The sequence below is a fragment of the Vigna unguiculata genome, chromosome 6 (genome assembly GCF_037176805.1).
Source record: "Vigna unguiculata cultivar grain cowpea cultivar isolate G323 ecotype 2 chromosome 6, ASM3717680v1, whole genome shotgun sequence".
NCBI classification, from domain to species: domain Eukaryota; kingdom Viridiplantae; phylum Streptophyta; class Magnoliopsida; order Fabales; family Fabaceae; genus Vigna; species Vigna unguiculata.
This window is the reverse complement of record NC_140797.1, coordinates 42,973,776-43,036,257: the sequence shown is the minus strand read 5'-3', so window position 1 is coordinate 43,036,257 and position 62,482 is coordinate 42,973,776. Positions and strand designations below refer to the sequence as shown.

Here is a 62,482-nt window from a genome sequence, read left to right as displayed (position 1 = left end):
ATATATGATTTGGTAGAAGTTTAATATTAGGATCCATAATTGTGTTAACAGATTTTGAATTCATGAACATAATTTTCATCAAAATATTCAATGAATACTTCCTTTGAAATATAACAATGTCATAATTGAATCGTATCACTTTAATACCTAAAAAATATTTAAATTTACTAAAAACTTTGGGAGACATCATGATTATCACTTGTTTATAAAAACGATGATATCAACATATAATATCAAGTAGACACATTTTATAGCGGTAATAATCATGTCACGTGTTTGTAAAAATGATGACACAATAATTCTTTTGTATTATTAAACCATTAGGTTCTCATTTATGTTGTATTTTGTTTAACTTTATTTTTCCAATCCCAACTTTTTAAACGAGGGGGAAAGATCTTCCTTATTTTCACTGAACAAAAGGTTCAACTTTCTCGTATTAAACTAAACTTGTATGGTTAATTGATTAAAAAATAAGAAAATGATATTTTAACCTATTTTTTTGACCTACTTTTAACATACTACTTCGATCATCATTAGATAATTTATTTTGATTTCTTTTAATAATGTAATATGATGATCTAACGATAATTGAAAAGATAAATTAAAAGTAAATAAAAAAAATGAGTTAAAATATGATTGTCAAAAAAATATATCAAATTCATTCTAGAAATAGTAGTATTTGATAACTGTTCGTGTACAATAGAACATTCGAGATATGTAGGCTGCAAAATATAGTTGAAACAGTGATTAAGACCAGCAATAGGAGAGGTATTCGTAGATACTTTTTCTTTGTTTGGAAAAAGCTGATAAAGAAGTGAGAGCAGAGAGAGCAATGAGTGGTAACAAAAAGTAAGTGTGCAAAGCCATGATTAGTCTGATAAAGAGAAGAGATAAAAGTTGAAAAAAGTAACTTTGTTAATGTGAATACAATAATTCACACTGCTTGGTTTCTTAATGATATCCTGGTAAAAGCCCACTCTTTGTGATCTCACTTCATTGCGTGTTTAACTTCCCAATTCCCTAACCACACTTTGCACCTATTCATGTAATGTGTCAGTTGCTGGCTTTATCATATTTTTGGTCAAATACGCGTTATCGTGGACGACATTCGTTAGTTCAACTAATTAAACTCAACGTATTTAATTATCACCTATTCCAGCATCAAATTCTAGCTCTATTTAATTATCATCATTATCACTCATTTAAACGTTTTAAATCTTTTAATTACACTTTAAGAAACTACCCTACCGCTACCCTGTCACAAAGGTTTTAAGTGAAAAAGTCAGAATCCAAAATTAATCAACATTATAAAGCTAGTATTTGTTTTGATTGAAACCAAGGTGAGCGTATTTTCACTTTATTATGTGTTTATCCACTTTAAATAAGTCAAATATCGCATTAATTACAAAAACCGCGCAAATTATTTTTAAAATTAAAAATTCTATTATTTTAAAAATCGTGTACATTTATAATACAAATTACAAAACTGCATTGCTGATATAGTCGGCAAAGTGTTGGAGATGTTGAAATGATTATTTCATTTTCGACAAGTTGTTCATTATTCATAAGAAATCAACTTGCGCTATTCGTCAGCTATTTTCAGTCATTCTCAAAAAATATAATTTTCAGCGTAATATCATTGTCTTAATCCCTTACATCAAGATAAAGAAATTTTACAGAAAAACGAAACCTTCAAATTCTCTATATTAGATAAAACCAATTTTAATATATTTATATTAAAATAAAACTTGGGTTGTGGACAGCTCAGAATGCTACATCCTTACATAACAATCAAATTAAATTATTACCTATAATTTAATTCTCGACAGGTGCAAAGTATATGATATATAAATTTATATTATTTTCAATATCGTATATATAGTCAACTATTTATTATCAATTAAAGTTATTAGGTGATAATTTTCTTAATAACTTGTGTTAAATTTGTCTTTTTCACAGTCATTACTATAAATCAGCAATTTTAAACACAAGTTTGGCATGTTGCTACAAAACTCCATATAACTATTGTTTCCAAATTGACTTTGGAACTGTGGTCAAGTCTAATCACTTAGGTCTACCTAACTTCATTCTAGAAACATGTTTTTCACTAAGGTATCCATTCTTTAATCACAAGTTTTGTGAAAAAAAAACAATTAATTAACCTATTTATATAGTAAAATTATTATTGGTGGGTATATAAATTGGATCTTTTGAGCTAGTTCATTTAGTTCAACTTTTCAATGAAGATAGGTTGGAGATATTTAACCCACTAACTTATTCGGTTCATCTTATATTAATCCGTGAAAAAAACGCGTTTGTAAAAGGACAAAGGCAGATGATTTTTTCGGCTTGGAAGATTTTTCTTAAATTTTGTAAAACTAGATATAAAGAATAACACAGGGTTTCATGTATCTGTTTCCTTTTGTTATTGATGCATTAAAGAGAAGTGCGAAAAAATAGTTATTTCAAAAAGTTAAATTGAATTGAATTAATCATCTTATAAAACAGTTTTCTTAAAGTCAAACCATTCTGTTTCAATTATTTTGTCTTGCTTAGTTTGTTTGGTTATCCATCTTGTGTTTATGTATGGTTTAATTCTAAAAGTAAACTATTCAAGGTATAGAAAAAAAATTATGAGAGGAATGTAGAAATCTTTATACTTTTCACTTTGTAAATTTCCGACTCGTGAACAAGTTTCTATTTAATATTATTTTTTTATGAGAGTTAACATGTTTTAAATATATCTTTTTAATTGTACTAAGAAATGACAGCTAAAATTACTATTATAACTCGATCTCAAAGTAAATTAAAAAATATACAAGATATTGTATAATATTAGAAAATTAAATTTTTGAAATGTAAAAAAGATTAAATATATTTTTAGCTTTTAAATTTAGATACAAAAATTAAAATTTGATATGTTTTGATTCATAAACATTAAAAATAAATTAAAATAATTATTTTAATTTAATTGCGTTTGTTTTTTTCTTCTTTTAAATAATATTTTGAATTGACATTTTTTTGTTAGTGTTATATGCTGCCATACTTGTTTTAACTTGAATTAAAAAACATTTTCCTGGGTTAAATTCTCTTATTTTAATAACAGATAATTATTAGTTTAAGATTAGTTTTGAAAATTGAAATTACGTTAAAATTAAAAAATGAAACAATATGATGTGTTATTTGTTTGTAATAATGATGTTGATAACATAATATCTAGAAGGCCACCAATTTGGAAAACAGGGCAGCAACAATTGGCACAGGGGTTTCCAATTGAATATTTATCCACGTGTTCCTTAAGTTCACTGCTTTTACATAAGAGCTAAATTTGTTGATACTTGGTAGATAATTAATGTAAAAGTTAAAACTGATTATATGATAGTTGAGAGATAAAAAACTGTCAAAATAAATGTAGGCAATACAGAAATCACATTGTCAATACTCATAGACTAATATATAACTGTTATAAAATAAAGGTAATAAGAGAGACAAAGGAGAGGAAGAATAGAGAATGAGAGAGTAGGGAGCAACTTCTGTTTTTATGTGTGTCTCATTACTGATAGGACGAGTCCTATTTATAGGTACAATATGGTAACCCAGAAAGGATATAAAATCAAATAGTAAATACAAAATATTACATCATAAAGAGTAATGAATAATATGATTATCAATCATATGAGTAATTGTATAAATCAATGGACGACCATTAATTCATAACACTCCCCCTTGGGTGTCCATTGATAAAAGAATGTGCCTCGTTAAAACCTTACTAGGAAAAACCCTTTGGGATAAAAACCTAGTGAAGGAAAAAGAGTACATCATTCTATATAATATTGTTCTTTGCATCTTCTAATTTCTCCCCCTCATGTAAACTTACATCATTAAGATGGCGGATTCCAATCCTATGAACCAATTGCTCAAAAGTTCTCCTTGGCAAAGACTTTGTAAATAAATCTGCTAGATTTTCACATGAGCGAATCTTTTGGATCTCTACATCACCATTTCTTTGAAGATCATGAGTGAAAAAGAATTTTGGAAGAATATGTTTTGTTCTGTCTCCTTTAATATATCCTTCTTTCAATTGAGCAATGCATGCACTATTGTCTTCATATATCGTTGTTGGTTTCATTTTTCCCAAGGATAAACCACAAGTTTGTCGCACATGTTGAATTATAGACCTTAACCAAACACATTCACGACTTGCCTCATGTAATGCTAAAATTTCTGCATGATTTGACGATGTTGCTGTTATTGTTTGTTTCACAGATCGCCATGAAATCGCTGTGCCACCACATGTGAACAAATATCCTGTTTGTGATCGACCATTATGAGGATCTGATAAATAACCTGCATCTGCATAACCCATTAGATCTAATTTTGAATCATTTGGGTAAAACAAGCCCATATTCATAGTGCCTTTAAGGTAACGGAGTATTTGTTTTACTCCATTCCAATGTCTTCTTGTAGGTGAAGAACTATATCTTGCTAACAAATTTACAGCAAATGCTATATCGGGTCGAGTATAATTAGCAAGATACATTAGTGCTCCTATAGCACTAAGATATGGTACTTCAGGACCAAGTAGTTCTTCATCTTTTTCTTGAGGTCTAAAAGGGTCTTTATCAACATCTAATGACCTCACCACCATTGGAGTGCATAGTGAATGTGATTTGTCCATATAGAACTTTTTAAGCACTTTCGTTATATAAGCTTCTTGATGTACAAGAACACCTTTGTTTAAATACTCAATTTGTAATCCCAAACAAAACTTTGTCCTTCCAAGATCCTTCATCTCAAATTCTTTCTTTAAACAATCAATTGCCTTTGTGAGCTCATTAGGAGTTCCAACTATGTTTATGTCATCTACATAAACAGCAATTATGGCAAATTCATTCTCGGATCTTTTCATATAAATACAAGGACAAATAGGGTCATTTTTATACCCTTCCTTTAATAAGTACTCACTTAGACGGTTATACCACATACGTCCTGATTGTTTCAATCCATAAAGGGACTTATTCAATTTTATTGAATAATCCTTTTTAGAATTTGCTTTGTTGGGCACATTAAATCCTTCAGGGAGTTTCATATAAATATCATTTTCCAAAGAGCCATACAAATAGGCTGTAACAACATCCATGAGGTGCAAATTCAAACCTTCTTGTGCAACAAGGCTAATTAAATATCTAAATGTTGTTGCATCCAATACTGGAGAATATGTCTCCTCAAAATCAATACCAGGTCTTTGTGAAAAACCTTGAGCAACTAACCGTGCTTTGTATCTAACAATTTCACCATTCTCATTTCGTTTTTGTACAAAAACCCATCTGTACCCAATAGGTTTTACACCCTCAGGTGTGCGAACTACAGGTCCAAAAACCTTTCGTTTAGCAAGCGAATCTAATTCTGCTTGGATTGCATCTTTCCATTTTGGCCAATCATTTCTTTGCCGACAATCTTCAATTGTCATTGGTTCTTGATCATCATTGTCACTTATGACATCCTTTGCTACATTATATGCAAAAACCTCGTCAATATTGACTTTATTTCGATTCCATATTTTATGATTCATGACATAATTTATTGAGATCTCATCATTTTCAACAATTTCAGGTACCTGAGGTTCTTCTGGAACCGAATCATTGATTATGTCAAAAGAATCTTTTGGGACTTTTACCCCCTCGATTAGGCCATCTTGCCTTTTTTCCCTTTTTCTCACACGAGGATTTTTATCTTTGGAACCCAAAGGCCTACCACGCTTTAGGCGTGTTTGAGATTCATTTGCTATATTAGATTGTCCAACAGGAATATCAATTCTGATTGGAGTATTAGCAGCGGGTATATGCGACTTAGTTACCCTTTTTGTGTCAGTAAAAGCATCTGGTAATTGGTTGGCCAATTTTTGTAAATGAATTATCCGTTGAACTTCTAGTTCACACTCTTTTGTACGAGGATCAAGATGAGATAATGATAATTCATTCCAACCAATATCTTTTTCCAGTTTCTTTCTTTCTCCCCCTAACGTTGGAAAAATTGATTCATCAAAATGACTATCAGCAAATCGAGCTGTAAATAAGTCACCTGTTGATGGTTCAAGATATTTTATTATCGATGGAGAATCATATCCAACATATATTCCCAAACGTCTTTGAGGACCCATCATAGTCCTTTTTGGTGGGGAAATTGGGACATATACAGCACACCCAAAAATTCTTAAATGAGAAATATTTGGTTGTTGACCAAAAACCAACTGTAAAGGAGAGTATTTGTGATAACTTGTTGGTCTGATGCGAATCAATACTGCAGGATGCAGAATTGCATATCCCCAAGTAGTCATTGGAAGATTAGCTTTCATAAGTAAAGGTCGTGCAATCAATTTTAGACGTTTTATCAATGATTCTGCAAGTCCATTTTGAGTATGAACATGTGCTACTGGATGTTCAACTTCAATTCCAATTGACATACAATACTCATTAAAAGCATGAGATGTAAATTCACCAGCATTATCAAGACGAATTTTCTTAATTGGATAATCTGGGAAGTGGGCTCTTAACTTGATCAATTGTGCTAATAACTTAGCAAATGCTTGATTTCGAGTTGATAGTAAACAAATATGTGACCATCTAGTGGACGCATCAATTAATACCATGAAATATCTAAATGATCCACATGGTGGGTGTATTGGACCACAAATATCACCTTGTATTCGTTCTAAAAATGAGATTGACTCATTTCTAATTTTTTCTGGTGATGGTCTTATTATCAATTTTCCCTGCGAACATGCAGTACATGAGAAATCATTGGACTGAAGAAGCTTTTGACTTTTAAGTGGATGTCCACATGAGTTTTCAGCTATTTTTCGCATCATGATATATCCAGGATGACCCAACCGATCATGCCAAACAAGAAATTCATTCTTATTTGTAAGCTTCTGGCTTACAATAACATGCGTCTCAATCACATTAATATATGTGTAGTACAAGCCATAAGAGAAGGCTGATAATTTCTCCAATACACATTTTTTATTTGACTCAATTTGAGTGATATAAAGATATTCAACATCTCCTTCATTATTTGTCTCAATATGATATCCATTTAGACGAATATCCTTGAAACTTAATAAGTTTCTATTGGACTTAGGAGAATAAAATGCATTTTTAATATGCAATCTTGTACCTCTTGGCAGAAGTACTGTAGCTCTTCCAGAGCCTTCAATTATATTTGTAGTACCAGAAATAGTACTAACATTGACTTCTCGCATTACCAAAGTAGAGAAAAATTTATTACTCTTGAGAATTGTATGAGTTGTTGCACTATCAGCAAGGCACAGATCCTCATCATTGGTGTTAATGCCAATATTCATTCTTCATATAAACATAAATATCAATATTAGAGATTACTTTGTAAGAGGAGAGAAAGAAAAAAAAAATAAAATAGAGGATTTTATTCATAAAAACATAAAAACTTGTACATATAAAAGCAACATGAATTAAATATAAAACATTGTCTTAAAAATTAATCATAAAATAAAACTATTTTCTAACACTCCCATCACCAATAAGGTGATCAATGCTTCCATCGGGTTTAGAAAAGAAATCACCAATATCAAGATGAGTAGTATCCATATGACCATAATCAGAATCACCATCTTCATAAGCAAAGTGTGTTTCTACATTCTTCTTTTTAAGTGATTCTTGGTAGAGTTCAACAAGATGCTTTGGTGTATAACAGGCACGGGTCCAATGACCTTTACTACCACAACGGTAACATATATTTTCAGCCTTTTTGCCATTATTTTCACCCCTTTCTTTTTCCTTTTTCGCATTCTTGTTCCACTTCTGTTGATGAAGTTTCTCTTTGAAAATTTCCTTTATAACCATGTCCACGACCATGATTAATAGCACGACCACGACCACGACCATGGCTACGACCACGGCCAAAATTACGACCACGATTATTATTATGGTCTTGACCTCGTCCATGATTATATGGATCAGATGTTGCTGCATTCACTTCTGGGAATGGAGCAGAACCAGTTGGTCGGGCCTCATGATTTTTCATCAAGAGCTCATTATTTTGTTCAGCCACAAGAAGGCATGAAATCAATTCATAATATTGATTGCTCCATTCACTTCTGGGAATGGAGCAGATTAGGCGGATCTCATGATTTTTCATCAAAAGCTTTATTGCTTTGTCCAGCCAGCCATGCATAGGCATGAAATAAATTCACAATATTTGTGAAGTCTCTTTTCACAATATTTTTGTTATGAGCAAATTAGTTGCTTTATTTCTTTATTTAATGGTATCCCAATATCCATTGCATCTAAATATATTTCAACATTTAAAATCCAATATAAGGAATTCTTCCTTACAATATCAAGGGTCACAAATCCAAATTTTGCAACGTTTCGCGTGTTTAAAACTAACACATAAAATAATAATATTAATAATAATCATCATCATCAAAATAATAATATTAATAATAATCATCGTCATAATAAAAATATTATGACAGAGAATTTTGCAACGTTTCGCGTGTTTAAAACTAGCACATAAAATATTAATATAATCAAATTTCATGTATGAAATTATTAAAATCAAATAATAATAATAATAATAATATGACAGAGAAAAATAAATCAAACAATTATCATTACACAAAAAAAAGAAAATGAGATAAAGTTTGTGAATGAGAAAAAGATTAGAAAGAACCTCGGTTAAGGAATATAGAGCGTTGTTCTTAGGGAGAAAAAAAAAATATGCCTTCACGCTCAGTTGGATAACCCTCGTGCTGATAACGTGTTATAAAATAAAGGTAATAAGAGAGACAAAGGAGAGGAAGAATAGAGAATGAGAGAGTAGGGAGCAACTTCTGTTTTTATGTGTGTCTCATTACTGATAGGACGAGTCCTATTTATAGGTACAATATGGTAACCCAGAAAGGATATAAAATCAAATAGTAAATACAAAATATTACATCATAAAGAGTAATGAATAATATGATTATCAATCATATGAGTAATTGTATAAATCAATGGACGACCATTAATTCATAACAATAACATATTTATAGAATTAGTTGCCTTTTTAAGTACTTTTAAAATTTTAACTTGAACTTAATATTATCTACTATTATCTATTATCACTTAACTATTAAAAGATTCAAAATTAATGTTGATATTACTTTTCTCTATCTAAAATTTAATATGATTTTATTTAATTTTTGTAATTTTTTAATGTTTCTTCTTAATTTTATTGTTTTCAAATCTTTTAAACTCACAATTTAAAAAAAAAACAAATTATTGTCAACTTCTTTTTAAAATTTTTATATAATCATTAAAATTCAAACTGTAACGTCTTCTTAATATATTTTTATGAAGAAAATTTTATATTTATTCTAATACACATAATAAATCTTATATCATTTAAGAATCAAGATTAAACACAATTTAAAATATATATTTTTTTTTTCTTTTTACACTCCATATTTCGGAGTAAATAAAATCACGAAAACGTAGTGATTGATTTGAAGGATGCTTAATGCTCCTAAACGAACTTATCTCAATATCACACATTCTTTTAAAATTTGAAGAAAAAAATATACTAAAACAATTTTTTTTAAATCTCAATTCTATTCACTCATTTCTTCTTATTTGCACATGACTACTTTGTTCCTTTTTCATCTTTCTTTTAAGAATTTTAAGTATACATCCATAAATGTACTAACACTTTTAGAATTTCATAAAATATTCATAAGGATTTTAAAATTACTTTATTCCATAAATATATATATATATATATATATATATATATATATATATATATATATAATTAGCTTTTTTCATGACAGAGATAAAGAATAATAATAAATAAGTGAAAAGTAAATGATAATTAATAAAAATCATACATTTAATTCAAATATTAGAAAAACAAAAAGTAAATAAAAAGAATCACTTTTTAAAATACGATATTTAATAAAGAATAAAAAGGAGTAATAATTTTAGCTAAAAGAGTAAAATTTGAGCATTTAATAGAGTTTATTAGAAAGTTAGTGAGCTATTATTTGCACTGTAGTGTGTGATTCAGCAGGATTGATTTCATTTTAGGGCTGTATATGACCACCACAGATATGAAGTGGCTGTAATAAGTTTGGGAGAACTGAAATGATAAGAAAAAAAATGAAATTTAAGAAAGATGAAAGTAGATTTATGATTTAAAATAAAAAACATTCTTTATTTAAAAAATAAATAAATTAGAAAAGATAGGGATAGAAATGTCCATGCAGTATGCGAATTCATAGCTGTGTGTGTAATGTGATAGCTAAATAAGGTAAAGGCATCGTCCCATACAACATACTTCTGTTACGTCCCATAAAAACACTTTGACTTGCAATAAATAACTCAGATAATACAGATCACTAGATCATACGGCGCAGATATAATAAGTTTAAGGTAAACTGAGAAAACCCTGTCTTCATCACGCCAACACGTGCCACTTGTTCCTTACACTTGACAACTGTCTTCGACTCTTTTCGTACACCTCCCTCCACCAGAATCTTCCCATGTCACCAAACCATACCCAAGCCAACGCCACTGAGGGCTTTTCAGTAATTACTTCCAGACACCAACTGAAGTTAAAAAAGCTACACAAAACGACGACGGTTCTGGCCGACGCCCACGACCCCACATCATACTATCCCAAACCCATTCTTCAATTCATTCACCTCCCCCACACATTTCTCACCGTCGATTTTTAAGATTCTGCTTTATCAGCACCGACCGTTACACTACAAATCTGAACGCCCAGTAACAATAGCCCGTCCCGGATACCAATGCGTTCACCATTCACAGCCAAATAAAAAAACGAAAATAGAAAAATCAAACAGTTATTCTTCTTCTCCTTAATATTCGTCGTCTTCAACCTGGCGCTGCCTTCACTCACTTCCTTTATTTTCACTATGAAAGTCTGAGTTGAGAAACGTAAATAACTCACTGCACAGAACCCTAATTCCCAATTTGTGAACACAGAAGTTCGAGAATGGTTTCGCTGGAAGAATCACGGTCTAATTCGAGCCGTTTCCCCTTGGCCAAGAGTTACCAGTACCACTCCTCAGTTTCGTCCAAAACGCAGCGTCATATAGGAAGGTCCATGCGCACGATACGTTCCAATTTCTTCCAAGACGACAGCAGTAGCTGCTCCTTCACCGAAAAATCCACCTGTCTATCGGAGAACCTCACCGACTCCGTCGTCGACCTTCGCCTCGGCGAGCTCGCGTCGCGGAACAACAAATCCTTGAAATCCTCACCCGGAGAGGAGGACTTCCTCGACCTCTCCCAGGCCTTCAGTGATTTCTCCGCATGCAGCAGCGACATCTCCGGCGAGCTGCAGCGGCTGGCGACACTCCCATCACCGGAATGCGTGCAGAAGAGCAATATATCTGGAGAAGTGGAGCCGGAGACGGAACCGGAGCCCTGCACGGGTTTCCTGCAGAGGGAGAGCTTCTCCACGGAGATTATCGAGAGCATTTCGCCGGAGGATCTCCAGCCGACGGTGAAGATTTGCATCGACGGCCTCCAGTCCCAGTCGGTGGCAGTAAAGCGCTCCGCGGCGGCGAAACTCCGGCTGCTAGCGAAGAATCGCGCCGACAACCGGGTTTTGATCGCGGAGTCCGGCGCGGTGCCCGTTCTTGTTCCGCTTCTCCGGTGTAGCGATCCTTGGACGCAGGAACATGCGGTAACCGCGCTGTTAAATCTATCTCTCCACGAGGACAATAAAATGCTGATAACCAATGCTGGAGCAGTGAAGTCGCTGATTTATGTGCTGAAAACGGGAACGGAAACTTCGAAGCAGAACGCGGCATGCGCGCTTCTAAGTCTGGCGCTGGTGGAAGAGAACAAAAGCTCCATCGGGGCTTCTGGAGCGATACCACCCTTAGTTTCGCTTCTTCTGAACGGTTCGAGCAGAGGGAAGAAGGACGCGCTGACGACGCTTTATAAGCTGTGTTCTGTGAGGCAGAACAAGGAGAGGGCGGTGAGCGCCGGTGCGGTGAAGCCGCTGGTGGAGCTGGTGGCAGAGCAGGGGAACGGCATGGCGGAGAAGGCCATGGTGGTGCTCAACAGCCTGGCCGGGATTCAGGAAGGGAAGGATGCAATTGTGGAAGAAGGTGGGATCGCTGCTCTTGTGGAAGCCATTGAGGATGGGTCTGTGAAGGGGAAGGAGTTCGCGGTTCTGACCCTTCTTCAGCTCTGTGTTGACAGTATCAGAAACAGAGGGTTTCTTGTCAGAGAGGGTGGGATTCCTCCCCTCGTTGCCCTTTCTCAAACTGGGAGTGTTCGAGCTAAGCACAAGGTCAGTCAAATCAAACCACTATCTTACCATACCAACAAACATCAATTCAATCATCGTATTAATTAAGTGTTCTGGTTTTACATTGAGTCATCCAAAATACCAATAAAGTGACAAGGTAATTAACATGATTATAAGTGAATGTTCCAACATTTAATTCTATGTTGACAAATTAATCTTGGATCCAGATTTGTTTTTTAGTTGATGCAATCTTTAGTAGTTTTTGAATGCTGTAAAAAAAGTTATCTGAGATTTAGTACACCTTACTTTTGGAATTAAAATATCCAAACACAAGTGGTTTTACTTCAACATCAATTCTAACCGAAGTCAATTTTATAAAATAAATTTCATTTAAAATATTTTTTTTCCAAAAGCCCGCTCAAACAATTGCTACACACTAATTCGCTTCATTCTTTTCTTTAGCATTAATGTGCATATGATCCAAGTTGTTGGGGATTTGTGGTATCTTAAAGAATGACCTGGATATTAAACTTCTGGCTTGTTTTTTCACAGGCCGAAACGCTGCTTCGATATTTGAGGGAATCAAGACAAGAGGCGTCTACATCGAGTTCTTAGCTAAATGATTACATTGCTACTTTGGAAGGTGGTAATTATACAATGTAATTGATTATTGTATATATAGTGATTTTGATGGTTTGTACAGTGTGGCCATGATAGTTGGAATGGAGCTGGGTTTATTGAAGTTAGATGAAAGCTAGCGGCTATAGACTGACCCTTTTAGATGTATGGATATAGCTAGATATGGGAGTTTGGTTTCCCTTGTTTCGATTTGCTCGTGTGTCCTGGTGTTACATGGTTGTATTTTTGGGTTGTTAGGTTGGTTCCTTTTGTTTATATGACCCTAGTTTTGTGAAAAGGGTTTCTGATCGTATTATTGTATGGTAATTAAGTTGCACGCTCGTAATGAAAGTACGAGCTTCTACTGAAATATACCTGGATTGTGTGTCCATAATCTCTTTTAGGTCAACATATAGCATGTTTTCGTTTTTCAGATACTGCTCAGTGTATTACATATGCTGGATGGACTGGAGCGTGGTGTTTTTTTTGACGAATCGACTGGTACTCTGAAACGTATGCATATATTTTATAAGCAGTACTTGATTTGATTCCTTATCTCATGCGTCTTTGCCATGAGGATTGGGATATGCTTGCCTTAAAAGTTGAGAAATAAAACTTGGAATATGTTCTTTCTGAAATCGACAACACAAGCTGGGTAAAGCAGGAAATTGTATGGCATCGAGAATCCTCTTTAAGGACTAGGTTTGTGGTGGCTTGCAAGTGCTTTCTCTGCACTTCAACTGAAAATTGTAAAAAATATAAAAACGACAGAAGAGGCTTTAGCAAAACATATTTTTAATCTAGTCTGGAAAGTGTAAAAAGCAGGATTCTGATAAACTGAGTTAAGACCGTTTAGATGGTGGCGATATCTAAGTGGGGAAGAAGATCTTAACACAGATGGAGAGAAATGTTTGGTAGTGAAAAGGCTGTGTACATGGTGGGATTGGGACATGTTTAGGTGGGTACTGATATGAAAACAGGGAATGGGACCCTGGGTTGAGTACGTTGTCCTTGTGGTGAAGCGGCTGAGCCGCTGCATGCTACCATATCAAGTTCCAAGTTACATCTGTATGGCAAATCATAGCCCCACCTCGCAGTTTAATTCCACCACAGATTGCATCATTTTTGCCGTACAAAATTTCCTCATCTAGCATCTTACATCTTGATTTTTATTTTCTTTTTCCCCTTTCAAATCTTCCTGTCGCATATAATAATCACCAATTAGCTGGCAGAGCAGGTATGTTTTGTCCTGCCGTTTGTTTCGATGGTTGCACTTTCTAATCTGAGGTTTTGAAGAACCGGGTGTCGGTGTTCTCTTTCTTTCACTCATTTTAAAGTATGGGCCTTCATTGCTTGCATCATCAAAAGGCGAATCTGTTTGGTGAGATGTTACTGGTTTATCTTAACAAAAGTTTGAACTCTAAAGCATATCGGAACGTAGGAAGATCTCACGAAGATTGTTGAATTCTTACGTTTCTATCACTAAGCTCCTATCCCATACTATTTTTCAAAACTTATTCTCAAAAGTTGCTTTCAAACTATTCAACTTTTATATCTACGTCATTTCGAGAGAAAAATGAAAAATAAAAAACCAGTAGATAAAATAGAATGCGACCATCTCCATCTAGACATATATTCAACAACTTTTTTAACAATAATTTAATCCCTACCAATCAAACTTCTTTAGAGGGGTGTGTTAGTGTCTATACGAGTTACAAACTAATGTTTCTCATAAATTATTTCCTTTTATGATATCATATAATTGACTAAGTTTTCCACCAATTCTGCTTCTGTACCCAAGGGGATGTTCAACAACTTCCTTTTCGTCGTTTTTTAAAAAACTGATGTAGCAAGTTTAGCATTGTTTTTAAATTAATTATAATATAATAGGTGATTATTTATTATACTCGGCTTTAGCAAAACTTTTCCTCAAAATATGTTCAAACAAAGGGACAGTATATGGAAATTAAGGATGGGTTTGTTTAGAATAGAAAGATTGTGAAAAGAAAACTTAAAAAGGGAAGAAAATTAAGTATAAATTATTTTTAAGTTGTCTAAAATGAAAAAAAAAATAGAGAAAGAAAGGTAAAAAAAAATCGTCCTATTTAGTTGTTACCATAAGGATGGTTTGATATTTTAATTTTAACTAAATAAAATCCACTTTTTTCCTCTTTCTGTTGAAAATAGGTGGACTAAAAAGTATTGGGTCCATTTACGAACCCCCCTCTTTTCTATAGCAATATCAAATTCTTATATCTGTTCTGCGTTCCTTCCACCATTCCAATTAGTTTCCAAATTATGTTCTTCACAAATTGGATTTTGGGTTTATTTAACGTTTTATTTAATAGCCGAGATACAACTATGATTTTACACTAAATGCCTCAACGTTGTTTGGTATTACAATACATAAAAATAAGAAAATGATTCTTCCTAGATCCGCCCTCCTTAGGTAACTACACCCCGAGAGAAGTTGAGTGAGAAAACAAAGGAACTAATACGATTGATAATGTGAAGTTATACAGAATAAATAATTAAACCAATAAAACAAAAAATGTTGGTAGGATTCTTATAGTTTTGTGAGTGTAAAAATAGTAGCACCCTATTTTTTTTTTTCGTATAATAAAAGCAAAATGAGCAATCGTCTAAATTCCAAAGTACTTGTAAAGTAACACATGTAAGAATAAACTTACTTTTCTCATAATAAATTTTCAAAATAAAAATTAATTAAATAAACGCTCAAACAACTTATAAGATCTCTTAGTATTTTGAGATTATGAAATAAATAGTTGATGGGATAGAGAAATATAAAGATAGTAGTTAGAAGAAGGATATTTGGTAGTTTATCTTGTGTTGTACAAGTCAAATGTTGTTCTATATGGATATTTATAGATTCCATTTCATCCACATGATTATTCTAAAGAATCCTAAGTACAACTACTTATGTACTTTAACAAGATGAGCACTAGTTATGACTAGGCCGAGGCTCGTCCTTTCCCTTGGTTATCCTCCTTTTTTCTGTTAAATGGGAAAGGTTTGAAGCCATTCTGGAGCAACTTCTGAACCTCCTCGAACTGAAGGCCTTTGGTTTCAGGCACCAGTGCATAGATGGCCCCAAGACCCACGAGGGAGAAACCTGCAAATAGGAGGAACGTTGCAGAAGTGCCTAAAGCTTGTGTGAGGCTTAAGAATGACTGACTCACAATCAAACTGGCACAAAAGTTGCAAACTGCTGCTATACCCCCTCCAAGACCTCTGAACCTCAATGGGTAAATCTCAGAGTTCAGAACCCAAGGCACGGTTCCCATCCCCGGAGAGTACACTATTATATACAGTCCAAGTATTACAACTGCAACAATTCCAATTTTGCTTGGACAACCTTCAGAAAACCATACACGATTTTGTGCACGACACATGCCTCTGATTCTCTTTTCCGCTGCCAAGCATGCTCCAGGAAGAACCTTCCACATAATTACAGATTGTTGAGTATGATAGATTATCAAAGATAAAGGAAATGTTTAGTAAAACTTACATCATTCTCGGTGCTAGCACAGAAGGCACAGCCCACATGCAAGCATTGCATGCAGTTCCAGGAGGAGAAATTTGGGGCCTTTGTGTAAGGCTGGCATGTAAAGTTAGCACCAAAGCTAACGGTGTCCTGGTTACTAATGGCAGGAGCATGGTGTGCTGCTAAATTGAATGTGGCACTTAAAATTACGAGGCAAACTATGATGCCAATCATGGATAAAAGCATCAACTTTCTCCTTCCAAATCTGTCGATGAAGAGCATGCTGACGACAGAGCCAACAGCGTTCAAACCAGAGGTAACGAGAGAAAGTGCAAGAGCTGTGGAGTTGGAGGCGATTCCAGCAAACTGAACGATGGTTGGGCTGTAATACATGACGGTATTGATGCCAACAAACTGCTGAGCCACTTGGACAGTGATCCCAGCATACAGTGCTCTTCGAACAACATCATTACCTAAGGCATTTTTCACTTTCTGTACTACACTGTGCCCGATCAACCCTTCCTCTTCCCTCGCACTTTTAACTGATTCTTCCATGGCTCTCATTTCCTCTTCAACTTCACTCGGACGATAGATTTTTGACAGAATGTGCTTTGCCTCTTCCACTTTGCTCTGTGGAAAATGAATGCCAGAAAATTTCAAATTTCATGGCATGGCAGAGAAAACAAGATGTTTGACAAACAGCATTAGTACCTGTCTGTAGAGCCATCTAGGAGACTCGGGAAGGGACAACACTAACATGAACTGTATCGCAGCAGGAACTCCTGCAACCCCAAGCATCCAACGCCAGGTTCCAGGAGCCTGAAACAAAAAATGAAATTGATGACACAAAAATAAGCCATTTAAAAAACTTGGGTGTGTATATATGTACCTTGGTGAATGCCAAATTGATGAGGTAAGAGAGAAATTGGCCAGAAGTGATGAGAAAACCATTGATACTGACTAGAGCACCTCTGATCTTGGCCGGGGAAGCTTCAGAGATGTATAGAGGGGCGGTGACAGATGCCATTCCAATTCCCAACCCAACTAAAACTCTTCCCAGAATGATGACCGATGGAACAGGAGCAGCAGCCATAACCAAAGCACCAATAAAGAATATAACATCAGCCACCAAAATAGATCTCTTTCTCCCTACCTTGTCATTCATCCACCCTCCAAATGCGGCACCAATTATAGATCCTGCAACTGCCATACTCACAATGGTTTCCTGCACAACAATGGATAAATAAAAACAATCGATCTCTCCACCCTCATTATTACTTTCAAACACAAGATACTAAAACGAACTTAACTTGGAGCCATGTTTTCTTGTCAACTTGCTCAAATTCATCACGGATGTACAACAAGGCCCCAGAAATCACTCCTGCATGTCAGTAATTTGGTCAAAACAAATATCGATCAAAGCAACATCTCTCCTAACCATTCTCTTCATATTATCTTAATTGATTAATAAAATCAACTGGGTTCAGAATGAAGCTGAATGTCATCAAATTTGAAGAAGGGTTGTTGTTTTTTGTGTGACCTGTATCATAACCAAAGAGAAGACCTCCTATGCCAGCAGATAAAGCAAGGCGCATGATATAAGGTGATTCAGTTGTCCTATGCCAGCATTCTGTGAACTCGGTCTTGTCTGCTACTCTTTCCTCCATCTTGCTTCAACCATACACGGGTTACAGATGATGCATGAAAGGGAAATGCTCGTCAACAACTCAAAGTGGAATTGTAAAACTAGAGAAGAAGACGATGGTTTTCAAGGAAAATTAATTCATAATTAATGCCCTGTTCCTTGTGCGGAACTTCTCCCAATGCAAGGTTTTCATGCAGTACCCAAATCCTGATACCGATATGGCTCAATAAATACACTCTGCCAAATTTATACACAGACAATTAAACCAAAAAAAGTAGAGAGGATTCTAAAATAAATGTGATGGACCCACAATGTGTCTTAATGAATCATCACTCTGATGCTGTTTTTCGAAATTCTGATTGTTGGATAGTTTGAAGGAGACGGTTATAAATTTTGATTACTAAATCTTAATATTTTTTTTTATAACATGTCATCTTTGATTTTAAAATATTAAAAAAAATAGAAATTAATTAAAAAATAACAGTTAAAGTTGGAAAAGAAAATTATCAAAATTTAGTAATTAAAATTTTTTTTTCTTTTTAAATCAGTATTTGTATGTGTTTGTGAAATTTGTCTTTAATGAATACTAGATATGGTTTAGTAACTTGCTTTCATGATAAATTAAGGAAAATTATGTGAAATTGCTCAATCCAACGAAGTTGATTTTGAGGTGTCTAAAGTTATACAAACATTTTGTATTATTGTTTTAGATTTAATCTGAACTTATTATTTGTATAAATGATATATATCTAGGATTACATGTAAGTCAAACTTGAACTAAAATAGATCAGCTATCAAACTCTTAAATATGTCAAATGCAAAACTCGTTAATGGATTAGATATTTAATTGTTAGAAGACATTGTACTGATGTAGTAAAAATTCATCTACGATAATCGATTAGATAAATTCTCTAATCCACTAATCTCAGCAGCAAAACTCTAATTTAAAAACAAATTTAAAATCAGTTTGAAAATCACGCATCACTAAATCAAGAAGAGATTTTTCTGACAGATTTTTCTAAGATTGAGATTCGCAAAGTTCTTGTTTTCTTGGGAGATCATTCAAGAAGATTGATGATTGATTCAATCTTGGAGGGTCAAGCATGGCATTAGGATTGAGTGTCACATCTGCACATTCATTAGGTGTATTTGTTCCTTGTTCTTTTTTGAATTATATTTTTGTTTGCTGTTCAATTTTGTGGAGGCATTGCATCTAGGGGGAGTTCTTGATTTGTAGATCAAGCTTCTTAGTCTTTACGGTCATGAATTATATAAATGTTCTTGTAATTCTATTGATTTAGTGGAATCCTCCTAAGCTCGGGTTGCTTAGAATGTAGATTCATTTTGAATCAAATCATTACAAAAATTGTTGTATTTTCTTGTTTCTTTTATCTTTTATGTCATTCCTAATTGATTGAATCAATCTATTAACACAAAATTGAACAAATGTTTATTGGATTTATAAAGATCGAAGATAATTTCAATTAAATAACCAATTCACCTCCCTCTTGGTTGGGTTATATTAGACACATTAGTTTTAACAAATTATAGTATGACTCTCATTTTTTACTCTTTGATGTAACTTAATGTCAGTTATTGATTTTTTAAAAGAAAAAATAGTAGTATATTAATCAATTACCCACACTAAATCACATCAAAGAATAAAGAATTAAATTTAAAAACAGGAATAATAGCATCATTGTCCATAAATTTAAATTTAAAGAAATGATTTTGATTAAAAATTAAGATAATGTAAATGAAAGGCGTATGATTTACTATCTTAATTCTAGGTTAACTCATTCTTCATTTTTAATTGTTAGACTTTTATGAAGATTTACTTATTTATTATTTTTTAAACATCAAGATAATATTATTATATTTAGTTATACTCTTATTTTAATAAATATAAGGAGAGGAAAAGTAGTTGCGGATAACAAAGAAAAAATGTGTAATAAGAAAATCAAAAAAAGTAAAATAAGAGATGATTTACTTAAAGTTATACTTAAAATACAATTTTTTTTTATGATTCACATAAAACCTAAAAAAAGAAACATTATAAGAAAATAAAATCTTACACAACTATATCTATAATAATATATAAAGAGGATTCCCCTTTCTGTGTAATATACAAAGGGGATTCCCCTTTCTGTGTTCACATTTCAAAATACTCATTTTACCCTTTAAATATAATAATTTATTAAATTTTTAAAAATTGATCGTTACTTTTACAAGATTTTTATAAAATCGGATGTCTCTGCTTCTTCTCTTTGTCTTTATTTATTAATGATTATTCTTTCATCTGTTATCATATATTTCACTTCATTTTTAATAAATATAATTTTAATTTATATATTAACTTAATAACAATATAATATTATCACCTACTAATATAATAACATGTATATTTAAAAAATGTATACACAGGCGCCATAGCACCTGTGTTTACGCTAGTTATAAAAGAATGATTGATTGTTCTCTTAACTCCCATCTTTTATTTTTAAAGTTCATAATGAGCGTGGAAGATAAAGAATACTTGCTACAACGTTTAATACAAGTTAGTTTTAACATAACTATAATATTAATAAAAAATATTAATTTAGTTAAATTTTAAAATTAATATACAAAGGGAATTCTCCGTGTCCACATTTAAAAATATCCATTTTACCCTTTAAATATAATAATTTATTAAATTTTTAAAAATTGACCGTTACTTTTACAAGATTTTTATAAAATCGGATGTCTCTGTTTTTTTTTCTTTGTCTTTATTTATTAATGATTATTTTTTCATCTGTTATCATATATTTCACTTCATTTTTAATAAATATAATTTTAATTTATATATTAACTTAATAACATTACAATATTATCACCTACTAATATAATAACATATATATTTAAAAAATGTATACACACATGTGTTATCGCGCTGTGTTTATGCTAGTTATAAAAGAATGATCGATTGTTCTCTTAACTCCCATCTTTATTTTTAAAGTTGATAATGAGCATGGAAGATAAATTTTAAAACAGTATTATCAATTTAGTGCAGTTACTATCGAATTAGTGAGTTTTAGTATTCTCTTTCCATTTTTTATTAATAGAAACAAACGTTTTATATTCATTATGTCCAATAAAATAAATAAATAAAAGCAAATTTAATATTCATACTTTTCTTCTAGATAATATATATCATTATTTTAATCCCAAGGAGTGTGGATTCTAAAAAAAAATACGTTTGACATTAAGGCATGTTAAAAGCAAGCAGAAACTGTCGGTGTGTTTTGGATCCTCCTCCATTAAGGTCTCATGTGGATCTCTGAAGCAACCATTGACTCTCTTTTTTTTTCACATTTCGGAGCTTTTTTTCAAATTAAAAAAAAAATTGAAAAAAATTATGATATATAAGAGTCCGTTCAATAGGAAATAAATGAATAGAAGATAAATAAATAAATAAATAAATAAAATAACTACTAGATTAAAATTTTAATTTCCACCAAACCAAATTGATTTTTTTTAATCTCTTATTTTATCCATTTTCCATCTATAAAAACCCATGAACTACTAAACTTGTGATTTCGTGTTGAAAGGTTGGATTGGACCCCTGGAAAAAATACCGAATTGGAACCTGATATAATTAATTAATGTCATAACATGACTATAGTCCCCACTTTTCAACATGTGTACATAATTAATTAATTAATGCGATACTTAAGTCATCATTATCTTGTATTCAAAATATAGTAATTAAATTTTAAATTTTTATAGATTTAAGTATTTTTAATTAAATGTGTATTAAAAATAATATTTTATTATGTATTTAAAATTTTTATATTTTCAGTGGAGTGTCTAATATTAATTGGGTTGACATAACAATTTGATCTTGCTACTTCAAATACCATATCAAAAAATTACACCACAATAAGAAAAACAAAACTTTAAACTTTAATTATCTTAGACAACATTATTTTGTGTCTGCATATTATTAGTACAATTTTTATTTTAATATTTAACTTAATAGAATAAAATGATATTAATATTTTATAATGATAAGTAGGATTTTAAAAATTCACTTTCATTATAATTTAAATTTATGGAATATGTTTAAGATTATAAAATTAAATGGTCATTTACTTCACTTGATAACAAAGTTAAATGATAAAAAATATAAAAAATTACAATAAACTTACAACTTAATTATTTCACTTTTTTTTTGTCCATCAACAAATTAAAAAAGATATATAAGTTTGAGTATTCAATAAAATGAAAAATTCTAATAAAAACTTAACTATGAATATATAAATTTGTTAAAAAATAATTAAGGATATTTTTATCAAAATACTTTCATTGATAAGTTATTATAATAAAGATTAAAATGAGCAATATAAGTTTTAGTTAAAACTCAAGATTGAAAGGGTGGGTTTTGATGAATCCATGGATCATCGTCTTCTTTAAATCGTTTGCGGAAAACTGAAGAAATCTGATTACAACTATAATCGTCTCTCCAAACATTCCATTTTCATGCATACGCTCTCATTTAGAAAAACAAACACAAAAAAACAAATGTGACACTGAAAAAATGATTAAAAAGTATAGAAATAGAGAACTTAGAGTGTTCTTACCTGCAGTATGACACTGCGTCAAAACTCCGCAGAGGCTTTGGATTTGAAGGCAACTCTTCCTCTTCTTTTCTTGTTCTTCTTTGTTGCTGACTTTCTTTCGTGCACAATTTGAATTTGGGCTGTTGCAAATTGTAGCCCTTCTTTGAGGAATAAAGCGAAAGTGGGCAAATTGTGGCCATTCTTTGAGGAATAAACAGTATGAGACCCGTGCACGGTCGGCATTTTATTTTTGTATCAAACAAAATAATGTAGTTATTTTAGGCATATTAAATAAATTTTTATAATTAAATTTTTGTATAAGATTGGTGTTAAAATAAATTTCATGCATATTTTATAATAGGATCTTGTATAAAATAAATACAACACCCAAATGTGATGTTAAAATTATTAAATAAAAATCATTAGTAAATGTAAACTGTTTAAATTACATAAAAATATCGAAAAGGTATTGGTCATATGAAATAAAGAAAAAATGAAATTAAACTTAAAATATAGTAAACAAAAGCAATTTGTATAAAATATAACATATTGTGAAATGTAATTTATATTAAAAAAATTGAGTAATATAAATTTGAGGTTAAATATTTTTAACAAAAATACCTGAAGATTTTGTTATCAATGAAGACATTGACACTATATATGATAACTAATTATTGTTGCGTATGTAGGATATTTTTTGTTTAGATAAAATTGACATCAACAATTTATATGTAGTAAAACAATATAATATAATCGTATGATTAAAATTATAATTAAACTTTTGATTATATATTATATTAAAATGAAATGTGTATATATGAATCATAATCAAATTAAAATGAGCATATTATGTATTATGGATCCCGTACAAAATAAATACAACACAAATTGATGTTAAAATTTGTCATTAAAAGCACATGCAGATATAAACAACCTAAAAAACAAATAATATTGAAAAGGAAGTGGTCAGAAATAAGAGAAAAAAAGGAAATTAAACTAAATTTATTCAAAGGTGTGTATGAATAAAATGAAAGATATTGTCATGATAATAAATATGTAATATTTCGTAATATAATCTTATACAAAATAAATGCAACATTAAGTTCGTGTTAAAAAATTTAAATAGAAACACAACTAGATATAAACAACTTAAAAAAGTATATAAATATTATAAAAATAAAGAAAAAAATAAGTTAAACTTTATTCTAAACAAAAGTAACATAGAGACATGAATAATAAACTTAAAGTAAATGCATATATATTGTGAACTGCAGTTTCTAATAAAGAAGTTCGAGTAACATGAGATTGAGGTTAAAAATTTTAATTAAAAATATATTTGGATATTGTTATCAATTTTGACATTGAGTTTATAATAACTAATTATTGATGCATACATATAAGTTTTTTTTAAAATGATAATATTAGGCTTAAAAAATAATATTTTTGATATGGATTTATTTTTGTTAAATTATAAAATCGACATAATAACTAAGTAGTGATATGTAGTAAAACGATTATAATTTACGATTAGACTTTTTAAGTTACAAATTATATTAAAATGAAATATGTTTCTTTAGTTGTTGTTAAAGAAAAATATAAATATATTTTCAATAAAATATGATATCGCGTACAAAGTAAAAACAAGCACATAATAGATATAGACAGATATATTCGAATATAAAATTGTTCGGAATAAATTATAATTTGACACTAATTAGTGATATGCTAAATTATAAAGCACAACATATATATACATATATATGCTAATACGAATTGAAGCAGTAATATTAAAGGTTAAACATATTTTTGTCCATTGACTTTAAAGAAAAATTTAAATTAGTCGTACTTATAATTTTTAAACCAATTTAGTTTCTCAATTTTAAAATGCATCAATTTAGTCATTTTAACTATATTTTATTAAGTTTATTTAACCTTTGAAACGTCAAATAAACTTAACAAAATTTAGTTAAAAATGATTAAATTCAGACATTTTAAACATGAAAGACTAAATTGATTTGGAATTTAAAAAATTGACTAATTTTAATTTTCACTAAAAAATTAAAGAAAAAAACATATTTAATCATAATATTAATAATAATACTAACACAAATAATGCTAACACTAATAACAACAATAACCCTTCTCGTAATTATAATGTTTATAATAATAATAATAATAAAAATAATAATAATACCACTATTACTAATAATAATAAGTACTAGTGGGTAATTTTTTTATTTGAATTAAGAAAATTAATATAATGATTATATTTAAATGAAAACTTTATTTATATAATTATATTTAAATGTTATAATTATATATATTGTAACATCCCATTTAATAGATAATTTTAATAAATAAAGTATCACAAAATTATCATAAAATAGAGCAATGGCAGAAGCATATTGGAATTACGGAATTAATATTTTACAGTTATCCAAAATATATACTGAAAGAGAAGGAAAGATCGAGGCACAAGAGGCACAAGACCATGATGTAAACGTACTTCACAAAGCAAAACAGTCTAGTCAAAGATTGCTCACATACCAAGGAATTTAAAATAAACAGTTCAAAAAGGATGCTCAAAGAGTCATAAAATAAAGTCTAATCTAAACAGCTGCATCTCCACCATCCTCATGATCACTCCACATCTGCTCACACCAACATTGGTGATCATCGCAAAAAAAAAACCACACAAGAAACAGACACATAGAAAAAGGGTAAGCTAGATAAAATAATTTTTGTACATATAAACAAGCAAGAAATTTGTTAAACAGATTATAAATAGAAAATTCGGTAAGCACACAAAGCATGTGATAGCCAACAATAAAGACCCTCTAACTCAATTATCCGGATACATGTAACGAGATCAGATTCACTGGTTGCTTGCACTTGTGGTGGCCTCTACTGCTCTGCAGAGCTATTACCTCTGCAGAACCATTACCAATGAATTTCACCTTACTACGCCTGTGAAGAGAGACCTCCTAGCCTGGGCAAGATTACCCTTGCTCAAAACTGGAGCTTTGCCTAAGCGACAACTTGAGAAGAAACCTGGGTGAGTTATCTACTATTCTCGCTTAGGTGAGGGTTGCTCGCTTGGACAAAAATAGCAGGTTCCTCCCCTGCTCACGTATGCAACATCAGACATCCAAAATTAAACAACATTTCCACGCAACCATAACAACAAGCAGACATTATAAAAGTGATTCAGAACCCAGAAATAGACATGATAATTAAAAAATGTGAAAATCCTAGCTTTCTTTACCTTTGACAAAAAGCTACACTTGAGATGAAAAAACCCTTAGTGAGAAAACACTTATACTTGTAACAGTTTAAAGAGCTGAAAGCAGAAACAAAGGCACATGAATGATGCTCTAAGGAAGACCCCGACCAACACAACCAAACTGAAAAGGACGGTAAAACATGAAGTTTTTTTTTGTTCAGCTTATGTGAGTGGAGCGTTTGGCTAGCTCAAAGGAGAATCTTGCAGTGTCCTAGCTGAGCTTCTGTTCTAAGGGGAGCAAGAGTGAGAACATTATTTTTTAGTAAGTGAGGGAAAAAGAGGGAATGGTTGAGTGGGAGAAACTGAGGAGTTTTTCTGAAATTGAAAAAAGTGGACTGACATGGATTTCATCACTTTGCCTAGACCCAACTCATGAAATAAAAATGAGTCTCACATACAATTATATATAATATTTAAATAAAGAGTTTAATAATATGACAAAAATTAAATAATTAATTACATATATTTTTTTATAACAAATAAATTAAAAATAAAAAACACTATTTTAATATTGATTTTTATAAGCTAAAGTAATAAATTATATAAAGTATAATAATAATAATATTATTATTGGAGTATAATGCAAATATATTGTATGATACAATTTCTATTAATAATTTGATTACAATTGTTGATTTACTAGACGTAAATTAGAAAAACTTTGGACCAGGCTTTTTTGAAAATTGGTTTTCCTTTGGTGTCTATATAGTAGTTTATTGAATTATAATACTTCATTGACTTAAGCTTACAAATAGTAGGGGATAAAGGTTTACAACTGAACTATATTGACAAAAAACAAAACGACCAAACTTCTGAAAAAATAAAAGTACGTCACAAAACAAGAACAAGCCAAACAACGTTTAGGTGCGTCCTAACAGGTTTCAAAAATAGAAGAAAGATATATGCTGGAAAATAAAACAAATTTTATTTATTAAAAATAAAAAAAATTGTCAAGAATGGGATTCGAACCCATGCCCTTTCGGACCAGTACCTGAAACTGGCGCCTTAGACCAACTCGGCCATCTTGACTTTGATATTATGTTACATAAAACAATAATTTAACTTAATAATTCCAGCAAACTACACAAACCACCAATCTCTAGAAACAAACATTTCCCACAAAATGCAGGAATTGAAAATTTTCATTACATAAGTTTATAAGATTTTAAACAATTCACATTTAAATATTTAATTTATTCTAATGCATATAATGTTTTAAAAACATTTCTCTTTTATGAATGACTTAACATGAAAGTATCATGGTAATTTTTAACTATGAACACAATAACATGTATAAAAGGAAAACAATTATTTCTAGAGAAAAAACTGTTTCAGTAAGAAAAATTTACGTGTTTAGAAGGTGAGACAACATGTTTAAAAGGGCTATTAATTTTACCATGTTTGAAGATCTTTAGAAGGTAGTGTGGGTGTGTCAACAAAGATATTCTAATACCTAAGTCATTGTTCAGGAATAACAATTAATATAGTAACAAATGAACAATAATAAGTAGTAAATATTTTAAAATCATTGTCTATTTGTAGTATTCTTAATATTCATTTAATTATTGTTTATATATATGATTATTACTTTTGGATACTTTTAATGTTTGATTATTACTTATGATAAAAAAAATAAAATTTTCAATAACAGATTAAAGTTGTTTGAAAGGGAAGATTAATATAAGAATAATGAGATGTAACTTGAAGGAGTAAAATCGTTCCTTTCCCCTATTTTTTATTATTACTTTTAAGAATAAAACCAATCAAAATTAATTTTCAATATAGCTCTTGTGAAACAAGTTACTAAGTGCAGCTAGGATTTTAGCATTGTGAGTGTTGTTCCCCCGAGGTTTCCCTCCAACTCAAACTGCATAAATTCCGAAGTCTTTGTTCTCAGTACCAAAACCCTTAAACCCCTTCACGCCATGAAGTCCCTTCTCAACCCAAAGTTTTCCGCTTTATCCTCCAAAGCCTCTCCTTTTCCTCTGTTTTCACTACCGTCTCAACCCACGTCTCGATTTTCTTTCCGCAGCAACTCACGTCAAATTCCCAATCGTCTTCTCCGCCTCAACCCACCTCCCTTTTCGTCCAATAACTTCACTTGCACCAATCAAAATCGAAGCTTGCAAACAGAGCCATCGCCACCTTCCTCCGGTGAGATCCACGTCATAGTGGGGCCCATGTTCGCAGGAAAAACCACCTCGCTCCTCCGACGGATTCAATTGGAAACCGCCAACGGCAGGTAAACTCTTCTATATTTATCTATAATTTTATTATTAAAAGCAAAACCCTTTTACCTGAAGTATTTTGTTTGTTTGTTGTTTATCTTAATTTTTCTGCTTGAATAGTTGGTTGTTGAATGTAGATTGTCACGGTGAGTTATAGGTGTGTCATGCTTGAAACTATTGGTGCCCAGAGTCATTATGTGTTTTGTACTTTGAATTGGAAATACCTTTTTTTTTTTTGTTTGCAATGCCATATTGGTTGCAATCATCACTGGACGGGTATTTTCAGCTTTGAGGTTAAGCCTTGCAGAAAAAACCCAACTTGGGTTAGGTCATGAGGGGTCTGTGTGTATCTCGAAGGTTGCTGGTGGTAATTGTGCTCTTGTGCGGAACTGGATTGACCCCGCAGTAGAGAGCCTATTTTCTGATGCTGCAGCAATGCATATTCTAACGGCTATTGGAAGCTCATATTGTTAATATTGTATTTATACGCAAAATTGGGATATCTACAAACTGCTCTTCATATTCAACAACTTTGTGGGGAAGGGCTTGTATTTTTGGAATGCTGTTATATCTGGTTATGTTCAACAAGACCTTGGAGAAGTCCAATTGGACTTCTGTTATGGGAGGGGCTGGTTTAAGACCAGATCAGTACATCTTTGCATCAGTTCTCGGTGTATGTGCAGTTTTATTAGAGACAACCTCGTAGTCAACAGGGCTTAACATAAATATATTTTGAATGCAATTTGATTTGTGTTGGACATTTGCTGTTTGAAAAGTGTGACTAGAAACACGATTATTTAGACCAACTTGCTTGGGATTTCAGGCTTTGTTGGTGTTGGGTAATCATCTAGTGTCAAATTAGAGACAACGTCGTAGTCAACAGTGCTTGACATAAATATATTTTGAATGCAGTTTGATTTGTGTTGCGCTTTTGCTGTTTGATAAGTGTGACTAGAAACACGATTACCTAGACCAACTTGCTTGGGATTTCATTATTGTAAATCACTTATTAAAGAGTATTATGCCACAAGATAAACATTATGCAGCAATGGCTAACTGTATAGGGTATGATGGGCACTTACAGACTCCTATGAATTGTTTTGAAGTCATTTTGTGAAGAGCACTTAGTAATATGGGATGCCTTGGGGCTTATAAGCTTTATGGTGAGTTGGACTCAAAAAATTTGATCTAAGAAGTTCTTTAAATTTGAATGTGTAAATGCTGGAGAGCATGCTTCCTTGGCAATGCCTATGCCTCTCAGAAGTAGTTCCCCTCCAAGGTATGTATACAAAATTTACGAATAGATCTATTGTAAGCATACCAATTAGTATGATCCAGTTCTTTGTACTCATAGTTCTTTATGTATATATTCGATTATAGTCATTTCATATTCTCCTAGAAACATACCTAGTTGACTCATGTTTGAATGTTCTAGGTTTACTGTTTCTGGAACTCATGTTGCCTTGCTTAATTTTTTTTGTTGCGTCACTACTAAAAACAAGTCTCGTGTATAAAAATTTCTCTAATGGAAACTAGTATTTTTTGGTAAGACAATGAGGGGTCCTATCACACCCTTTGGGTTTGAGTCTAATCTCCCCCCAGCATTGGATGTTGGCGTGGCCCCGAGCATGAGGAGCTTCAGTGGGTTTTGAATCCCTATACTGTATCTTAAGCCTGACTGCATTACCCATAACTTAAAGGTGCTTCTAGCTGGTTTTTGAATTCCTATACTGTCTAAACTCTGCTCATCTTGACCGCAATTTTCCAATTGAGTCACACCCAGTTGTTAGATATAAGTGGTTTGAGTTTCATACTTTCTCATTCCTTTTGGGAAGCAAGGAAAGTTAATTCGGGATGTTTGGTATTCTGATAGAATGACAGTTGAAGCTTATGTTGCTGTGATAGCTCTCGAAGTATAGCACGTAGGTTCCGGATCGTTATATTTGTTTATTTTCCGGGAAACTCACTGAATGGTTTAGTAATATTCATGAGGTAAATATTTAAACTTTATGTTTCTCTTATGCAGAAATGTAGCAGTAATTAAATCAAGCAAGGATACACGATATGGATTAGACTCAATTGTTACACATGATGGTGCAAAATTACCATGTTGGGCACTGGCAAACTTATCATCATTCAAGCAGAAGTTTGGAATTGATGCTTATGAAAAGGTATCATAGTTTTATGTTCTGAGCATGTAGTTAATGGTTTATATTTACTATTTAAACAGCAGAAAATTCAATGTGTGGTTGTGTACATGGATTCTAATTGGTAATTATATAATTGGACTATGTGATGTGTGGCTGTTGATAGTTTTATTCTCCCCCTCCATGTCCAAGGTATACTAGTTTACTGCCTGCATTTTTTGTTTTGACTCTCTCCACTGATACATGATGACAGCTGGATGTGATTGGTATTGATGAAGCGCAATTCTTCGATGACCTTTATGAATTCTGCCGTGAAGCTGCTGACGATGATGGAAAAACTGTAATAGTTGCAGGATTAGATGGGAACTACATGAGGTAATAATATATAGATATAAAATTTCCATTTGTTTGGTGGGGTTGGAATAAAGCCAAACTTAGTGTTTTCTGAAGTCTTGGTCCGGAGAGGTTCCAGTATAAAGAAATGACCCTGCCAAAATTTTGAATTGATTGAGAATATAAATAAATCTGTTCCATGAACTTCAACTCAAAGTTGATTTCTATGTCCTGATTAGAGCTAATTCCAACATTTTAGTGACGCTTAATTTCAAGCACAATAAGTTACAATTTGTTTGTATTTGGGGTCTGTAAGTAGGGTATTATGAAGAAGGTGATGGTGTTTGTTTGTGCATTTACTGACAGGAGGAGCTTTGGTGGTGTTATTGATATAATTCCTCTTGCTGATTCTGTAACCAAGTTAACTGCTACATGTGAAATATGTAAAAGGCCGGCTTCCTTTACCCTGAGGAAGACACAGGATAAACAGATTGAATTGATTGGTGGAGTTGATGTCTACATGCCGGTGTGTCGGCAGCACTATGTGAGTGGACAGGTAGCCGTCGAAGCTGCAAGGCATGTCATTCAATCCCACAACCTTCAATGCGGCTCCTATACATAAGCAGTTGTGTCATATCTATATTGTAGGCAACTATCGAGTAGCTTATTTTTCAGCTCTGAATGGAAACCTGGTTTTTATTTTTCTTCTTATGAAGCGGCTAGTATATAGTATAATTTTATGAAAATCTCATTGGTGTAAGTTTTGTTTAGCTTCAGACTGCTGGTACACTCGGACTAATCAGTTTGAAAATACTAATGATGTGTTCTACTTTATTTTATGTAAATATAATTTCACTATTGGTGTCTTGGCTTAGAAATTTAAAAAAGAGTTATTTGTTTTCATATTAACATTCTTTAATTTCCTTAGTTTATCTATTATTCCGCACAAACATTTTTATTTCAACAATATCTTTGTTGGTTTGTTGTTATTTCAGCAATATCAACATTGTTGTTTGTTATTTCAACACCATCTTGTTTGTTATTTTGGCTTATTTTTCCTCCGGAGCTCAGTTTTGGTGATAACATACTTAGTAGATCAATAGGACTTTTATTTGGCTTTTAACGGGGTCAGGGATAAGGGTAGGATAGAAGGTAGTGATACTAAGACCTTTAGTGGAATGTGAACATGGAGTATTGTACCTTGAGGATTTGTTCCAATTTGTCTCTTTTTCTTGTCAATTCTGTTTCCTTCCTTTAATGTCATGAGAGGTTTAGGGTTTAGGCTCAAAATTTACATGAGTGGTTTATTCAACCTGAAATTGATCACGGATCAATGTTAGTGTAACTAGGACATGGCTTCCTGAGTGAGGTAAACCTTCCAAATTTTAAAATCTTCGGATGGTACAGGTGTTGAGGTAATTAAGTGGCAACTTCGCTAATCGCTAATCTAGTGGGACAGCTTGATTCCCGTAGAAAATCCTCAATTGTTGTCCGTTCACCGAGTTTTATTTTTCACAAAACGTTCAATGATAATAGCCAAGTAACACTTATGATAGTTCTGGTCAGATAACATATAATTATTACTGTGATACAATCATGATTTTAGTCTTTCATTGTATCATTCAGAATCTAAGATTTTACGGATTTGATTTTGGTCAGATAACAGAATTATTAATGTGATACCGAATAATCATAATTTTAGTCTTTCATTGTGGTATAAGATTTCACGGATTTGATTTTCAAAATAGCAATACTAGTTAAAATAATAGCGAGTCAAAAGATTATTAAAACTTACATAACTATGACACGGATTTGATTTTCAAAACAACAATACTATTTAAAATAATAATGATGTCCAAAAAGATTATTAAAACTTATACAAATATGACGACCAACAAAAAAGATTGTACAAACTTTAAGATGTAGTTATATATATTGTTGAAAAATATTATTGTTGCAAAATATTAATTTTATTCAAATAATTAAAATTACATAGCCAGGTTCTCAGAATTGCAGAATTAACAGCAAGGCATGAAATGCCATTCAGTCCCGAAAGATGGTATTGATGAATGTTATCATCATCGACACTGGCTAAGAAAATTGGATAGGCATTCGAAGAGGTAAATATACATAGTTAAAACAGTTTTACACCAAAAAATAATCAATGAGAATCATACTAAAATGATGATTCAGTGAACATCGAAGACTGAGTAAAGAAAAGAGTATATTGTGTAGGCACCTATTGACGCAATCTGCCGGAATATCAAGGCAGATTGCCTGGAAAGTGACCCATAGGTGTTATATAAGAGAAGGATCTTCAGAAAAAGCGTAATTCTAGGCTTATTTTCCTCTTCTCACCCTCTCATTACAGACCAAAAAACCAATGAAGTTTTAAGCAGAAAAGTGATTAGAAGAGTGATTGTGAGAAACTCGGTAAGCAGATTTATTGACAGAGATCCCAAAAGGATATCACAATAACCGGCCAGTTAGCTTCTCAAGCGGATTCGATTTAGCTACAGCCACTATGGCACATTCAAGATCAAGGGTACAGCTTTTCGCTCTCACCCTTCTCTTGGTACATGCAGCCTCAACACAAAAATTTCCATATTAAATAACCAAAATTTAAACTTCCTCGATCGCCAGATCAGAAACCATTTTCACAATTCCAAAATCATAAAATAAAAAAGCAAATAAAAACAACAAATAGCCTCAGAATTGCAGAATAACAACAAGGCTTTATGAGCCATTCAGTCCCGAAAGATGGTGTTTGGTAACTGATTTCGTCATCGGCTACATTTTGGTTTTAGAATAACACAGGAAATGGAAATATTGAAGAACAGAGAGAGAGAGAAAGAGAGAGAGGCGGCACCAGGTTGAAACTAGGTTTTGAAGAGCGTTTCCCATGCTATGCCCATTGAAGCGTGGTTTGCTACTCGCGTTTGTACTGTTTATAAATACAACACTTTGGTCATTTGGGCCTATGGGCCTCCATCCTTCTTGCCTTATTCTGTTAAAAAACATCTGTCATAACAAATATAATTAAAATAACATTTTATATAAATAGCTTCCCAAAATATTATTATATTAACACGTACACATATCTTATTTTTTAAATATGAGTGATAATATTTTAATAGATAATAATATACATATCTTATTTTTTAAATATGAGTGATAATATTTTAATAGATAATAATAGTATAATGTTATCAAATTAATATATAAAATAAATTTATATTTATTAAAAATAAAGTGAAATGTTAAAAATAAAGTGAAATGAATAGAAAAATTAATTTTTGATGAATAAAAATAATAAACAAGTTTATAGAAAATAGGTAAAAATAACCATTAATTTTAAAATTTTTAATAAATAATTATATTTTAAAGGATAAAATTGGTATTATGAAATGTAGATACAAAAGAGGGAATTCTCTTTATATATTATTATAGATAAAAAAAAAAACTATGTCTTTCGCTTGATTCTTAATTTGAATGTGATAGTAAAATTTTTAGAAAATGATTTGCACTACACTTGTATTATCCTATGCAAGAAATAAATATATGATAGTTGTTATCTTTGTATATTCTTTTCCTTTAAAAAAAACATTTATACACTATACTTATCAATTGTTAACCATATTCTTGTGAGTTTGTTTTTCTTGTTTAATTCTGCCTTTCTTATTTTTAACAATGTGTGATTATCCTTATTTTAAATATAGCGTATACGTTTATTTAATTAATACATTTGGACAAGTTTATTTCTTAAAAAAATTAAAAGAAAAAAAATGAACTTCTCTACACTAGTCACAAATAGCTTATAAATATGTTGAAAAATGCATGTGATTCCTTTATGTTTTAGACGCACTCTTACTCCATGATAGTCATGGAATAACAAGTTGATCATTGTTAGGATTTTGTTATGTGTATATGTCAAGCTTAAGTAATGTGGTGATGGTGGTATCCAAATAGAATGTAAGTTCTTTCTTTCAAGTAAAGGAAATTGATCATTTAAAAGTCACTATTGACATTTGTGTTCAATGAATTTGACAAGTTCTGACAATGACAACGTTTGAGTATGTGTAGTTTGAAATTAAAATTTGAGAAATTTGGTATCTTTGAGTGTGTTTTGATGCAGTGTGGGTAGATTTATGAATTTGGATTTTCTATTGGGTTTTTTTGTGTTGTTTCTCTATTGTATCTCCATAATATACTGATTATCACTAATATTGACATTTCAAAATATATCAAAAAATTATTTAAAATGCTAACACAATATATTTTTAATATTCAGCAGAGAACAACACAAACAAAACCCAGTAGAGAATCTGGATGGGTTGGAAAATATGATAATGTTGGATGCCTTGATGTAAATTTGTGAATGTTTTGAAACTATGAAGCAGGTTAATCATTTAACTTGTTTTAAATTGAGAATTAATAATCTTTTGAATATTTAAATTGTTTTAGAGTCTAATTGAATGTAACTTTATGGTTACTCTTCTTATGCTCTATATAGGTCTTGGTACATGTTTTAGTTTTTGGCGTATTATATGATGATGAAAATTTTGAATTGTTAGCATGTAAAAAATTGTTTAATAGAATTTATGTGGTGCATTTTGTGAACATGTTAAGGCATAATTATAATATATTGAGACGGTCGGGAATTTGTGCTAGAATTGAATATGGAAAGAGTTTTATAGAACAACTCCTTGTGGAAGCTAATTTTCTTGTAAAGTTAATGATTTTATGTTGAAAGATAAAAATGGTGATATGATTATAGTGATTGAATGTTGCTAAAGCATGAAAATTCCTTACAATAAGTGTAAGTTTAATGAATAATGTTAGTAGTTATGATATTTTATTTTGTACAAATAAAATTAAGAAATTTGAGATGAAGAAAACTTGGTATGTATGGTGAAATTACCTAGTGTAAGTGAAATTGTTGGATTGGATTGGTTGAATTGACATTGCTAATGCTATGAAATTTGTATGAAAGTGACTATCGAAGAGTTGTACAAAACTCAATTGTAAAAAAAATTCTTAGTCTTCACATTAGTGTATGAAAACTATTTTTCTTTTATTTACATTACTGCTTTGTTATATTTTTAACATTTAAATTTTCTCCGTCATAATATGATTTATTCTTTTTCTATTATTCTTGTAAATGCATTAACTTACCTACCTGCATCACCTATAATTTCATTTCAAATTAAAGCGTACAAAACTTTAATTGATATACTCCAACTTCCAAACAAGACCCTAATTATCAGTATTACTCACTTTATAAATAATATTTCTTACAATGAATTTTCTCACCAATTTGTTTAATAATAATAATAAACCTTAGGATCATAAAATATAATTATAGTCGATTTTTGACTAGATTTATAAAACTTGTTTCTAAACTATGCATTTTAAAATCTTAGTAAGAAGTCAACAAACTAATCTTTAATGTATTATCCATATGTTTGGATAAGGTAAAAATGTTACAGAGAAGTTATAGTAAGGAAAGCAAGGAAGAAATGTATGACATTAAAACGTGTAAGATATATTTACATAATGTGAAAGGATTTTACTAGGCTTTAGTCAAATTATTTTTTGTGGAGGGAAATTGGAAACAACGTCAACTCAACTCTATGACAGATGAAGAGTAGGACGAGAAAAACAAAGTTTCACTTTATACTTATCTAAATATAACCTGTAAATTAAAAAAAAAAAACAAAGTATAGTAAAATCTATCATCATCTATCATTTACCCTGACAAAACATCTACATGGAATGTATAATATGATCATCTTAGAAAGAAAAAATTAATCCTCAAACATACTTTTTTTATATGCATAAATTACATTCATATATAGTTTCTTTATCTGCATAAGTTACATCAGTAATCGAAACTATAAAGTTCTGGCTAGCAAGTAACTCAATGCTCGTGCTTATCCTTCTCATATAATCATCTGTACTCTTTTTATAAATAAAAAACAAAATTATCACACAATTGAAACATTGATTTCAGTTTGCTACCTGAACAATCAAAACAATTATTTCAGTGTAATCGAAGGAGCAACAAAACACTTCTTGTCTGATTCCCTTATCTGAGTACATTTTGTGTCATTAATTAAGTATCAGAGGGAGAGACTGGTGGAATGAAACTACTAATTACAACATCAATGGTCGGATTTACGGGTATGTGGTGCAATAATAATTGCACATATGAAAGTGATTATCAAAGCAGAGCAGTCTTCCTTGTTTCGTTAAGTCTTGTTTCAGCATGATGTTGGGTGTAGTTGGAGGTATAACACAGTATTAGGAAATTACGGGTAGTTTGCATGCTCTTGTGATGAAAGGTGCATGTTTGTTTGACATGTTGACGGACATTTGTTTTTAGCAAGATATTTTCTCATCATAGTTTTAATTGGATTAAGAGTTTGTATTTTGTAAAAGAGGTTGATATCAGTGAGTTAAATAGATACTATGAAGTTCTGGCGAGCAAGTAACCGATCCCTCCCGCTGGAAATTTATATTCCTTCTGGTATGCATTCTCTTCATAAAAAGAATTATTTTTTGATCGGGCAAGACGCTTCACACAATTCAAACGCAATGATTTTGCTGTGTTACCTGAACAATCAAAACAATAACACTTAAGGTGCTAACAGCATATTATTAGAAGCACAAATACAAAACTTACCGAGCAATACATCTTGAAGTTCCTTAGATAGTAATTCTGATGTAACCAAACGTGCACAAGGATCAACAATTGAGTGTGTCAGGTTTCGTGCAAGACCTCTGACATGATTTAGTCGCATTCGCTTTGGGGAATTGGCTGGTTTACAGAGTAAAGTTTCCAAGGGGACTGATGACCCTATTGTTCAAAAGAGATGAATGAAACATAAACATGTTGTTAACTTGAAAAGAAAAACAACAACAAAGTGGTAAGGTGAACTTAACAAGAATGACCTTGAATCAGCTTGGTTTCCATGTTTAGCATGTGTTGTCCTAGGTTGAGGTCGTGTTGAGGGAAACCTATGACTTGATGAAAAATTCCATATTCTGCAAAGGTAGGAGAAGGCAAACCCTGAAGCTCATCACTGGTGCTGGCTTCACCAGCACTCGATTCTGGAGGTTGAAATTGAGGAAAAGAAGTGTATGGAAGATGAGCATTTGCAGCTCTTTGTCTTCTGAGTTGGTAGTTCCTCCTGCGTCTTGCAAGATGTCTTTCCCTTTGTTCTTGAGTCATTGATTGTCTCCTCTGTCTGTCACGGATGCGCCTCCTCTCCCTCTCTTGCTCCCTCTGCATTCTCCTTAACTCTCCCCTCCCTGAAAACTCCTCCATGCTCACTCACTCACCCTTGAAACTTCTCTTCTTAACACCCCACATTTCTCTTTTCCTTTATGTTTTTTGGGTGAATAACAATGGTTCATCCTCAACAATGCATTGAAAATGATTTACTTTCCTAACCAAACAAAGATGGAAGAGAATTTTAGAGAATTTTACATCAAGATAATGCATGCACATTTCATGTGGATAATATAAGAATAAAATTCATGAAAATCTTGCAAGTCTAAAACTGCTAGCTTCAGACATGGAAAGCACGAGGGTCGTTTATCAAAATTGAAAATTCAGTTTCTAGATTAGATATTTTTGTAGTTTAATAATAAAATTCAAATTTAAGAACTTGAAAAGGGTTAGTATTATTTGTGGATTTGGCAAATGAAAATATGGAAAGAAGACATTTGTTACCTGCCGGTGCAGATATGAATTGATACCGGGGAGACAGAGCCAAGAAATTGGTTGGTATAATGCATTAAAATGAAACGAAACATGGATGTGAATGATAGAAAAATAGTGTTCTTTATTTAATTAATTAGTGTTTTTGTTTTTGTTTTTTGCTTGAGATTTGCATGACAAGTTTCGTGGACCACCCTTGCTTCTGCGTCCCATAATAACGGTTCAATTGAGAATTTGCCAAATCAATGGTTCCAAACTTGAATCTCAAACTATACAAGGTCCAACATGCCTGAACTTAGGTTGTAATCAATATATATGAATCTTATTAGTTTAAATTTAGAGAATAACCCGAAAAAGGGAGACATTATTTAAATTCCTTTAGTTAGATTTTTTTAATGTTTAATGATAGCTATTTTTTCACCCTTTATTTTATTATTATTTTCTTCCCACTTTTTAAAAGATTTATTTTTATTTTTAATCTTTTAAATTTAGATGAATGTTGTTATTCTGAAATGGAATTTTTTCTTTGAGGACACAATTTGTTTTTCACGCGATTTTTATTGGGTGTTTTTTTTTCTCTTAATCCAAAAAGTTGTGTCCCATAGTTTTGATTTGAAAAAAAAAATGTTTCACTCCATAGTTTTGATTGAAAAAAAAAATGTTTCACTCCATGTACAAGCCCATCATAGTTTTTATTCTTAAACTTTCAATCAAATTTAGTTCTAATTTCCGTAATTTGAGTGAAATTTGGTTTTGGTTTTTACTTGTGAATATAACTTTAATTTATAAAGTGTAAAAATATAGATTAAATAATTAAGTTTGAGTTTTATCTAAATTAGTTAAAAATACATTATTTGACTTGTCTATGAGAAATACCTTTTTAAAAGGACTAATTTGATTAATTAATGATTAATTTATTTTAAGATGTAGAGATCATAATTTCACGTCAAGATAGAGATAACTATATGAATTTGAGACCATTTAAAATTTGAGTTTAATTTATCTAATATAAAGATAGTTTTTTGATCTAATGTGACACCCGTAACAACTAATTACAAATTTGCAGCAAAAACTTTAAATGCGTGACATAACTAAATATGATTAACTTATAAACTTATAAGATTGATTTCAGACTTTGTATAACTTATAAGATTAATTTGAGTAGTTCATATTAAATAAGCTGATTTGTTAGACCTAAAATAAATTTCGAAATATATTAGTGGGTCACCTTTCGAACTAAATATGTTTTAATAATAGTCTTGCCCAGTTTTGTTTTGTTTTTTTTTTTTTTTCAAAAAGAAAAAGACTAGTCTTACCCGGTTGATATAATCTAGTCATAAGCTCCTCACCCTCGGTTTAATTTATTTTCGGTACATTAACTGAATTTAATATATTTTTTTCTATCGTAATATATGATTAATAATCAATTTTAATGATAATTTTTTTTAATCATTATAATAATTAATTAGATACCATTGTAAAATAAAATATTATTAATTATTAAAATAATCACAAAATAGAAATTTTTAAACTCGTGAAAAATTAGGTAAATTTTGTTCACGACTTCAAGGTAGAATATCACTGATATTTTAACTACCTGTTCAAAGTTTACTATAATAATTACTCGGAGAGAATTTTGTTGTTTAGTTGGATAAATTTTTTATTTGTTTTCTCTCTTATATAAAAGGTTTAGAGAAAAGTTCTCGAAATATACATAACTATCTTGATAGCTAGTCCTCGTGTTGATAAAATGGTGATACTAGAGAAAAATGAGTAAATGATAATGAAAAAGAAAAAGAAGGAAGAAGGAGAAGAAGATGCAGACATAGATAGATGTATGACAGTGAATCAGTAACATCTCCAGGCAGAAGATGTGGACAGGGCTCTTCTCTTCCATCCTAAATAGAGCGCACCATCTCTATGTTCTAACCTATAATTTCCATTGAATTCTCTTAACATATTTCTAACTGCATTAGTGACCGAGGAACTCAAAGGCCATGCTGCAAAACCAGCCATTGAAAATCTTGACCTCCACTTCCCCAAAAGTTCATGCCTTTCCACCCTCTCAGGGCCCTCACAAGCTATCATGTTAACAATGTCACGAGCCACGCAGTGTTGTTCAGCACTGATCCTCTGCTTATCCTCTCTGGGCAGGGCCACGTCTATGGACTCAAACATTGCACTGTAATAACTCAAGGTCTCAACAAACCTCTGGAAAAATGGGGAAGTGTTGGTGTTGGATTCTTGCTCAACAAGGGTCACAACCTTGGGTGACAAGCTCTTGACCAGTCTTAATAGCCTGTCCCTGTGGTTCTCTGTGCTCACACTCTCATCTGGCATGTGGTGCAAAACATAAGGGAAATTCACAGCCAGAGCTTCCCCCGGTACAACCACGAGGTTTTCTAGTTCAACCTCGCATCCAGACATTGCAGCACTGTGGAACTCAAATGGAACTCCACGAGATTTGGCATAATCTGAGAGGCGTTTTCCTACAATGTCAAGTCCTCCTCCTCTTGCATGAAAGGATTCGGAATCATCGACACCAGTTACACGAATGAAAGGTGGTCCACCAGGACGAGACGCGAGAGCATGGATAAGCAGCATCCACTGAGTGCCCTGTGCAATTTGGAAGTCAATTATGTGGATTCTTGATTCATTTACCATTGCTTCTCCAATGACAGCATTCGCAGAGACATAAGCAAACTTAAAATATGGGCAAATCTGGTACAAGATGTGCATGTAACTCATGAGATCTTTTCCTGCTGGTTGTTCACATTTCAAGGCTTTGTAGATTAGGCTCCCCGAAGACTCCAACCTTGCTCTTAGACCCTCCAACATGTAGGCCCCTAGCCTCTGGATTGGGTCACCCCCCACTGATACCATCTTTGGCAATACATTATTCATAAATCCCACCGCTGTTTCAATATCACCATCGGACACAGCCTGTGCACACCGGTTCAGGACTTCTTTCAAGTCTAGTTTTGGAATCATTTCTACAACCTGATCCCAATTGTATTTAGCCATTGACGATGCTCCGTGGTGGCCACCCTCGTAGCAGCACTGACAACTGTCAACAATACCTGAATCAGGCCCCAACAGTGAAATCTCGAGTTCTCTCAGCTTGTGCTTCAGCTCGTAGCTATCATCAGCACTAGAGTGTGCACTTGTTGGTGATCCATAGTTGTTGTCAGATGACTGATGCTGGTCTGAATGGTATGAATGAGAAACATGTGGAGAAAAAGGACTCCTATTGGAACTGGACGATGCACTAGCATAGGAAGGAGAATCACAACCTATGAGATCATTGAGTGGTGGGGATGATTCAAGGGTAAAGTATTGCTCCTTGCAGGGTTCGAACGAGATAGTGGTTCCCTGACTGTTGCTATCATGGATTTCATGGCAAGAATTGCTTTGCAATACTTGGTAACGAGTGTAGGGATCGATGTTTTGCACAGGCTGGTGGTATAAATGGATACCGGATGAAGTTGGGTGTTTCTGGGACGTTTGCATCTAAAACGAAATTATCTGCTCAGCTGAGAGATATTGATTAGAGAATAAGGGTGATCAAATTTTGTAGTTGCAAAAATGCTTCCAAACTCTTCCTGATTTCGCGTTCATCAGGTGCATATAGCTCTACACTTCCGTTTTGTAGGATGGTCAATCTTCATTTTTATTAGCTGCCAGATGCTTCAAATATCAGCAAAAATTGTTGTCCACAACCTACATAGTAGCATAATAGTATGTCAATGGAGATTCAATGTTGATTAAATAAAGCGAGAAATAAATTTTAACAGTTTGCCAAAGAAAGTTCTTATCAAATGAAGATCTAGTAGAGAAAAGCACATGCCGATGCACTCTATAATACAAAGATTTCAGTCCACGGAGGAGTTTCTACGTAATTGTTTCTATGTAGAGAAAAAAAAAAGTTAAAATCATGCTAGGATCCACAAGCACCAACATTCTAGGCGCAATGAAGACGCTAAAAATGAAAAGATGCAAGGGCTTCTTCACTGTGGTAGAGAGAAGTTTTAATTACACACTTGTCTTTCCATACTCAAACAAGAATTCCAGGAGATTTTTGTATGTAATGAATCATGTTATACAATACACCACAGCAGAGCAATTTGAAGCAAGCACGCAACATATCCCGGCGTTGTGACTTGGAAGGATCGCATAATTTCTAGAGATGCAAAAGAAAGGACGAAAGAACTAAGAAGACTAATATCTTGTTTATTTCAGAATTTCTTTACAAAAAACAAAGGAAGATAAAGTTAATTAGAAAGGGGAAGAGGACCATTCAATTGCCCTAGAAATCACGAGATAACTCGGAGAGTCAAATTTAGAAAGGGTCAAAAGTACGGGAAAAGATAAGGACAAACAGATGCGCACTCTAATAAGATTTCTTTCATGGAACAAGGAGGTGTAGCTGTCAAAACTCTTAATATCTTATACAGTTAAATCAGCATTACCTTTTTAATAAAACCATCCACTTGTGAAACTAATAATAGTTTATGTAATTAGAAACCAGAGAAGATCTTAGCAACCAAAAAACACAGATTATAAAGCAAGACAAAAACAAGTTTTATTCCTTTTCCCTGATAGAATAGAACGAAGTTTTCAACATATACGTAATTCACTTTACAGAGCAGAAGGACTCTCAAATTTGAAAGCCATTATCCCAGCAAGAAAATCGCCAGTGTAAAGAAACAGAGAGACTAGCATAATATTGGTAGATATAAAACAAAAATCATATATTCCAATAGTGGTAAACTGTACACGGTTTCAGGATAGAGAAAAAGGCAAGTAACTGCCAAAATAAAAAGAAAGCAGTTTTTTAACAAAGTCGGCAAGAAAAAACAGCTATAACACAAATAACAATGCTCTATAACCCGGATGTTAGAACAAAACCACCGAAACACGGTCGAAGCGCGTCGACAACCTCCATGTCAAAGAAATGTAACCAAAATGCTCAAGAAACAAGAAACATCTCTGGAGACTACAAATCAAACCCGACAATTTTGACTTATGAAAATAGATAGAAATAGAAGTTTCAACAGATTATAACGCCAACCCAGATTAACTCTTATCAAACATGGTCCTCAGACAAAGCAGAATCAAAGTCCAACATAAACAGAAAGAGAAAAACACATGTCATCTCATCAACCTTATGGAGACAGGACAGACAGAACATACCTTTTGTTGACAGCAAGGTTCAGATTCAGAGACAGGTCTTTGGTTGATATGTTGAGTTACGCGCTGCTTGGCAGAGATTCGTGGCAAGGAAGAGGGTGGTTTTGCAGAGAGAGAGAGAGAGAGAGAGAGAAGAGGGTGTTTGAGGCTTGTGTGGAGTCCAAAAACAATGGATTGGTAATCAGTGAGCGCTTTGTGTGATTTTAATGTTACATTAACTGCATCATATCATCATATGACATGTATTTATAATAAATAAAAATGTATTGTGAGAATTAGCCTTAGAAATGAACTATAATTACGTCATAACCCTTACGTGGGACCTGCATGTCACAGTACCACTCGGTTTCATAACAGCCATCAGAAAGATATTACGAAATAAGATAAGCGAACATAATAGAAGCTTCTTCTCCGACTCCGAGTAAAGTAGGTACTCGTTAATTCATTATGAGCACACCAAAAAATTTAATATCGCTCTCTCAGTCTCACTTGTCATACTATACAGACTAAACGAAAGCCATGTGTTTCTATGTACCTTATCTTCTGCCTCACTTTTTTTTTTAATTTTTAATTTTTTTTTATTCTATCGAAAAATCATTTAGGGAGCACAAGAAAAAGTTACCATGAGTTGTGATCTCATTCGACTCAAATTTATCCTTTGTAAAACTAGTTGTGATCCATAAAAGAAATCGAAGTTCGTTAAAAAAAAAAACGAGATTTCAGTTTAAAATGTGAACAAAATTTTAACTTTGAAATGAAGTTTTCAATGCTAAATTTAGGACCAAACTAATCTTATTTTTTCATTTTGATATATAAATACAAATTAAACTCAAGTTGATTTAATCTTTCAAGTAAAGTTAAATACGATTAACTTTAATAAATTTGTTTTTTAAGTTAAAACACATTTAAAAAATTTATAACAGAGAAAATATAACAATTCAAAATAAATATTATATAATTAAACATTGTCGCAATTATGTTGTTTTTTCGAGCCCAAATACTATTTGTAAATCTTAGTATTAATGTATTTGCTTACTTCTTGTGAATTGTCCCAATCACTTCTTCATTCACACCGAGATCTTTCTAATTAGAGGGACACACTTTGACACCTAAATCATATATAAGTGTATAATAATAAATACATTAATAAATTGAATGAATACTCATACTTTGTGAATAGTATTATTTTATACTATTTTTATGAATATTTACAAGAATGGATGTATGCTAAGTCAAGCCTAATTTAAATATTTTTAGGGTATTATGATTTTGCCTTAATCACTAATTAACTAATTGTAAATTCGCTTATCACATCAATCTTCTTTAATGTTAGCGATATGAGATGATGTTGTCTCGTACTAACAACATATTTCTTTAATATAAACGAACCGAGATGATATCGTGCTAAAAACATCATCTAGTAACCATCTTTCATATATTCTTTATAAATAAAATTATAACAGCTATAAAATACAAGGTATAGTGAGAAAATTGTATAGCCTTTGTTGTAAAAGATAATTGAACTGTTGTATAATTTCATCTGTTTAATATCAATTAAAAAGAAACTAAAAAAAGTCAATGTTGCATTTATATAACAGTTGTCTTCAGTCAAGTAGATTTGTCATTTTATATAGGCTTAAATATACATTTGGTCCTATTTTTGTTGATTTTATTCAATTTAGTCCCTATTTTTGTTTTATGTTCAATTAGGTCCTCATTTTCGTCAAATTGTAGTCAATTTGGTCCTTTTCACTAACGGTATTTAAATAGTTAACGTTTTTGAATAGTACATGCCACGTGTCAGCTCCTGGTTTTTTTGATTTTTTTAATTTTTTTAAAAAAAAATTTAATTTCAAAAAAAGTGTCCACATGTCAAGTCACAATTGTGCTACGTGTCAATGCTAGTGCCACGTGTCAATTTCTGATAGTATTATTTTTTTGTTCAATTTAGTCTCTATATTCGTTATTTTTGTTCAATTCAGTCCCTATATTCGTTATTTTTGTTTAATTTAGTCCCAAATTTTGTGAAAATAGAACCATTTAATTTTTAAAATTGACATTATTATTACTTCTTTTTTAAATTTAATTATAAATTATAATATTTAATTATTAATTGAATATAATTCTTAGATTCAATTGTTAAATAGAATATAATTATTTAAATATTATTAAAATATAATTATTTAAATAATATTAAAATATAATTATTTAAATATTATTACAATATAATTATTAAAATTTTAAAAATATATATTAACATTTGTAAAATTTACATTTAAATTTAAAGTATTTAATATTTTTATTGCATTTTAGATATTAAAATCTAAAATATTTTATATGTAAATGTTAATTTTACAAATATTAGTTTATTTTTCTAAAATATTTTGAATATTTAAAATATTTTTATATATCAATTTTAAAAATATTTTAGAATATAAATATTAGAAAAAAAATTAATAATTATATTTTCATAATATTTTAAATAATTATATTCTATTTAGAAATTAAATATAAGAATTTATTCAATTTATAATTAAATTTAATAATTTATAATTGAATTTAAAAAATAATAAATTTAAAGATCAATTTTAGAAAAGATATTAATATAATTTGTATAAAAGATATTAAATTTAGCGTCAGACTAAATTGAACAAAAATAACGAATATAGGGACTAAATTGAACAAAAAAAATAATACTACCACAAACTGACACATGGCACAATTATGACTTGACACGTGGACCATTTTTTTGAAATTAAAAAAAAATTAAAAAAAATTAAAAAAAAATTAAAAAAACCAGGAGCTGACACGTGGCATATACTGTACAAAAACGTTAACTATTTAAACACCGTTAGTGAAAAGGACCAAATTGACCATAATTTAACAAAAATGAGGACCTAATTGAACATAAAACGAAAATAGAGACCAAAAATTGAATAAAATCAACAAAAATGGGACCAAATGTATATTTAAGTCTTTTATATAATATTAAGTTGAGAATGGTGCATCGAAAATACTAATGTTTGGACGGTTATTGAGTTTTTTCTTTTTAAGTTTAAAATTCAGAAAAAAAATAGTTCCAATAATTTTTTTCATAAACTATAAAAATAATTTATAAAGTATTCTCCAAAAATTACATTATAGAAGTCTTCTTCTTCTTCAAACTAATTCAAACGCATCCATCAAGATTCCACCCTATATTTGGTGCCTAAAATTGGCTGGAACCAAACACATGTCTCTGAGCTCAATTTCTTAGGATCATATCCGATACTTTCCTTTAAGCCGAAAAATACAATAATGTCAGATTTCATTAACGGCTTAGTTTCAATTAATGAGGAGAATGGACAAAATTTTGGTCACTCAACCTGACTATTAATTAATTTCATTTAAAAAATTGTTACATCGATATAAGCTTAAGCTTACAATATATATATATATATATATATATATATATATATATGTGTGTGTGTGTGTGTGTGATAAATTTAAAATAAAAATATCTATTCTTGCACAAACATTCTTGATGTACTTAAATCACACCACAACAATACATGTAAGAGTAAATTATGGAAATTATTTCTTATTTAAAAAAATATGTAAAGAAAACATTATAATTAAATATAAAAAATTAATTAAATTCCATTAAAATATTAATATTCAGATTAAATTTAAAGAATATACTTAATAAAAAAAACTCTCTGATTTATATCATTGGAGGTGATGATGGATTCAATCCAAAATAAGAATCTAATAAACCGACCCCACTTGGAAAAGAAAAAAGACGATAGACGGGTTTATTTGAATATTGAGTTGAATGGAATCATCAAAATACGGGTGTAATCCAACGATACCCAATTGGGTATTGAATGCTTGATTATGATTAATATAAATCCGGTCATCTTCGGAAATTTGTATTCTATTTATCCAAATTTTTTTATATATTTTAATTTTTAATTTTTAAAAATAAATATATACAATCAATTTAATTTAATTTAATTATATTAAATTTTTTAAAATATATTTCATATTAGTTTTTGAGTTATGTTATTTGAAATATTTTTGTTTTAATGTTAATTAGAAAATATATTTAATACATCAACCAAATTTAATATAATTGAATTAAAAAGATTAAGATTATTTAGTTTTTAGGTTTAGAAATAAGATATAACAAAATTTTGGATGAAGGTGAATTTTAATTTTATATTAGTGTGAAAAATATATTTAACTTGTTAAATAAATTAATATAAAAGTACGTAAAAGAATTATTTTAAAAGCTAAATTGCATGTGTTTCGGAAACTAAGTTTTGAATGTGTTGATTTAACTTCTAATAAATTCAACTGATATAGTTTAATGAGATTATTTCAACTTGAATTTCTTTGACAATTTCAAATTAATAAAAAAATTTATCCGAATTATATTATTTTACTTTTAATTATAATTTATCAAAGAATATTCGCACCAAATTCGGAAGTATAAAAGGAAGGATGATACAAGACACTTGGGTACTATCAATCCGCACTCAACATGCATGATCTGAGTCGCCAAATTTAATTGCAAATAGATTATCTCATCCTCCAATAAAAACAATTTATAAGTGATGTCAAGTTAGTATACATTCATCAATAATAATAACAGCACACTACTATACCTTATTTACAAAATATACTTCATATGTAATAACATTTTAATATAATTATATTTAATATCTAATTAATATTTAGAAACTTTATTTTATTTATGCATATTTTTAAAAATTATTATGTATAAATTTGCTTTAATGAACTCCTACAGACCAGGCTTAAAATATAGTTATTATGAAATTAACCCCAATTTGAGTTATTATTACGATAAAATCGCCATAAGTAAATAATTATATAAAACTTTAGTTACATGTAAATAGTATCTTTTTTAATAATTTTAAAAGTTTAACATAGTCGCTTGTAATGATAATATGAGTCAATCTATTTCACTTTAGCTTATCTTGTAATTGGTTTATCGGATGAAGCAAGTTAACCTGCATAAAACGTGTAGTTAATAAGTTTGACTTATCTCACATAATTGCAAGTTTACATAAATTAAAATAAGCTGACTTTTGTTTTAATGTTTTAATTTCAATATGAATATGTTATAAATACAAAAAATTATTTCAAATATAAATATTAAAAAAAACTTAAAAACTAATAATTAACTATTTACTACAAAGAAATAAAAAAATACATTAGTAAATATTCAAATAAAATTCAAATTATACTTTTAAGTATATAATATATAATTAATATTATACAATAACAAAATATTAAAAAAATTTAATACAACTTATAAAAATATTTAATCATATTCAATACATAATTAATAGTATATAATAGTGAAATATTAAAAAATTAATGTAAAATTAGAAAATTGGACGAGTGAGCATGTAAATCAAACTTATTCGAACTACTAAACTTAAATAGCTAATTTTGGATTATGTTCACAACGGATTACGAATCAGACTACTACTGTGGTCCTTCCAGAGAGAACTAAAAAACGTCTTTGAAATATGAAAACTAAAACCAAAATTGAAAAGTTACAAACACAAAAATGTGTTTTGTTTTTTGCTATTGATATTAGGTTACGTACGGTACACGCCACATGACAATGTTGGATATTTCCAAACACTGCGAGATTTTAAAAGACCCATGCCCTTCCAAAAGTTACCAATATTATTCCATGGATAAGATAAATTCTTATATTACTCATATATATATATATATATATATAGAGAGAGAGAGAGACCTACTACACAATTCAATTATATTTTTTAATTTTATTTATTTACATTGTAAGACACAATCTAACCCGATAACTCCATTTATTTTTTAAAAAATGAGATTGGATTGTGTCGAATTGGACAGATTGAGAACTTAAGTGCGATCCACTTACAATCCTAAGTATATGTATAAAGAAAGTTGCAAAACTTAATGATTTTGTTCGGAAACTTATTGAGAAATATTTTATAACATCTATCAAGTGGTTTTGAAATGCTTTTACAATTCTAAAAAAAAATCAAAGAGTCCATATTTTGGATTTTTTTTTGTTTGTTTCTTGTTTATTGATTTTGGTGACTATAAAAAACTGCAGTCTTTCCTTTTCCATTTTTTATTTTCTAGACCTATTTAAATTGAATGAGAAAAAGTATTTTACTTTAAGCTAATCTTTTAGTCAATAAAAATAAAATAAAATAAATATAAATAAAAAATGTTGTGGTCAAATGTTTACTTAAACAAATTTCAAGTTTTATGAATTTATTTATTTTTCTATTTTCTGTTCAATAGTTTTACTTGTTATCAAATCAATGAGTGTTTGTTAAATGTACTATGATGATAAAGTTAACGAATGATTCATCGGTCAAAGCAGTAAATATTGTAATTAATGTAAGATAACAGTCTCAACAATCATACATTTGACTTATATTTATAGTTTTTTTAATATGTTTGTGATTAGGATTGACTTAATTACAGTCCAATTGTTTTTAATCCTGATTACTGACTGACTTGTTTACACTAATTAGAGATGATTAATACTAAAGTAGTTCGGTATGAAAAATCAAATGACTTGACACGTAATTGAGCGACAACTAATTACATTTTTAAACACCTTCTTTGAAGTAGTCTCACACGAGCGGTACATTGATAACATTTTTTGAAGCAATCTTACTCGAGTGATTTTTAAAGGAATATTGATCGCATCAATGCAATTTTTTTTTTCAAAATAGTCACACGAATTACTCATACAGTGGGCTAGACGTATTAGTTATATAAATAATTACTTATATGATTTTGTGTATTATTATATTATCTGTTGCGGTATAGTTTGATTAGATTACATTACATAACTATTATAATTAGTTATATGATTTCAAAAGAAAATATAGTTACGTGAATAATTAGTTATAATTATGCGTACATATGGGTAATTCTCACTATTTTGGCTTTTTATATGTTTGTTGTCGGATTGTCTTTGATTTCACATTCTTGGCGTGATTTATGGACAAGTTTAATTCATAGTCATTCATTATTGTTAGAATAAAAGTAGCATTGATTTCAAACTTGTAACAAAAATGACTGAAGCAGCACATGTTTTAATTATTTCTTTATAGAAAAAAATGAAGAATATAATTATATTTTTGCATGTGTATTAAAGTATGTTATTGAAATTTAAAAACATGAAAACAACCATCACCACAGAAGTTTCCCATCATCTTTTTCAAAGATAAAATATAAAAACAGAGAGATATATTTATTGATAAAAATATTATAGAACAAAAAATATCCCTTCATTTTCCATTAACACGTCATTAAGAAAACTATTCATTACTTTTTTTTTCAGCTGAATTATTTTTTCATTAATTAGTATATGAATTTTTTGTTTTCATTCAAATGGAAAAAGAAATAATGTATGAAATATTAGGAAACATCTTGGTCGTTTCATACGTGCGGTTTGAATACACTTACCTTGCCTTACTCGGTTAGGTAGAGCTTATTATTATCACGTGATTTTCAATTTTTATGAATACAAAATTTACGTCACGTTCTTTGCGCATTCGTGTAATTGCGCGTGTCATTCTTTTTCATAATTTTCAATTAAAAACTGCTATACAAACTTATTATTTCAAAACTCAATTATACAAAACAATAAACTTTAGATTTAAATATAAATAAATTTCGATTATTTTTATCCTCATTACATAATATATACTATTTAAAAATACCTTTCAAATTAATTGAGATTCTATTATATTTTTATAATGAGTTCCAACAAAAAATACTTTTAAAGCCACAATTGTAAATTTTTGTAAAATATATTATTCATGATTATGATAAAACCATTAAAATATTGTTAATCTGTTATTAAATTTCACAACTCCACTGAGCTCAATGAGCCACTGAAACGACCAGATGTATAAAACCATTACCTTGCATTAATATTAGTTACTTTACTAATATATTTAATCCTGTTATTTTAATAAAATATACTAATGTCATATATTTAATGTTGATATATTTTGCATCCATTTATTTTTATCGTACGTTTACACGTGTGTTAACCTTGTTATCTAAAAACTAAAGATAGTAAAAGTTATTTCAATTTTATGGTGAAGAAAATACTTTACTTATTCACCATTGAAATCTTTTACGTCACTTTGATACAAAAAATAAAAAATAAAAAATTGATGTGTCCTACATCATGCTTTTGTATTTTGAGTATGTAAAGTAGATTTTGGTTTAATGTTAGAACACCTTGAGGGATTGTAAAGTTATATTGAGCACTCCCTAAAAATTCATATACATAAAAGTTTATTATAATATTATTAATAGATAGAATTTTTAATGTACACCCTGTTTATTTATTACAATTTACTATTTCATTAATATTTTTTATCTCATGTAAACATTATATTATCTAATGTAAGGTAAGGTCCTCCTAATTCAACATTTGAATAAATACAAATACACATTTTAACCCCACAAAATTTAGAGAAAAACACAACAACAAAAAAGTTAAATTTTATAAAATGCAACTAAAAAAAGTAAATAACAAATAATTTTAGAAACAAAAAAATAATAATTAAACACCATATTAACTAATTTAAATACTAATTCACAAATTAAAAATTATTGTTATCTAAAATAATCTCTATTACAAATGAAAATTATAATTAGTTTGTAAATTATTATTTAAATTGATCTCTAATATTAGTTTTTAAGGTTTTAACTATTAAGAAATTAGGGTTTAAATTGAATATTTAAATAATGTAAAAGACAAGATAAATATTTAGATTTTAAAATCTAAAACTTTTTGTGGATAGAATTCACAATTGGATAATAAATTGTTTTATACTTTAAACCTAATCACATGTAAAAGACAAATACTATATAAATAATGTACAAATTATAAAGTAGGCATCAATCTTAAAAAAAAAAATCAATAAACCATTTATATAATTTATATAGGATATATAGATATTCTTATTCCCAATGGCGGATCTTGACCAAAAATTTTGGAGGGGCTAGAATAATATAATTTTTTTATCATTTAATTGGACCATTAGTATAACACTTTAAAAATAACTTTTCTATAAAACAATTGGATCATTAGATTGGATTATTAGTATAATACTTTAAATACTTTAAAAGATACGAAGAAATATAATTTAACTTGTTTTCATCTTCACGTGTAGCTTCCCTTTTACTACTCCTACAAAATAAATTCATTATTTTATTCTTCATCGATATGCTTTTTTTTTTAAATATAATAAAAAATAATTTATCATAATCTAATAAAATATTGAGAGAAATAAGTATTAGAAGAAAAATATGTTATAATCAAGTCACAATTAAAAATCGGTTATAAAAAAACATATAATACATGATTTTTTTTCTTCTATAATCATAAAAAGTAAGTATACAAAAGGTTCATGAGATAAAAAATAATTTTAATAACTATTAAAGTAATATTTCATCATCAAGTAAGACAAGAGAAAGTTACATTTTTTTTCTTCGAGAAATGAAGGAAACAGATGAGAAATGAGAGCAAATATAATGAGTATGTGACTAACTTCATTTTTTCTTCAAAAAAAACATATGATAGTGAGAGATGAGTATAATTTTGTCAAAATTTTAAAAGCCAGAAGAAAATAAAAAATATTTTAATAAATGTTTGATTTAATTACTCTTTTGGTTATTGTTTCCAAAAATGTAAGTTGATCTTCCACTTCTTTTACTTTCAATTTAGTGACAATTTGATATTTTTATACGAAAATAGATATTAGAAAACTAATTAAACCTAAATATTTTTTTTATTTTTTATTATTTATTAACATTAAATATTGTATTTTATAAAATAAATAAAGATACACAATTTAATTATTATCAATTTTTAAAATATACTATATATAATTTTAAAATTTTCAAAAATTTAAAAAATTTAAAAAAATGGATATATAATTTTGAAAAAAATCAAAATTATTTGGGGGCTCCTGCTCCTATGAGGCTCCGCCTCTGCCTATTCCTATATGCATATATAAAACAAGTAAATAATTTATGTAATTCTACGTAATGGTTTTATATTCTTACAACCTTCTCTATTATCATGTTAAATATACAAATATACAAGTTACATAAATAAAGTAAGTGACAGATGTAACATATTAAACATAATATTTGATAATAAATAAAGTTGATATTTTCCATGACATCAAATATTATCATTATGATGAATTTTTATTATATTTAATTACATTTATAACTCAACAGTTTTGGAAAGATTAAAAGAGAGCATGCATGTAGTTGATTTAATATCAAAATTTACTCTCTCACATCACATGGTAGTTTACAAACAGTTAAGGTAATCATTGCACTCTACTGTAGTAAATAATAGTAAGTTTTCATTCACTTTTCACCTTTATTGTCCTCTTTACATAATTTGAAAATTACTGAAGCCTACATATTTTATTTCTTCAATGGTTTAGATGTTCAAGACACTACACATTATTAGAGTGATTTTTTCTATCATAAAAATTTACTTTTAAATTTGACCAAAGATAAATTCTCCTAGGCTCAACAAAATTAAACATAAATAAAAATTCAATACAATAATATATATATATATATATATATATATATATATATATATATATATATATATATATATATATATATATATATATATATATATAAAGAAGACATTACCACATCGACACATATGTAAATCAAAATTATATATAGTTTTAATGAGACAAGGTCACTTGAAAGTTATTCTCTAATAAAAAGAGTTGATCTCAAACCTACTTCCTCTTTCAAAAGCTAGGCTTTCGCTTGAGGCGACATATTTGTGGCTCGAGCGAATCTTTAATAAACATTTCGTCTATAAAAATTAAATTGATTAAATCCATCATTTATCTAGAATTATAATTTCACAAAGATGATGTATTTGTTTGACGTAACTATCGGAGTGTACAATTTGATCTGGAACTCCCAGTTTCTTATGGAAAAATCTTTGTTTTTTTTTTTTCACTTTCTTTATAGCTACATTCATGTCGTACTAAAACAAAGAAAAAGAAGATTCAATCCATGTCGATCTTTAAAGCTTTCGGATGTGAAAGAATAATCTGCTTCTAATTTTGTCCAATCAAATCCTTTAAATTACACTTTCTTTTACGCGGAAACGGTGACTCTGTATGTTTACCAGTAATATTTTGAAGAAAAAAAAAGTGGACATTTTTTAATTAAAATTAAAAATATTATAAAAATAAATAATGAATACATTAAATCAATTGTAAATTTTTATTATACTTTTTTTTTCATTTTAGAAATATCAAATTAAAAAAAAAAATCATTTATATAGTTTCAGCCTTAGAAAGACATAGTAGTGGCCAATATTCACTCAAACTTCACCGTCTTTCACAGTCAAGCAAGTCAGGTGTGAACTGCTTTCTGAAGCCAACTCAGCAACTGACGTTACCATCACTTAGTTTTCAGTTATCACTTTTCGATCTTACACACACAGTTTTCACACAGAAAAGAAAGGAGATAGAAACACAAAGTGAATCTCACACTTTTACCAATTGAGTTCCCTCAAAGGCTTCTCCTACAATTATCTCTGCAGTAAATGTTATGTGTATTTTGGCCAACCACAGTATTTTAAAACGCTTTTTTCATCAATATTTATTCAATCAAGAAAATTATGAAAAAGACCTTCATTTAAAAAAAATGGTCTTCCATAAGATATTTAAGTCGAAAGTGGATTAGATAAAAGTGTGTCTGGGAATTGCATTTGAAAATAATGCCACAATAAAATAAGCAAAATATGTAACGTGTGTCTGAGAACTGCATTACCACCTTGTCTAGCATCTCTTAAAAGTTCATTTGGCAAGATACCTTATTTCGGAAAACCATTTTGTAAGTCATATCATATAGATAAAGAGAGGCAAGTGGGTTGCAAAAATCCAAGCAATGTTGAATTGAGAAAGAAATGAAAATGGATTTTCTTTTTCTTTCACTTTTGTTTTCCCTTTTCGTTTCTTTTCTGATAAGCAAAACAGTAGTGTGGCAACTTGAATTTTAATCTTTCTTGGATTCTAAAAGGTCCTCCATTTTTTCTATCCCCGTAACCCTAAACAACCACTCAACAACCCGTCATTAGACATTAATCATTTATCCAATAAGACTATAACTCTTGGCAAAGCTAGTGCTGTTCCAAAATGTTGTCTTATTCAACACAAAAAAAGAAAAAAAAGACTTCAGTATTTAGCTATAAATGATCATTTGGCTAAATTGATAAGCACACTTTTATGGAATTGGCCGGATGTTAAAATAATATATTAAACTGTTAAATGATACAATTGAAAAATTAGAAAATTATTTCGATTATAATTTCATTCCCTAATATGGATGAAGACACTTGTAGAATAATCATTTAATTATTGGTACTTTTTAGCTTATACAAGTGTATTTCTTCTTACTTATAAATCATTGATAAAGAATACGAGTATATTTTACTTTCTCTCAGTAATAGTTCCGTGGAAACGTGGAAGAAAATGCGAACTGTTACCCTAATTGTCAAATAGCATTCTAGCAAGTTTTCTATCAGAATAGAAAGACATAAAACCCAAAACGATGCTAAATAAGGACAGAATTCTTTTAGGTGTTAATAACGCATCCAAACACACGAAGAACTCACCCATAAAATCTCACAGTTAAAAGAGAAGTACCAAACATTTAAATACTCCATAGAACATCCCATACTATTCAATGAAATTTAAACACCTCATAATAGTTGAGTCAATGTCATGTAACCATGCAAAAACCATCAATCGAGTCTTTCCCATCATGACATTCTTCTGGCGAAACATTATATTCAAGTTGATTATTCCAGAATTCATAATGCAATACTTAAATCGTAGGTTCAAACTCCACATTCAACCAAGCAGTTTGGGTGGGCTAATATGGTTTACTATTGAGTAGAAACATGAAGATGTTGAAGAAAAACAGACAAACATGGAAATGGATTATCTATGAATCAGTAAAACAGATAAAAGAAAAAGGACCATATGGGCATTGCAAATTTGAACATAAACCTCCATCATTCACAAATGGAGAGAATGACAAGTATGACACGAGATGTCATAATTTTATATAGTTACAGGAAGGACACAAACTTTTGAAAACAAGTTCTTAGAAAGGCACTCCTTTATTAATGCATATAATATGTTCAGAAGCAACCCAGACATTATCGAATTGTGTGCATGGAGAAATGGGTGGTTTTGGTGCCCAAAGTTTCAATTTCTCAAATAAGTTTTCCATATTTTTCAAAACAATGAAACGATCATATTGATAATGTTTTGTCCATATGACAATTGGTGATAATTCAATAACATCAATAATATGTATAGTTTAATCTTAATATTTTGTCCACTTATAGATATAGTAAGCTGATGTGAACAACTTTTGGCATAGCAACTAACAATATTCTTGAATCACAAGACAATTGAATTTGTAACTAGTGAACCAATGAGAAATCATTCTAATTATGACTATTAAAAACTAAGGTTGTAGATAATGTTTAATTATAATATATCAATGTCTTTTAAAACATATCTAAATCAAATTTGTAGACCCTCATGCCACCAACTATTGGGTTTTCCCTAATTCCGTGCTCGAGATGTAGTCTTCAACTAAAGATAAAGTCCAATTATAATTTATAATATATATAAATGACTGCAAAACACATCTAAGTAAACGGGTTTTGTATGATTGAATGAGGCTGAAATCTCACTTTCTAAGAACCTTAAAAGACATTCTATGATTACTTTTTTACACGTTTCAGTGCATTCTAACCAGTCTCTTATTCAATGGTCGATAAAAGGCACACTGAATAGAATTCATAGACATTTGCGTTCAAAGAGACTGAAAAATTTCAATTAATACTATTAACAAGGAAAATGCATCTTGTCAAATAAAACACCAAAATCCACAAACTTGCATACCACATTTTACCACAGTTTCTAGAAAAAGGCATTACATTGGCATTGTCTCCCTTAAGCGAAATTATAGAATAAACTAGCAAGGTTTTATCACTCCTTTATAAGGAGAATGAAGTAAATTCCGTACAAATAAAAGCTTAAAAAATAGGAGAGGCAAAATGTGATTATTAATGTTCAGAAACAACTACAAAAGAGAGTTTTTGTAATGAGAAACGGAAAAGGATTACTTTTTGTTGAGTCGAGCTACCTCATCGTCGTTGGGGAAGAAACCCATGAGTCTCCCGGCAGAATTTTGGTAAGCATACATGAAGCCACCCATCACTCCAATCAGACCCCCTGTAACCATCGAAGGACCCCTAATTCCAGGCTTAATCCCTAACAAACAAAATTCGTTTTCGAAATTTCAATTATTGGATTAGATTCGATACAGATTGACACATGGCAAGAAAAAATATTTTCATTATTCAGGGTACTGACCGGAGAGGTAGCCGACGGTGACGGAAACGCCGGTGATGGTGACGAATCGGAGATAATCGAGAGTGCTGAAGTTGCCGACGACTTTGGTGAAGGGAGGGTTGCGATCAACAACAGGGTATTCTGGTTTCGTCGATGCAGTGATGTCTGTGTTCATCTTTCCTCTTCGGATTCTCTCTCTATATCCAACCTTGCTACAAAAAATCACGAAGACACTGTAACCTCAACACAATACAACACTCTTTCTGCATTGATGTTTGCCTAACATCTGTAAGATCCATTGGGCCTTTTTCAGTCTTCACAGGCCGGCCCATTTTTTGAATTGAATGTTGACCAAAGAAAATGTCCTCATTATTCAGTACCATTTATTGACACTGCATACCCCAAAATTTGCATCTTTTGGGAGTTCGGGTCATGCTGTTGCGATGTTATTTTTAAAATAATAATTTTTATTTAAATATAAGAAAAAAATAGTTTTTACACAGTCAATTATATGAAGAAAGTGTATGCATAAAGAAATATTGGGGTCTTAAATTAGGGACTTGAGTTTGTTCATATCTTGCGAGGAGAAAACTATTTGTTCAATTCAAACAGAAAAAATTAGAATAAGAATTAGTTGATGAAAACATAATAAGAGTCATCACTCAGATAAAAAAAAATTAAACAGCAATAATTTAATTATAGAATACAATTCTTTTGAATGCTCAGTAAAAAAGTTATATATTAATTGAAACTACTCAAATATGTAAATAACTTCAAACTTAATTAAGACAAATCTTTACAGAATTACACGTACTCAAAGAAATAAAATAAAAAATCATTTAAAAGCTAAGGTACATAATTTAATTTATTTGTATATTTTATTCATTTTAATATACTTGAGTAGCTAGATGTGTGTGCAAGCTGCCATTAAAATAACACTTGAATTAAAGTTGGGTTAAAAAGGAACCCGAGAAGAGAAAGAACTGATTTATGGGAACAGATTATTAATCTTATGTTATGTTTCAAATGGTGATATGTTAAGGCAGCTCAGAAATCGTTCTAGATTATCGAGGAACAGAGACAGAAATCTTGTGTAGAGGATGTTATGATATGCAACACCGCATGTTGTCGTGTCTCACAAGATCACAAAGTACCGTGTCATTTTTGTAGAGCTTGAAACTAGTTAACAATATTAGATGATGACGATTAAGATGGTTGGTAGATGGGTGTTGCAAATCAAGGATTTTGGAGAGGTGTTATGTTACCCTATAAGATGATGATAATGAAACCAAATGATGGTGTTTTTACAGATGCTTTCATGATATCCTATACAGTTAAAATTCATCTCCAAGTCTATTGTTGTTGTAGGTAACAATAGGCATACAAGATTTTGACGGAGAAGACAACATAGTACATATTGGTGTTTGAGATTCTAAGTTAGACAGTAATACAACCAAAATAGTACAAAAGTTTTAAAAGTATTTTGTAATAACCCCAGATGCAGTGTTATTTAGGATTGGAATTGGGGCATTGAATCGAATTGAAAAGTTGAGCAAAAGAAGGGTGTTTGCTAGGAGACAGAAGAGAAATGATTGCAAATTGAGTCAGTGAGCACGTTAACTGGCAATGAGGAACGTGGGTTTTGGTCCAGCTTCGTTGTGGTGAGGCAGAAGAAGGAATTGAAGAAATTTGAGAGGAAGGACCACACGACAGTTGAGTCATGCACTCACAAACACAACTGATGTTTCTGTCCGACACCTGGTTGGAACTTTATGGTGCAATGGCAAAAACACCCCAATAACTCACCACACACAACCACCATCACCATCGATTATATTTATTATAGCCTCATAATAATAATAATAATAACTCTCGAACATTACTCGATGCCACCACCTTCTTCTGCTCAAACAATGAATCACAGTTAACGGTGAAGTTCAAGTGAGTATAAAATATAGTAATTCAAACAGAGAAACTGAAAACGACGCCAAAAGTTGGTGAGAGAACATGAAAGTGAAAGCTATGTAACCACGATGCTAACCAGATTTCCCTTTTCAAAAAAGAAAAATAAACAACAAAGCCTCATAGAGTCTTATGCTTTTGTATTTCTCTTCTCTAGATTCACCTTCATTTTATCATCAACCTCATTCTTAACGGTATCATAAATAAATTCGTTGATTTTATTATAATTACTATGTTAAAAATGATATTGAATTAATTAAACCCTAAAATTACATATATGTTAAAAAAAACACGTACTTAATATATATTATTGGCTTATACACCCACTTGTTCTTTTAGAGAGAGTAAGATAACAATTTAAAGTATAGGTGCGCTTTAAAAGTTCGTTAACTTATCCTTTCTAAAAAAAGGTCAGTGTAAGTTAGCAAACTTCATACTTTTGTTTTTAAAAACCTAGGCTATAACTTATTAATTTACTCTTTCTTAAGAAAAAATAAGTATAAGTTAGAAAACCATACATATGAATAAAATTATTCTAAGAGCAAATGTAAAACAAAAATATTCATCATACACAAGCACTAAAATGATATAATGTTCTAATATCTTAAATCATTTTAATTATATAAATATCTATTTAAAAAAAAACTATATTTATAAATATTTTTTATATTTGTACATAAAGTAGACATACTATCATGATAATAAATGTTAGTAACCAATTTAGATATTAATTCATAATAAAAATTATTTTAGTTACCAATTTAAAAATTAATTATAATTTTTATTTATAATAAAAACTATTTAATTAATACTGATTTTTAATTTATAAATTGATATTTAAATTGGTTACTATGATTAATTATTTTTAGTCATTAAAATTAATCATTATTTAAGAATTTGTATGTAGTTTCCAAACAAATATGTTCAAAATGATATTTTAAATTCAAGAATTATTTTATTTTTTGTATTTTTATCTTAAATTTTTAAATAGGATTTTAAAAGTGTGTATAAAGTTGGTGCTTGATGACAACAAACATTTTTCTTCATTGAATTGGTTTTGTTTGAGCTTTGTTGTATTTTCTTTTCCAAACCAAATCAAATCAATTTTGATTGTTTTAGTCATGTTCCTCAAGCAGAATAAAACTAACTCATATTTTCCTAAAACGTAAGATACTTTGAGAACATTATTGATATATAAAACCTTCGCATGCTATTTTTAGGTTATTTTATGATTGAAACTATAATTCTGAGGAGCTAAAATTTCGTTAAATTCTATAAATAGGATTAGTATATGTGAATTCTTAAATTTTATCTTTTAAATTACAGAAAGTTTCTACTATGAAACTCTTTTTTACTATCCATGTGTATCATTTATCAATTACCTTCACTAGTTCCTTTATTATTATTATACATTATTGTAACCACTACCATATTATGTGGTTGTGGTTTCTATCATCAATATTAATTCTTATCACTACCACCATCCTATTGCCTCCAATTATTGTGGATTTTGTTTTAATTCAAACATCCTCTTCATAACCTTATTTAGAGGTGTGAAATAAAATTTAAACATAACTTAGACCTATAAATTATATTTTTTGAAACAATTATAACTTTGACAGCATAAGAATTTAATTAAAGTAAATTATAATTCAAATTTTATGCTCCAAATATCAACCTTTTTAGGAAAAACCTAAATAAGCTTATTCCAACAATTTGTTCCTATATCATAAATTTGAATTTTTATGTGGCGCATTTATTTATCTTACAAATAAAAATTAATAATTTCATTTTTATTAAAAATACTAAATCTTATCAGTTTTCTTTACTATTTTAGTCCATATTTATCCATCTGGCTTAAAGTCAACATCTATAAGTTTGGCTAAAATAAAATATCTTTCTGCTATTTTCTCTTCCTAAGCTGTGTGTGAATCACTATCAACTTAGACATTAGGTCACACTCAAAAGGAAATAATCAAACACAGTAAAATGCATCAATCAAAGTTAACGATAACTATTACTTTCAGTAATGCATACCTATCAATCAAACTGTGCTATTGATATAAGGTCTGGAGATCCCACTTGCGTATAGAAGAAGAATGTTTGTATGAGTACAGCTAGCACAGTTTCTATTTATTGTTACTTGTTTGCGTTGTTTTCCGAATTAAGTAACTGTTAAAAATGTGAGTGTTTTTGTTAAGGGTGATTTGATAGCAGTTTTAGATCTGAGGTTTGAGAATGAGCAGTGTGGTGTTAATGGATAGAAGCCCAGCATATTGTAGGCATCCCCAAGAATGGGGTCAAATGTGGTGATTAAGAATTTCTGTTGATTTGAGATATTACTTTTCTATTTTGTTTGATGAGGCTGGTATGGTACGTCCATTCAAACTCAGCTCCAAATACCTTTTTCTTTATTGGACATAGCGAAGCAGAAGTTATAGCAGTAACTGTTTGAGATAATTGG

The 62,482-nt window shown here is 30.3% G+C and overlaps 6 protein-coding genes and 4 non-coding genes across 12 annotated transcripts; 2 read left to right on the top strand and 8 right to left on the bottom strand.

The window, feature by feature from the left end:
• The first annotated feature begins 10,858 nt into the window (after positions 1-10,858).
• On the top strand, positions 10,859-13,318 carry LOC114188136 (uncharacterized). Its single transcript, XM_028076682.2, has 2 exons — positions 10,859-12,348; positions 12,859-13,318. Exons 1-2 carry the CDS (start codon positions 11,038-11,040, stop codon positions 12,919-12,921), a joined length of 1,374 nt encoding a protein of 457 aa, XP_027932483.1. The 5' UTR covers positions 10,859-11,037; the 3' UTR covers positions 12,922-13,318.
• A 2,423-nt stretch (positions 13,319-15,741) lies between these two features.
• LOC114187363 (inositol transporter 4) lies at positions 15,742-22,842 on the bottom strand. 3 transcript variants are annotated; one of them, XM_028075604.2, is made up of 7 exons: positions 22,691-22,842; positions 17,970-18,100; positions 17,740-17,810; positions 17,319-17,654; positions 17,141-17,248; positions 16,454-17,059; positions 15,742-16,382 (listed from the first exon to the last, which is right to left on the bottom strand). In XM_028075604.2, exons 2-7 carry the CDS (start codon positions 18,094-18,096, stop codon positions 15,897-15,899), a joined length of 1,734 nt encoding a protein of 577 aa, XP_027931405.1. In that variant the 5' UTR covers positions 18,097-18,100; positions 22,691-22,842; the 3' UTR covers positions 15,742-15,896. The 3 variants fall into 3 exon arrangements, with proteins under 3 accessions (XP_027931405.1, XP_027931406.1, XP_027931404.1); XM_028075605.2 differs by having other exon boundaries at positions 17,970-18,096; positions 22,691-22,833; XM_028075603.2 differs by having other exon boundaries at positions 17,970-18,311; positions 22,691-22,812.
• A 4,058-nt stretch (positions 22,843-26,900) lies between these two features.
• TRNAL-CAG (transfer RNA leucine (anticodon CAG)) lies at positions 26,901-26,981 on the bottom strand. Its single transcript has one exon. It is a non-coding gene; the product is annotated as a tRNA-Leu (tRNA).
• Positions 26,982-27,759: 778 nt separating this feature from the next.
• On the top strand, positions 27,760-31,563 carry LOC114188836 (thymidine kinase a-like). Its single transcript, XM_028077493.2, has 4 exons — positions 27,760-28,194; positions 30,207-30,351; positions 30,581-30,702; positions 31,027-31,563. The coding sequence occupies exons 1-4, from the start codon at positions 27,878-27,880 to the stop codon at positions 31,280-31,282; spliced, it is 840 nt and encodes a 279-aa protein (XP_027933294.1). The 5' UTR covers positions 27,760-27,877; the 3' UTR covers positions 31,283-31,563.
• Positions 31,564-32,659: 1,096 nt separating this feature from the next.
• On the bottom strand, positions 32,660-32,748 carry LOC114189294 (small nucleolar RNA SNORD96 family). Its single transcript, XR_003605600.1, has one exon. It is a non-coding gene; the product is annotated as a small nucleolar RNA SNORD96 family (small nucleolar RNA).
• A 329-nt stretch (positions 32,749-33,077) lies between these two features.
• LOC114189324 (small nucleolar RNA snoR109) lies at positions 33,078-33,182 on the bottom strand. The gene has a single exon (XR_003605628.1). It is a non-coding gene; the product is annotated as a small nucleolar RNA snoR109 (small nucleolar RNA).
• A 182-nt stretch (positions 33,183-33,364) lies between these two features.
• LOC114189293 (small nucleolar RNA SNORD96 family) lies at positions 33,365-33,453 on the bottom strand. The gene has a single exon (XR_003605599.1). It is a non-coding gene; the product is annotated as a small nucleolar RNA SNORD96 family (small nucleolar RNA).
• A 3,054-nt stretch (positions 33,454-36,507) lies between these two features.
• On the bottom strand, positions 36,508-38,524 carry LOC114188590 (uncharacterized). The gene is made up of 4 exons (XM_028077161.2): positions 38,399-38,524; positions 37,615-38,111; positions 37,346-37,519; positions 36,508-37,275 (listed from the first exon to the last, which is right to left on the bottom strand). The coding sequence occupies exons 2-4, from the start codon at positions 37,988-37,990 to the stop codon at positions 37,130-37,132; spliced, it is 696 nt and encodes a 231-aa protein (XP_027932962.1). The 5' UTR covers positions 37,991-38,111; positions 38,399-38,524; the 3' UTR covers positions 36,508-37,129.
• Positions 38,525-40,194: 1,670 nt separating this feature from the next.
• Positions 40,195-43,809, bottom strand: SCL13 (SCARECROW-like 13). Its single transcript, XM_028076279.2, has 2 exons — positions 43,580-43,809; positions 40,195-42,106 (listed from the first exon to the last, which is right to left on the bottom strand). The coding sequence occupies exon 2, from the start codon at positions 41,894-41,896 to the stop codon at positions 40,235-40,237; it is 1,662 nt and encodes a 553-aa protein (XP_027932080.1). The 5' UTR covers positions 41,897-42,106; positions 43,580-43,809; the 3' UTR covers positions 40,195-40,234.
• Positions 43,810-57,573: 13,764 nt separating this feature from the next.
• LOC114187222 (NADH-ubiquinone oxidoreductase) lies at positions 57,574-58,349 on the bottom strand. The gene is made up of 2 exons (XM_028075406.2): positions 58,078-58,349; positions 57,574-57,975 (listed from the first exon to the last, which is right to left on the bottom strand). The coding sequence occupies exons 1-2, from the start codon at positions 58,229-58,231 to the stop codon at positions 57,824-57,826; spliced, it is 306 nt and encodes a 101-aa protein (XP_027931207.1). The 5' UTR covers positions 58,232-58,349; the 3' UTR covers positions 57,574-57,823.
• Positions 58,350-62,482: the final 4,133 nt, after the last annotated feature.

What these genes read in the sequence shown, in the direction of transcription:
- LOC114188136 (XM_028076682.2), top strand. Translation starts at nt 11,038, where the DNA reads ATGGTTTCGCTGGAAGAATCACGGTCTAATTCGAGCCGTTTCCCCTTG. An exon ending in GTGTTCGAGCTAAGCACAAG is followed by an intron (nt 12,349 to 12,858) that starts GTCAGTCAAATC and finishes GTTTTTTCACAG; the next exon opens with GCCGAAACGCTGCTTCGATA.
- LOC114187363 (XM_028075604.2), bottom strand. Translation starts at nt 18,096, where the DNA reads ATGGAGGAAAGAGTAGCAGACAAGACCGAGTTCACAGAATGCTGGCAT. An exon ending in TCTCTTTGGTTATGATACAG is followed by an intron (nt 17,811 to 17,969) that starts GTCACACAAAAA and finishes ACTGACATGCAG; the next exon opens with GAGTGATTTCTGGGGCCTTG. An exon ending in ACAAGAAAACATGGCTCCAA is followed by an intron (nt 17,655 to 17,739) that starts GTTAAGTTCGTT and finishes ATTGTTGTGCAG; the next exon opens with GAAACCATTGTGAGTATGGC.
- LOC114188836 (XM_028077493.2), top strand. Translation starts at nt 27,878, where the DNA reads ATGAAGTCCCTTCTCAACCCAAAGTTTTCCGCTTTATCCTCCAAAGCC. An exon ending in GAATTGATGCTTATGAAAAG is followed by an intron (nt 30,352 to 30,580) that starts GTATCATAGTTT and finishes ACATGATGACAG; the next exon opens with CTGGATGTGATTGGTATTGA. An exon ending in TTAGATGGGAACTACATGAG is followed by an intron (nt 30,703 to 31,026) that starts GTAATAATATAT and finishes ATTTACTGACAG; the next exon opens with GAGGAGCTTTGGTGGTGTTA.
- LOC114188590 (XM_028077161.2), bottom strand. Translation starts at nt 37,990, where the DNA reads ATGGAGGAGTTTTCAGGGAGGGGAGAGTTAAGGAGAATGCAGAGGGAG. An exon ending in GGAAACCAAGCTGATTCAAG is followed by an intron (nt 37,520 to 37,614) that starts GTCATTCTTGTT and finishes TTTGAACAATAG; the next exon opens with GGTCATCAGTCCCCTTGGAA. An exon ending in ACTTCAAGATGTATTGCTCG is followed by an intron (nt 37,276 to 37,345) that starts GTAAGTTTTGTA and finishes TTGATTGTTCAG; the next exon opens with GTAACACAGCAAAATCATTG.
- SCL13 (XM_028076279.2), bottom strand. Translation starts at nt 41,896, where the DNA reads ATGCAAACGTCCCAGAAACACCCAACTTCATCCGGTATCCATTTATAC.
- LOC114187222 (XM_028075406.2), bottom strand. Translation starts at nt 58,231, where the DNA reads ATGAACACAGACATCACTGCATCGACGAAACCAGAATACCCTGTTGTT. An exon ending in CACCGTCGGCTACCTCTCCG is followed by an intron (nt 57,976 to 58,077) that starts GTCAGTACCCTG and finishes TTTGTTTGTTAG; the next exon opens with GGATTAAGCCTGGAATTAGG.